This window comes from Chaetodon trifascialis, chromosome 15, assembly GCF_039877785.1.
Source record: "Chaetodon trifascialis isolate fChaTrf1 chromosome 15, fChaTrf1.hap1, whole genome shotgun sequence".
Lineage (NCBI taxonomy): Eukaryota > Metazoa > Chordata > Actinopteri > Chaetodontiformes > Chaetodontidae > Chaetodon > Chaetodon trifascialis.
Genome location: NC_092070.1, coordinates 4166772 through 4238860, shown reverse-complemented (window position 1 = coordinate 4238860; position 72089 = coordinate 4166772). Strand labels below are relative to the sequence as shown.

The window sequence follows — 72089 nt, the reverse complement described above, 5'->3', positions numbered from 1 at the left end:
CGCGCGCGCGCGTGTGTGTGGGTGTGCTGTCTTTGTTGTTGTGCTGGACACGGAAACCGGAAGTAGAAGCTCATCACTGCATTTCATTCGTTTGCTGAAGGAATGCACATGATCTATCCGTGTCCTCCTTGCTTTCATGGTTGACTTCAGAACTGGCTCTGCTCTCGACTCAGCGCCTGCTGCTGAACAAAAAGCGCCCTGTTCCCTTCAGTTTGCTCTGCATGCCGACACAGGCGAGAGGAGCGGGGCCAAACACCGCTGCGTTTGCTTGATGTCTGGGGACTAAAGTGCGGGGCGTCGCCACAGCAGGCCGGGCTCGCTCGGCCTTTCCTGTCCGGCTGCTGGACACGGGAAGAGGGCAATTGAACCCTGCTGGAGCAATAAATTCATTCCAGGGAGAGACGAGGTGGGGAAAACGACTCTTTGTCTTGAAAAGCCCACCATAAAACGAAATAAAGAGAAGTCAGAAAGACGGTGTGATGCAGACAGGAAAGAGAGGCAGGGGAGTCACCTTGTCTCGCCTCCAGCCCAAACAGCCTCCCCCTCCGGCTGCCTCTTCTTCTTTCCTGTTTATGCGTAGCTACGCCGTGTCTTTTTTTAACAGTCCACCTCCAGCTGTTGCTTTTGAGTCTCCTCCTCTCTTTCTCCATCCATCCCGCCTCTCCCTCCTCTCTCTTTTAACACTCATCCCTCGCTTCGTTCCCTCTTCTTTGAATCTTCCTCCATCCACTTTTTCTTACTCCACTTATATCGTCTTCCTCTCTGCCAACAGCATCCCCTGTGTCGCCGCTCCCTTCCCCTTCCTCTCTCTATTTCTTTTAATATCTCCTGTTTTTCATTTTTCCATCTCATCTTCTCTCCTCCTCCTCCTCATTTCCTCCACACCTTGTATTTGTGGTGCTGGTACCGTCCACCTCTCTTCAGACCGGCCTCCTCCGTGCAGCTGCTGCCGCTCTCCCGTTTGGACCGGAACCGAACGCATCTCTCATTGCTCCTTGCCGTTATTTCCACTTGCGTCACTCACGGAGCATCAGCAGCACTCCACTTCCTTTTACATCCTCTTCTTCTTCTCATCCACCAGGAAGCTCGAGGTACAATATGAGCTGTGCTGAAGGCGCGAGGTGTCCACGGGGCTGGAGGTGTGCACGGACCGAAAAACGAGCTCTCACCGGAGAATTATCCGTGATGCCCGTGCTGATGGTGACGCGGTGGCTCGGCGGCCAAGATGCTCAAACCGGCACATGTCCGGTTGCAGTCTGGACCTGTGCTACCAGTTCGGGTCCTGAGTAACGGGGGAAAGGCGAGGAGAGACGGGGTTCTTTTTTGTTGGAATGCTGCGAACAGTAAAAGTGGAGCCGATGCCTCGGTGGAGGCTCTGTAGTACGGGCTGCGTCTCGATCGTGCCCACCTGGCTGCGGCTGACACCGAGGTGCGGCTCGTGCTGCCGTTGCTCCTGGCGCATCATCCTCGTGCGCTCACCTGCTGTGATATTAGCCCCGTTAATCTGCAGCCGCATGAGCGCCGGTGATCTGACTATCTTGAATTAATGGAGATGCACCTTCCCTGTGTGTGTGTGTGTGTGTGTGTGTGTGTGTGTGTGTGTGTGTGTGTGTGTGTGTGTGTGTGTGTGTGCGCGCGCGCGCTGCTCTGCTGTGGTAACGTTTGCAAGGAAGGGGGGGGGCATATTTTAGGTTGATGGGGTTGAAGCAGACTTTGACTGGAAACGCTTCCTGTTAGGCGGCCAATGGCAGTCTGAGGTTCACGGGCTGGCCACGCCCCCGACTCTGACCACGGTTACTTTCTTACTTTGGTTCTTCTTTTTCATTCATAATGGGAAATCGACTACAGGCCCCATTAAAACGCTTTCTGTGCATATTTCACCGCCGCTTCAAATGAGAACCACGCGTGTTTCAGAGCCTGAAAGCGGGCGGGAGGCCGAGGCGGACTGACTCCAAAGCTGCATCCAATTACAGTACGGCTGAAGGCAGCAGCCCGCTGTGGAATTTCCCCTCCGATTAGGCCCGTACATCGCTGTAAGTAAGCGATGCTCTATGAAGTACTCTTATGTTTCCGAGGAATGCATGGGGCAAAGCTCTGGATGGGATGACAGGAGAGGTGAAGTCGGTGTTCACCACAAAAGGAGGGATGGTGTAGCAGCAGGAGCTTTGTTTTCATCTCACGGAAACATGAGAAAATACTTCCAACAGAGCTGCTCAAATGAAATTAGCATAAAGTGGATTTTCCCTTAAGTTTCTGGTTGTGACGACAAGCCAGAGTTCCAGCAGAACTCTGCTCCAGTTTCCCCGCATTTGTGAGGTTTTGTTTGCACGAAATTTCACAGACGCGCACATTGTGCGCACATTTTGAAGACGGTTTTTTTCTTTTCTTTTTATTCTTTTTTTTAAAAATTTCACTATTATAGTAAAAGCAAACTATGGCTTTATCTTCTCTTTTTACTCAGCCCTGTGAAAACAGCTGCCTGGTGTGTTCAGGTTAAGGCTCCTACGCCTACACATTACTTCATAACGATTAAATATATTTATATATATATTAGTGCTTTTTTTCCCTCGATCCAAACCAACAAATATTAATGTAAAAATGTTGTTTTGTTTTGTTTTGTTTTGTTTTGTTTTGTTTTGTTTTGTGTTTTTAATTCCGCAATGATAATAGCTCAAAATAATCGTTTATAGCTGTAACATTTTGGCCAATATGAAAGGATGAACATTATAGAATATAAGCACTATACTAAAAGCCTTAGCATGCTTGAAAGTATTAGGCTAATAAAAATCAGTGTGCAGAAACATTTAGTAATCGAAGCTACTGTCACCGAGGAGTTAGCGTTCAAACTGGAACATGTCTATAAAGACAAAGCGAGCAATATGTATATGTAATATATGATTATGTAAACATGGTTACAAGCGCGAATTCCTTATGTTGTCTGACTATGTTTACTTCTAGATTTAAGCAATCTCTGTTCAGGTCCGTCGTAAATAAGAGTCAATGAACAAAATTTGAGCTGGGGATCTGCTGTTGCTCAGGTGCATTTAAAACAGGACCTGACGACAGACTTCAGAAGAAGAGGACAAAGAGAGGACGACCATGCAAACATGAACACAGTGATGGCCTCTCAAACCAAAGCAAAGCGCTCTTGTGCTGCGTACTGGCCGATTGCAGTGCATTGTCTCTGCCTCCAACCGTCGCTGTTTGTCCCTGACAGACCTCCCTCTTCCACTCAATGGCCTCCTTATAAACACAGCAGCACCATTTGCAAACACTTGCAGCATAATTATGTGACATTAAGGTAAACTGCCACTTTTATGACAAATAGTTGAATCAGCATGAAACTGCACATAGGCTCCCTGTCGGCGTAATAGAACTTGAAAGTGTTCCAATCCTAACATTGTATTTACCGTTTATATAAGAGCAGCTGTGATGAACAATACATTTTGATCACAGGTTAGTTTAGTGCTCTGTAGGCTCTCACTAAGCTCCATGGTAGAGAAGTTGGAAATACTTTCTAATAAGGGTCCAATACACAAGTAATCCATAACTTATGCATGACGCATGAGGACTTGATGCATGAATGAATGAATGCAGCGTGGAGGTATCATGAGGAGTTCTTGTGATAAGTAATCCCCTAATGGATCACGAGTGAATACAAATCACAGTGACTTCAAACACTAATTTATGTGCCCCTTCATTAGCTGAGTTACAGTTACATAGAAAACATGCATCTGATCAGCCTTTGGAGGTGGAGCAGGACCCATGCTGTTTTTATCTTATCTACCGTGGACAAGTAACAGTCCGATTCTTTCCAAAAGCTTTTCGTCCTCTCTTCCTTACAGGGTAAGCTGCTGAAGTATGCTACATATCCGTCCACTCGACTCTTGATTTGTTCTTGGTTTTAGTGCAACATTCTCTCTGTGCTCTCCTCAAATGGTTTCAATGACAACAAACAATTATAAAGACAGAAAAACTTTGAAACAACTTGCAATATATATACATATATTATAATAAAGTGCCATTGGGACATTCAGCAACATATGCGCATGTGAAATGAAGAGATGATTAATAGAATGGTATAAATTATGAGATAGCATGTCAACCTCTCAGCAGCTAATATATATTATATGTCTGACAACTTTTTCTGGCTACAGTATCTCAAATGTGAGAATTTGTTTTTCTGCTCTGTTTTGATGATGTAAATCTCTGAGGTTTTTCCACTGTTTGTTTTACAAAATTAGCAACTTGAAGGCCTCACTTTAAAGTGTTAGCTTGTGAATGACATTGTCATTATTTTTGACATATTTGGACTCAGCAGTAAGTAAATCAAAGACATTAATTGATTCTGAAATCCCTCATAGTAAGAATAGCACGTTTTATGTTTGTGTGTGTGTGTGTGTGTGTGTGTGTGTGTGTGTGTGTGTGTGTGTGTGTGTGTGTGTGTGTGTGTGTGTGTGTGTGTGTGTGTGTGTGTGTGTGTGTGTGTGTGTGTGTTTACAAATTTCTGCACTATCATGTGTTCATGATTTTTTAATTAACCCTTGTGTTTTGTTGACACTACTACTACTTTACTTCCTCATTGTTTGGGGTCCCACAAACTCAGATAGATAGATAGATAGATAGATAGATAGATAGATAGATAGATAGATAGATAGATAGATAGATAGATAGATAGATAGATAGATAGATAGATAGATAGATAGATAGATAGATAGATAGATAGGTCTGGCTTTGATGATTTCCTTAAGCAACATAATATATAATACTGTACTAGACAAAGGTAAGAAAATAAAATGGCCAATCAAATCGTTCAAATCTGTTGTAATTCAGTCTCATTAAAAGACAGAGAAGTTACATTTAGTCACTCTGTCGTGAAACCTTGTGTGAACATGTGTTTAACAAGCAGCTTCACTGTCAGCCTGGTGGCAGTTTTGAACTAATCAAGTTCAAAACAACTACAACTACAACCAGCAGTCACACAAATCTCCTTTGGTTTTGCTGACATTTTTTGGGTTAGTTTAAGTTATTGGTTAAGTGCTGTAGTTTGGAAAGGTTTTGTAAAACCCTGTCTGGGTTGAATCAACCTACTGTACATTGTAGATTTTTTTTTTTTTTTTTGTCCCATATAAGCCTACAAAAATTGCATTTCTTTTAAATATCTATAAATGTCCAGACAGGTCTAACTCCTAACTGCCAGAAGATGTGTTATTTCCTGTCGTGTACTTCTGAATCATGTCCATGTTTGTAGGAATTTCTGACTATAGCAAAAGTCACATTAGGGTAAAATCAGTTCCAAATTCACGCAGTTTCCTGTCTCCAGCTCAAACCGACTGTAACTGATGATCACATTAACAGAAGTCCTGGACTGAACTTATTTGTTGTTTTCTTGGCTGACAAATTTGCTACAATAGCCCTCATGTTTTTGGATGACGCAGAGCCAAATGAAGTTTTAGCTGCATATGAAGCCAAGATGGATTTTGGGTAAAAAGAGGCTGTACAAATACAGATCCCCAGTCTGTGGAGGCTCGCGCATATGGTGTCCAGATAGGCTTTTAATACTTCTGGATCTGCAACCAGTGTAACTTAACGATAATGACACAAATCTGTCTGTAAAGGGACACGTCTCTCTGCCTCACTGAAGAGCTCGCAGATCACCACACGAAGCAGATCGTAATGTGATTCAACGGGAGATCCCTGGTGCCAGCAGAGACTCACCGTGTTTGGAGGCTGCAGGCGGGGTGACGCAGGACGCACGGCGACGAGCAAACTCCGAGATGGAGGGACATTTCTCACACTACTTTTATGTTTCTCCCACAGTGGGTTTGCGCTCTGTCTCCAGGTCGGTCTGTCCAGCTCTCTGCACAGTGTTGACGTTGAAGTTCCAGACCCATGCTGTAAGACCGCGCGCGCGTGGAGAGAGAGAGAGAGAGAGAGAGAGAGAGAGAGAGAGAGAGAGAGAGAGAGAGAGAGAGAGAGAGAGAGAGAGAGATCCGTGGAATGTCATCCTGGAAAGTTAAACGCACCTCTCTCTCTCTCTCTCTCTCTCTCTCTCTCTCTCTCTCTCTCTCTCTCTCTCTCTCTCTCTCTCTCTCTCCCACTTTCCACATAGGCTAATTATAAACAGAAGAAGAATTGCCGACGCACACACTTCTGCAAATGGTGGAGCCCCCCTAACAGTCAAGCTCGTATAACCGGTTGCCATGACAACTGGGCCCCAGATCGCTATAAAGTTTTACAGCACAGAAAGAGGCCCGAAACTCCCACTCTGCCTCTTTTTTCTGTGAGTCTCTCTCTCTCTCTCTCTCTCTCTCTCTCTCTCTCTCTCTCTCTCTCTCTCTGTATGTGTGTGTGCGCGCGCGCGCGTCACTGAGGAATGGTAAAGAAGAAACGGAATCCATGTCAAAACAGATTGTAATCTCCCTCTTTCTCCCTCTCATGCCTTCAGAAGTTGTTTTCCATAAAAAGGGCCGCAGGGGAATTGAGGCATTTTTCATTAAACCGGGCCAGTGAGCGCATTAGGAGGATTAAAACATATTTATGGAGCTGGATTTGCATTTCTTACAGGCACAGACGCACGTGGCCCCCAGTGACCTTGCATGGCTTGAAGGTCGAGGTCGGTTTCACTGTTTCACCGAGCGGATCGATAGTGTGACTGGCTCCAGCTGCAGAGGTCCACACTGCTGCTGCAGGGCTCCCATCACCACAACCAGAGATCCAATGCTCTCTTTGCATTGGACCTGCAGGAGTTCGGAATAAGCTGCACAAAAACAAGAGCTAAACTGATCAAAGCCTTCAGCTATGGAGCATTAGAGAGGCATTATTGCTAACACTAAACAAGACGGTAGTAAAAGAGCCCGAATGACTCTGAATTAAGGACTATAATTTGATAGCTATGCGTTACTAGAAAATAGACTCAGAGATCATGTGGTAATACATATATTTATCTAAAGCAGAATACAGATATAGCTTATGATCTCACAGATTAATCTATAAAAATGTATCATGTTTTCTAAGTTACTCATAGATTTTGCATGTAAAATCTTGCCTCATGTCATTTAAATGTGGAGGAAAAAAATATCTTTGAATGGACAATAATGGAAAGTACAAGTAACAACAAAATGGAAATTATCAAGTAATAAATTAAAATTGTTCCTAAGTAAAGTACTTAGGGAGAAGTAGTTAGTTACTTTCCACTTCTGACGAATGAATCTCCAGCTTCAGGGAAGATAGAAAAAGATGTGAAAATCCTGTCCAGTTCATCCTGCTGCTCACATGTTGTGAAGCTGCATGTTCAAGGCTCATTTCGACCAAAGCCAGATGTCTGCTTCTGGACATAGTCTGTCTGAAATTGCAGAGTCACAATAGCTGACATATTTGCTGCACTGCCAAATATCTCTCCTTTTCAATTATTTCAACATTTCCAGAACCACGAGGGAAGAAACACTGAGTTCAGTCGAGGCGTTTGTTGTTCGTTTCCAGCACTTCTGAGCTACATGATGCTCTCTGAGTCATGTTTATCTGCAGCTGTATACAAGATGTTGATGTGTTACTGATCTGAAACTCTTTCTTTTAACTGTATTCATGCACTGTGAGGTTACTATTAATGAGACTTTTGACTATGATATATGGCCTTCTTATAGTCTGAGGGATTTTCTCAATTCATCAAGCAAAAATTTTAAATATGATTTATTTAAGATATAATTTTTGCACCCTCTAAACACAATAAGGATTTTTTTTTTTTTTTATTTACAATGAAATCTTGATTTTCCATCTGAAACTAATCTTAGCTTTGTTAGATCCTCTGAGACGATCCAAAAATTCATTTTTTTAAAATATAACCTCACATTATACTAGAGAGGTCAGTCTTCCAGCAAATAAAACTTTAGTTTTTGGAATCTGTCAGGGAGATTTGCAATTTGCTGTCTGAAATGAAATGCCCCCGTAATGCCTAATGATGACCAGGAGGTGGCACTGTGGTACAAAGAAGGAAAGAAAGAAAGACATGGTCATTTAAAAACTGAAAACGTCATAAGCAGTGTAATATAATTATTAGTATATTGATACTACAGTGAGTCAAACTGTTCAAGTGTTTTTTAGTGACAATCACCATTTAATTTAAAATCTTTTTTTTTTTTAAGGTGGCTGATTTCATGAAGTTTTAAAAAGACTTTTTTTTCCCCAGAAATGTATGATCTGGACATTCTGACAGTGACACCACCAACTATATGTAAAGTCACCTTTTTACTGAACAACCTGATTGATGGGTTTCATGTAGAGTCATTTCCAAACTGAAATGCAGCCAGTAATTCAAGCTGTAAGGTGAAAGGCCCTTTGTCTGCTCTCTTCAGCCCCTAACCCAGTGTTTTGTTCATTTCCATCTCCCAGGATGCACCGGGCTCCGGCCTGCAGCTCTTTTACGGTTGTGTATTTCACCGGCTCTTTTATTGCCACCGACAGACAATTAAAGTCTGCTGAACACACGCTTGCTGCCCGTCAGCAGGCTGCAGCTCCATAAAAAGCGTCTTTCTGTGAAAAATGAGTGGCCGTGCCGTCACGGGGAGGGGGAGTGGAGGCAGATAGAAAACCCACTGCGATCAGGGTTTTATTCTGAGCTCTATAAAATCAGGGACCGCACAGCACCCCACCCCAAACAGGTCTCATTTGACCTTGAGAATGATCAAAAGCGCAGCCTGGTTCTCCTTTCTTTGCTGTTTTCTCCTGCATCACACCTGAGCTGAGACAGCCGGACAGCCAAGTGCAGGGGTTGTGTCAGAGTGCGTTTTCCCCTAAAACATGCTCACCAGAGAAGAAAGTCGCAATATCCAACCTGAGAGGCAAGCAGGTGCTAAAAGATTGTAGAGCGTACTCTCAGGCTGTAATGCCCAGTGTAAAGGAAACTGAGCTAGATATAAGCTCATGTCCAAAATTTTTATCTTAAGCAGCTGTGTTGCAATAAATATACCCAAGATGATGTCAGAATACCAGCATCCTGCATCAAAAGGGTTTACCGTGTGCGGAGCACAAAAGTGTGCAGAGACCTATGTGTGTGGTAATATTACTCTACATAGTCATATTTGTGAGGTGTGGAAGCACAAAGGTCACCATGCTCAGTTCCTTGTGAGATTTTATGGTATCATATGTAATGTTGGATGAGCACAGATGAGGTGAGCTGGCGAGCTGAACATTTGATCATGAACTGTTTAAAGCATTTGGTAGCAGCTGTCGTTCATGCCATCAAAACATCAATGCAGCGAGGCACTAAACATAAAGGACAGTTACTACTGATGAGAAGGGAGCTGATTTGGTCAAAAACTGAAATTCTGACCTGATGGTGGCGCTTGATGATAAGCTGGAGTATAAGCTGGTGAAGTTATTGTACGTCATAATTTATTGCAACTTCCTCCTTCCTTCTTTTTTTTGTGATGATTTGCTCCTCAATACACATTGTGGTTACTATGTAACAGATTTCAGTCCATTTTATTGTTGTTTTCTGAGTATTTATTTTATAGATGCTCCTACTGTATAAGAGTATTCTATGCCTTTTCAACGGTGCTAACACTATTCATCTGTTCTTGTACTTGTGTTGCTGTGACACTCCAATGCTAGAGCAAACATAGTGAAGAGCAGTGTATGTCACTGTTCATTGTCTGGGAAGAAATTAAAATGACCGTACATTATTACAGAAAATGCTGCTTTTGGTGCATGATGTCTGTTGTAGTGCATTTCAGACAATAACTTTCTCGCAGTATACAGTTGTGCAGTATATGAGTTGATATTTGTATCAGTATTTAAGCAGACTGCTGCTTTTGGCAACAAAAGCAACACATTATCTTCATTTCCCAGCACTGTTTACTGAATAATGAATGTGCTGCATTTGTTGCTACATACAAATAGTTTTCTATATCAATTTAAAGTATTTAGCAATTTACTAAGAGTCTGTTGTGTCCAGAATGATACTGAACCTGCAGCAGTAATAGTGTAACATCCTACATACAGCATTGGTTTATGCCTATGGGATACTGCAGACACAGTGACAAAGACGTTTATCATATGACCACAATACCACTCTAATGCTGCTCTATGGCAGTAACATAATAAATGTTGTTTTGACTGTTAAATTCTCTGTGTAAGTGCATATTTACATGGAAACAAACGATTGAATGGCTCATTTGATTATTGGTGAGGTGAGAGAAGCTTGCATTTTATTTATTTATGTGTCTCTGTATACACAGGTGCTTGGTTAACTAATAGATGGCTGCAGAAAAATTGCTGTGCCCACAAGAAAAGGCCTGTGTCTGTGGCAATATAGTTGCCCCTCAGTAGCAGGACCAGTATCATGTGCAGTGCAGCATTATCTTCTCAGATCTGATTAGCTCCATTTGTTTATTAGTCAAACATTACAACCAGTTTAAAGACTGAGTGGGACATGGGTTAATATTTCTAGCTTGGACTCTAAACATACCACTTCCTGCTGTCCTGCAGAGCAGATGCTTCTCCTGCATGCTCTCTGCTTTACTACATTCTTTTGCTGGTATCCTTGTTTTTCTCTGCCAAAAGTTTTAGAAAGTGGACCCTGGATGTTTATACATGACAGACACTTCAACTACTGAAGGAAACAGAAGGCTGCCACCATATTTTTTATCACTTTTTTATTTCTCGGTCCTGTGCGAACATGTCCTCCAAACGGCAGAGGCCTTTTAGTTGTCTCTGTGTCTGGAAACCTGGGATCATGACATAGAGAATATGGTAAAATCTATGAGCTGCACAGACTGAGTGACTAACTGGACTGACGAAGAGAACTGCACACTCCAAATTATGCTTTGTATCAGTCAGCCAGGCAAAACAGGAAAGGAGGAGGCATTGCCGCCATTTTTCTGCACAGTTTGTGTGTAATGACATCGACCCAGGTGGATTTACATTTTGAATATGCTCTTGTGCTGATGGAATTATCAGTGCTCGTCATTATGTTATATTGACCACCAAGATATTCATCAGTGTTTATGCAGGAATTATCTGAGTATCATTGGATATGACAGATTAATTCTGAATGGAGACCTGAATATCCATCTTAAAGAATGACTCCAAAGCCATGGAGCTTATGAATTTACTGGACAGCTTTGAGCAAATGAAGCTATGGCAACACTCTGGACTTGGTAATAACAGCAGGGTTAAACATTGAAAATGTTTCAGTATTAGAATGAGCTATTCCTGTTTGTTTGTTTGTTTGTTTGTTTGTTTGTTTGTTTGTTTGTTTGTTTGTTTGTTTGTTTGTTTGTTTGTTGCCTTTTTGGTGGTTGCAATAAGCTGCCTTGGTCCATTACTCGTCTCACTATACATGCTGCCACTTGGTGACATCATTAGAGAGCACAATGTATGTTTTCATACACCGATGACACACAACTGTACATCTGTGCTGAACCAAGTGATACTGCATCTGTAGACTCCATTACAAACTGTCTGTTGGCAGTAAACAATGGATGAGCAATAATCTCTTCAAGTTAAACGAGGACAAAACCAAAAAGTCAGCTCTAAAACAGAGAGAGAAACAGTGTTTAATAATCTGGGGAAATTATCTCCCTGGATTAAATCTGGGTCTTGTTATTATACTAGACTCAGATCTAAGGTTCAAGTCCCACATTAACAAGGTGACAAAAACTTCATTTTTTCACCTGAGAAACATACTGAAGTACAAGCATTTTTAGACCAAAAAGATGCTGGAAAAAACAAACAAAAAAAAACTAATTCATGCCTTTATTCCAAGGCGACCTGGTAACCGTAATGAACTATTGACTGGCCTCCCGAAAAAAAAAAGAAAAAGAAAACAGTGAGACACTTCAGCTCATTTAAAACTCTGCAGCTCGGCTAATTAACCAGAACCAAGAGGAGAGAGCACATCAGTCCAGTTTTAGCTGACATTGACTTTCTGTAACATTCTGGATGGATTTTAAGGTCCTCCTCCACATGCAGCCCTGAATGGACTAGGACCAGGCTACATTGCTAACGCCCTCATTTATTATTTGCCTTCAAGAACCCTGCGATCATCTGCTGCTGGTTTATTGGAGGTTTCCAGCAACAGTCAAAAGAAAATTGGGGATGCAGCCTTTGTTCATTATGCCTCAAAGCTCTGGGACACACTGCCTACAGATATCAGGAAGCAGCTCTTTGTCTCACACTTATACACTGCTGCACTTCTTTTAAAATCTATTTCACACGATTTTATGCATTCTATGTATTCCATTTCACCTATATTTTCTTATGCTGTGAATTCATGCTTTATCCTTATTTATATTTTCTAATTCTAATTATTCTATTTTAAGTGAGTAAAGATTTGTAAAGATGGTGGTCTCTAGGGTTAGGGGTGTGTTTGTTACCTTCACAGGGTAGATTTTAGAGCGGGCTGCTGTCATAATGAACTGTTTGGAACTGTTTTGAGTTTCCTCTCCTTAAGCTGCAGTTCATTATAAGGAACACAAGATGGAGAAAGAGAGCTTAACACTGAACAGTAACTCTCTCTCTTTCCTCTCCACAGTGAATATGAATCCCTATCCATTCATATTTTAACTCATTGTGTCCTGCCTTGTTTTACAGTGCAGCCTGCAGCTTCTGTCAAATAAACAGCAGAGGAGCACATCTGGTACGTAACTCAGTTGTAGTTTGATAGACCGATAGATACTGATTGATTTTTAACACTAAAATGCTGAAATGTTACAGTTGCTAGCTGTGTAAAACATTTAGAGGACATTCTTTTGTTGTTACATGTGGCGTTCTAACTTTGCAGCTGATCAGCTGCCTCCGAAGCAGTGCAGTGCATACAAATCCTGCCATGTTTAATTACTTAGATATACTGTAAGTGTTATACCACTTATACTGTGCATTGTTCATTAATGCACTTCCTTAAAAACAGATCAATTTCCTAATAACTCTATCAGAATATACAGATAATATAAAAATATAATATGACTAAAAGTGTAACATTAACTGGCAACTACAACTGTTTCTGATTTGAAATACAGTCAATGGACTTTTAAAAAAGGTGCTGTGCACTGCGTCCTATGTACATTACACATATGAATTGATAAATATAAATATATGAAAATCATCTTTGTTACTCAGCCTTTATATCAGAAGCCTGCAAATATTTTTCTAAAAAAAAAAAACAACACCTTTTAGAACAGCTATCATCTTAATCATTTTCAGTATTTAATAGAAAACCTTTTTTGATTTCAATATTTCTTACATGCGTTGACAAAATTCTCAGACCTATTGCTAACTTGTATTTTCAAGTGAGAATTTGAATGTGTTTTACTAATAAGTAAGACATGTTGATAAGAACATTCTCTGAATGACTCAGGCCGTAATCAGACACATATTGTAAACTTATTCTGAAAAAATGTTACAAGTTTTTTGTCTACAATCATGAATAAGCCACCTCCTGATTCACTCCGCTGTTTACTGCTCAGTGACATATTTCACATCTCTACAGACTTAACCAGAAATGTCTTACTAATGATGTGCTGAAGCCACCACACGGAGTGGCTCATAGTGTCCAGAAACCCACAGCACAACTTGAGCTACCAATCACTACAGTGCATTATTCCAAACAGTTCTGTGTATGGGAGTGTGTGTACATTTTGCTTCTTCCATTGCCAGAAAACACTTGATTACACATACTATACAAACATAATAAGAACAGAATGAAAAAGTTAAATACAATTGAACAAGACTGAATAAAAAACACTTCACTGAAAGTTAAAAGGAATAACATTATGTATCTAAAATAAAATATTACACAATTCTATGTAATTATATTATATATAATGTTGTGTAGATTATATCTGTGAAGTTGAAGAGGACAGACGAGTTAATGGGAAGGTTGTAAGGGTAGGTAGTACAAAGGGTGCGGCACAGAAGAAACAAACTGAATGTCAAAGAGAACGTAGTGCAGTGTATAGAAACGTATGACATCCAGAGCTGAGATAGGTGAGGCCAGTGTGAGCATGATAAGGTGGAGCTGGGCGGTCTCACGGCCTGAAGAAGAAGCTGCTCTGCAGTCTGGTGTCACAGCGGCAGATTCCTCAGCAGGCTGGTCAGGGTTGTGGCTGGGGTGAGTACAGTCCGTCAGTGCTATCACCGCTGTCACTGATGCTGAGCGGATACGTCGTGTTAATTCAGAGCCTTCAGATCCTGCACACGTAGTCAGGATGCTTCCTTTCGCTCCTCTGCAAAGTGTAGACAACTAAAGCTACTTGTTATCTTGGGAAGGATTGTATTCATGGTTGGAAAAAAAAAAAAAAACACCTCTGACTGCTGGAAGAATGAACACTGGGTTCCAGTGTCAAAGTCAGACAGTCAGATTTTGAAGAGACTATCAACAACACCTTTAACTGTTCTCTTGTCTGATGAGGAAATCTAAATAAATACATGAACACATTAAAAAATGATGGTGCTCTATCTTGAAACTTGGGTTTCTCTTAATCCTCATACTACAACAAAATCATAAATAATCACAATATTGTGTTGAGCATTTCGTGTCCTATAGAAAGCAAAATACAAACTTGCCTCTGTTAGATATACATATTGGACTGGCTTTGATGATTTCTTTAGGCAACATGATATATAATATTGTACTTTTTGCAAACAGCCTTGCTGTCAGCCTGGTGGCAGTTCTGAACTACCAACAGCAGTCACACTAATCTCCCTTGGTTTTGCTGACATTTCTTGGGTTAGTGTAAGTTATTGGTTAAGTGCTGCAGTTTGTCTGTGTTGAATCAAAATACCGTACATTGTAGATTTTTTTCCCTATCAGCTTACAAAAATACCATTTCTTTAAATACAAGGGACACTTGGCCTTTAAAACAATGTGTGTGTCAGTGTCGGTGCAGATGTTTCAGAGCTTCGTCTCTCCCCTGATTACATGACATAGCCCTTATTCTTTCATTTTCACATCCTCGAATGTGCAGCACGAGTTTTAAAAGCTACAGATGGACATAGAAAGAAAAGTCAGACAGGAGCTGTAAAAAAGACTCTTTGACACACACACACACACACACACACACACACACACACACACACACACACACACACACACACACACACACACGTCTGTTCAGGTGTTGATAAACCACCCAGGTGGAAGTCTTTTCTTTCTTTAACACAGTTTTACAGGAGCAGCAACATGGCGGTCAGAGCAGGAAGTGACTCATAGGTCAGCTGATCCCTCACACATCTGCTTCTTATCACCATGCCAACACTGTTTGTGTGTGTGTGTGTGTGTGTGTGTGTGTGTGTGTGTGTGTGTGTGTGTGTGTGTGTGTGTGTGTGTGTGTGTGTGTGGTAGCCTGGTATGTACTACAGCATGAGTGTGACTATTATACTTATTCTCTAGTTGTATAATATAATGATCATAACAGTCTTCCCTGGTCAGTCAAACTGATAAAACAGTACACAATATAGACAGAGTCAACGTACACACAGGCAGTTTTTTTAGAGCAGACAGTAGAGCTGTGTCCCCTATTGGTATAGAGACTGGATTCAAATTATGCATAAATCATATGCACGTACATAAAACTCAAATGCTTATAACTGACAAAACTGTGGAGAGACTACAAGTTTAAAATACTGAAGATCAAATAAATAGCAAATGGATATCTTATAGAAAAATGTAGTAACATTCAACTTTTGACAATACTTCCAGAAGTTTTTCTATATTATTTGCTAGTTAGAAATAAAAAAGATGGAGAAATAACAATAAAAATAAAAACTTACCTCTAATTTGATAAACCAAAACAATGTTCACGCTGTGATGTATGTACATAAAATATAATGAGACAGCAGGGTCTCAACATGCTGTCTGGAACTTTAAGGAAGGTTTAGTTTGAGCGAAATGGGACAAAGAGTTCCGTAACTTAGTAAAAAAAAAATTTTATTAATTAATTTATTATTATTTATTTATTTATTTTCAAAAGGTAAAAATGGATGACTGTGTTCTTGAATCAAATTAATGGCTGGAAGGTTTACCTCTCTGAATTCTATCTTTTAATACAAGAACTTTTGTCCAAAACATATATATTACGAATTGTTAGAAGTTTCTAAATTAAAGGAGAAGATAGTGTGCAAGGATATGAGAATCATTAGCCTTTCTTTTACCATTATTGTCCTTGTCAAATGCACACCTCTTAACTTAAGTCGTTTGATACACTGAAAACCGCCTCCACAACTTGGTGAGTCATCGCTGTTGAGTCAAAATTAGGAATCATTAATCAAATAAGAAAGTTCAGATTAACATGATATTAGCAGCAGGTGGAGGTTAGCCGCAGCAATCCAGAGCGGCTATAGCCTGAAAGTCACATCCTTTTAGGCCTACAGTGGGAAATGTCAGAGTGACGACGCACTTTAAACATACATTAAAAGACATTCTAAGGAACTTCCTCGACAGCAGAATAATTATGTAGGTATTCCCTCAGATACAGTTGCTATTTAGTCACTGAGTTATGCAGCTCCATCTCTTGTTTACACCACAGTAGGAGTTCCACAAAGCTCCGTTCTGGGGACATTCTTATGTCTTATGACTCCTGAATAAATTCTACAGTATTGTGGCTTCATGGCCATCTTAGCACCTCTTCTCTTTTGCAGGTGGCACTAATTTAATTTGGTGACGCATGATTTTTTTCCTCATTGAAGAAAAAACAAATATGGACTAAAAGGTTCAAATGTTGAAATGTTTTTGGATTAAATTATCACTGAGTGTGAAGAATTCTCACTTAATATTTATGGGAAGTTACTCCTTCTTTTGCCCATTCTGGTCACACTGAGCCAAAATCACATCTTTTCCCTGTTAAATGTAACGTCAATTTTCACACATATTAAGCTTTCCCGTATTTCAGTCATTATCTTGAACCTTTCTGTCATTCAGATGGAACCATTCTGCAAATGCCATCATCCTTATGTTTCACTTCCCAAGTCTAAACCCATAATAAGCGTCATCCTTCCACAGTGAAGTGTCTCCAGCACCATCCTGTTCTCTTCTCCACCATACTTCCCACAAGTTGAAATATACTGTGTACATTCATTACACATTCACATTCACTCATGTCTTGTTTTTGGCTGTTGTTCATTTTTACGCTTGCTTGCTACTTTGTCGTCTGACTTTCCGTGCTGTTTGGGGAGGACACATACGCTGAGCCCACCTGTTTCTGCACAGCTGTTTTGTATCATTGTTTTTACATCATGGTTTCTGGGCAAATGGACTGAGTAAATAAACTATAGTAATTAAGGCTTGCCTCGGGATAATGACTGGCTCACTTGTTTCATGATAAACCTAATGATGTTCAACATGAGTCAATGCAAATGAGGGAGAAAATCAACCTGGATGGATCTCACAGCATATGCCTTCACCTCTCTGCTAAACAACTAGGATACACACACACACACACATTTATAAGGTCAACATCATTGTAGATGGCTGTAAAATTTCACAGATGACTAGTATGTTGGCTGCCAGTACATTTGGTTGTTTAACAACCACATGCAGTCTTAAACTTACCCTGGCTTTGTTTGAAGCGTCTCTTTTCTGTTGCCCACTGCATGTTGGCCTGCCGCTCATTACAGACACAAGTGTGTATGCGGTTGTGTGTGTTTACGTATGCATGTATTCTAGAGGTTGGTGTGTATTCAACATCCAATAATTCTCTGTCTGTCAGTCCACTATTTTAGGAATCACAGTCAAATTGTATGAGTCTGTACTTCAGGGTTTACATCCAGCCTAACCCCACTCTAACCATAACCATAACCATATTGTAGTTGCTGAGCACAGATTTTGTAGAAAGCAAATATGTACGTCAACACTGAACAATCAAAAAAAAAAAAAAAGTATTTTGCAGAATTATCCAATGTTAGCAGTCTTCTGGTGATTTTATCCATCGAGAGAAAAGGAAGGAAACCAATTAGAATCTGTTCAATATGACAGTTTGAAGTTAACGCTAAAAAGCCAGCAAGGCATAAAGATAAAGAAACGGGTTGGCCTTAAACCAGCTGCCATTCATTGCTGCTGCCGAGCCATCCTACAAACAGGTCTCTGTCAAAACGACCATGGAAGCTGATGAGCTATCAGCAACACACAGCTAAAGCCTCTGTGATGGCAGAGAGGAGACACTTCTGACCATAATTTTCAAACTTTCACAGCAGCATCACAGAGCGTTGGTCAGATTCATTGTCCAGTGACAAAGACCTTTTTTTATATATATAATCAGTAAGGAGGACCAAGATCTTTCCATTGGTTCCTTTTGATGCACATAGATTGATGTCTGTGCATTGTGGGATCTAAAAATGATTAAAAAAAAATGATTAAAAAAAAGAAAAATTGCTGCCTGGAGCTTACTGGCTGCTTTCAGCATTTCTGTCCTGATATTACAAATACCACACATTTTTCAATTTCTTTCAAATAGTCAAGAGCTTCACTCCACATTATTTCATGCTCTTCCTGGACTGTACAGTAAAAGGACTGTCCAGAGGGTTTTATACTGCACCCACTAAAAATGTCGGTGCTTTTCATTTGGCTGCTGAGAATTGGCAAATGAATGTGAAAATCTAGTTGTGGAGTCTTGTTTGGATGCGTTCAGCTCCCTCTGAAGAGTTCGAAGTTGGTTTTGGCTCAGTGCCTTTTTGGATTATGTTCAGCTCATTATGTGTATTTTTTTTTTTTTTTTTTTTTTATGTTTGTTTTTGCAGTCACTTAAAATTGTGTGGGAGTTCTGGCATATTCACAGATAATTTCCTTTCTCACCACCTTTTTACTCTATGATTAGAACTTTGGTTTTGTTGGGTGATCCAAAAGTGACACAGATAATCATGCTGAAAGCTTTATTTCATTTGATCGAATAAAATCTTTCCCTTTTTCTGTTCTAACACTTAAATTCTGACATCCCCATGTGTTGGAGTCCTTCATTAAGTTTCATCCAGATCTGTTTTTTCTCTTTTTTTGACTGATGCCATAAATATTTGGTCCTCCTCAGTGAGCGTAATTACGCTTCAACTATTTGTTCTATGACTTCTGTGGGATTTTTTTATGGAAAGTTAATCTGGTTCATTATATTTATTGTGGGAAGATATTAGGGGTCTCTTGATGTGTCTGTGTTTCACTCGATTATTAGATCAAGTTAACTGATGTTCTCATCCGTAAAGTTATCAACTAAAGTTACATGTACTGATGAAGCGCATGTGATCGAAAAAATACAAAAACACTACTTCAAACTTTGTAACATCAAGAGCTCATTTTGATGCTCCCCCGTTTCTTCTTCCAGATATGTTTATTTTTAGTGTTAAAATCACATACCTGCTATACCTGCTATGTTAACTATACTATACCTGCATGTGAAAACAATTCATCTGCTTTCTTTGGACAAATTAATAAATAGTGTTTCATGTAATGGAAATGTTACATATGCAGTAACATTAGGTATGTTACAGATACTGTATGTAACATTTCTTTGCCACAGTCAAAGTGCAGGGAGATCCTCTGCGGAGGAGTGCAGAGGCGGCAGAGCTGGCTTCAGATGAGACGATGCCTGTTGGGTAATGTAGGATTTACATGTCTGGTGTGTCTCCGGGGTTGATGATGACCGTCTTGCTGCTGCTGCCGGCTGTCTCTCGCCCACCTTCAGCATCTCTCTCATTCCCGATACTTTGCAGATCAGTAACAACATAGCAGTTTGTTGTTTTGTGTGTTGTGGTTTTGTCTAATGTTCCCTGGCTTGATAATGTTTGATCCTGCTGAGGTGCTGCTTGTCTTGGTACCACAGGCTCTGCTCTCAGACATGTCAGAATTATGTTTGATATGACATGTGGAGTGTTATGAGTCTGTCACAGAGTGTATACTGTACGAAGGCTGCCTGCACGACCTCCCCTGTCCTCTGCTCTGTTCTGCTCGTACCAGCAGCTGCACCGAATCAGATGAAACACTGACACGTTTTTCCTATGTCTGAAAACCTAACAGCTCCATATCTACGCCATCATGTTTTCTTCTTCAGTGAAATGTAAGCCTACATTTAGTCTTTCAACAATTTCCACATTGCACTGAAATTTAAAACAGATTTTTTTTTTCATTTGTTAAATTAAATTCTCAGACATTGTAATTACAGATTGAAATCGTCTATACATCTCTAGTTTCATGTTCCTCATATACACTGAATTTGCTGCTTATCTGCCTTCATTAACAACACAGTAAACTCTATTCTATTCAGATCTCTTCAGGACAGAGAAGACTCCTGACCATGCCTTCTAGGTGTTTCTCAGATCAGATTGAAACGTTCCTGTTCCCATATTATTTGATGCAAGACTCAGAGTCTGCCTGGCACTGCATCTACTACACTATATGATGTCATATCCCCCCGCCAATCACCACCACACACACACACAAGCTTTGTTGGAGGCCCGTCCGGCTGTATAGTGTGTTTACAGTCATTTCCTTTTCTTCCTGAGCTGTTAAAAGGCGCGCACACACACACACACACACACACACACACACACACACACACACACACACACACACACACACACACACTAAGGGTTGGGCTGATTTTATTTCACTGCATATCTCAGTTTAAAGTCAATTCAGCTTTGAAAAATGACACAATTGCAGTCCAGTAACAACAGCTGTGTCGGTTTCTGTCCACACTGGAGGTTAAAACTTGCTATTTATTTGTATTTACAGACTGCATTCGAGCACCTTTTCAGCTTGAAAATAAATCTTTATGTGTAAACACAGTGAGAAACAGAGCATCCACAGCATCCCCTGACCTACCCAGCAATCGTTTTCTTTTCATTTATCGTATTTTGTCTTCACTTTATAGTGCCTAAACACAAAATGCGAAGTCTCTCTTTTAATTGGACACATTCAAAGATGTGAAGCACCTCTAAATTCATTTGAAGGTGTTTGTGTTAAAACAGGATTGTTCAGCCTAGTGTCCATTTCTCCGCCCTTTTGCCCCCCAGGCCATTCCAGACCAGACATGGGCCAGACTACTAACTGTTTACAAGCTGTCTGTCTGTCTCAAGTTCAACTGCAAAGTCCAACCTGGGAAACAAAAAGACAGTCCGCAATGCAGACAGAGGAGGAGGAGGAGGAGGAGGAGGGGTGGAGAGAGAAGGTGGTAAAAACGGTAGGGAAAGTGTGTGTGTGTGTGCATGTGTGTGTGTACGTGCATGTGTGTGTGAGGGAGGGGGGTCTGTTGGACATGAACTTGAGACAGAAAAACGAGCTTCAGTCCTGCATTCCTGGTCTGAAGCATAAAGTATACTCTGGGGAGCTGTGTGTGTGTGTGTGTGTGTGTGTGTGTGTGTGTGTGTGTGTGTGTGTGTGTGTGTGTGTGTGTGCGTGCGCGTGTGTGTGTGTGTGTGTGCGCGCGCGTGTGTGTGTGTGTGTGTGTGTGTGTGTCTAGGGGTGGGTCCTCTCCTCCTCTCCGGCTGTCCCATAAATCATTGTAGAATAGAATAGAATAGAATAGAATAGAAAGGATTAGAGTAGAACTGAATATCATCTATTACTGTGTTGAAACATTTTCAGGGTTCTGTTCTGTTCGACTCAGAGAGATTGAAGATGGATGATGGAGGAGGGAATTGATTTAAGGTTTGATGTGATTTAAGGTGGAACCAGGCCCACAGCCCTCTGTCTCTCTGTTCTCTGACAGCTGACAGTCAGAACCTCCTTTTTTTTTACATCAACAGGGAGGAGAAGGGCTCTCTGCGCCACAAATACAGTGCAAAGCTCTGTACTCACGGGTACTAAATGTCCCATATTACAGGAATAAAGCATATTATCACCTTGGGGGGTTCGATGAGTGGTTCTGAAAAATAAAGGCTCAAAGTTTTCATATCTGGGAGAACTGATCATGAATGTAATGTCAAACCCTATCACATGTTTAAATAAGGTTTTGTATGCAGGTAGATTTAAAAGATTTCACAACAAAACAGAACTGACACTGATAGATAGATAGATAGATAGATAGATAGATAGATAGATAGATAGATAGATAGATAGATAGATAGATAGATAGATAGATAGATAGATATTCCTGTTTGCTGATATCCTTCAGTCCAAGGTTCTGTTATTTCAGTGCTCTGGTCCCAAATTTGCTTCTGTTTTAACTTGTCAAGCCCAAAGAAGTTTAAGAAATGACTGTCCACTTGGTCTGCATTTGTAATGTATCATTCAGAAAACTATAGATTTTGAGGTTTCAAAACTTCCAAATTCACCGTGGAGCAGAGCCGAGAGTCAACACAGCAAGGAGGCACGACCTTATTGGTCCTCCTGTGTATATTCTGAGCGCTGATTGGCGCTTTGCAAATACAACTTTGTAGAACCAAGTTGGGTATAAAAAGACTTTTTTTTTCAAGTCAGAGGAAAAATAATTGATAAAAGTAAAATAAATGGTATATTCTCATGTCAATTACTCGAGCCTTATATTGTCACATATGTCACAATATAAAAAGATGTACTGCTAACAGCCTGACGAGGGTAAATTCAGATTTGAATTGAGTTGTTTAAATCTACTCCAGTTTTCCGTCCTTTCCCCACTCACTTTCATACTGTCATCTCAGCTGGATCTGCTGCTTGGCTCTCCTCCTGAAGTGACTGAAATCCATCCAGCTGGGTGGGTTTGTAATATATGCCAGCTGCTGACATCAGCTGACATCTGTATTAGGAGCACTTGTGCTGCATAACTATTCAAATGCTTTGCAGGTAAATGCAGTTGAAGCATTGTGATGGTCCCTGTTGTGATCCTGATACTGAGGAGTGTGAACATGTCCCAGCTGCTGCTGACTGTGCTGCCTCAGATGAAGACCACAGCTCTGACAGACAGAAAGCACCGTCTGCTTTAAGGGAAAACAAGGGCTGCATCCAGAGATGCTAGAATGATGTCCCCTTCTCTTTCACCAGTCCTCCATCATGACTGCATCATGGCGGCAAGGAAAAATATGAAGAATTTTGCACATTTTTTGTAAATATCACTGGAATAAGGAAATCTCAGGGCAGAAAGTTTGAGTTCCAGGATGTGGTGGAATGTTACATTTACAAGTACCGTTCTTAATTACATTTTTGAAGTACTTTACTTGAGTATTTTTATTTCCTGCTATTGTATATTCGTGCATCACTCGAGTTCAGAAGGAAATACTGCACTACATTTATAACAACTGTAGCTGCTCCTTTCTTTACAGATTACTATTTAACAAAAAAAAAAAAAAAAAAAAAAAAAAACACTTTTACAACAGCAAAATGCTGCTCACAGATTAGTGCAGAAATTCTAATGATCCAATAATATTGTTTAGAATAGCACAACACCTACAGGGGGCATATTTTGTGTGTAATTGTGGATTATTAGTACTTTAAATTTTGATACTTTCAGTGCATTTTGCTTATATTTGTACATATTTTTACTTAAGGCATTGTCAATATATAACTGTTATTTATAATGAAGGATTTTATATTGCAGTTTGATACTTTTACTTAAGGGATATGAAAAGTTCCTCAAACACAGGTTTGAGGCTAGGTGTACTACTAAAAATGATGCGCTGGATCCTATGAAGAATTTTATTTTTGATGATCTTATTTTAGTAAAATACATATGAATGTGTGCGATATTACTCTTCCAGCTCCACTGGCTCTCCACCTTTCCCCTCTGAGAGCGCAGCTGTCTGCAGGCAGGAATGCAAAGTGCTCGCTTTCAATTCACTTCACAGTTCACCACCGCAGGTCAAACCATGCAGCGCTTCCACCAACATCCCATTCTACTGACACGAAAAACAAGTCTGTGAATGGCCTTTTTCAGGTTTCAGAGGGAGAGAGAGTGCAAAAGTCAGAATATGTACATATATAGTATACTATTAAATGGCTGGTTTAAAATATCTCCTTGTATATGTATACAAACTTGAGAAGTGTATAACTGGAGTGAATCCTAAGGCCAGTCCTACTTTAAAAAGCGATTAAAGAAACAATGTAGAAATATTCTGTTAAATTAAAAGTTTAGATATTTAGAAGTAAAAAAAAGAGAAGTATTATTAACTAAATGTACTTGGACTCTAAAAAGTACTCCTTGTGTGTAATGATGCTTCCAGATTATATTAGCCTATATATTATATAATTGCGTCCTTATTGCTGATGGCTTACTGTGAATGGTGCATTGTAAACAGTCTGTAGTTGGTCAAAGTGAAGATCATTTGAGCTGCCTCTGGGGTCCTCCAGTCTCCAACGATGTATCATACTTCAACTGATCCTTTATTTTTAATGGACAGAAGCGATTGTTTAGCTGTCAGATAAATGTAATGCAGTGCCAACAATATTTCCCTCAGACTTGTTCAGGCACTGGAGTATAAAGGAAACATTTAGATAAAGTACCTGAGAATTGGACTGAAGTACAATACTTTAGTAAAAGCTACATTCCATCACTGCGCACAGCCTACGAATTTTTTTTTTTTAATCGCACTTCATTGTTTTCAAGTTAAAAGAATTTACTTTAAACAAGGACTTTTTTTTTTATTTTTTACTCTGAACATTTTTAGCAAGTGCATCACGCCATCACTTTCCTCTGCACGTGCAAAGCTTGCATGGAATAACCTATAATAACGTACATGCCAGTTCATTTCAGTGAAGTGTTGCATAGACACGATATTTTCAGAGGCAAATGGGATTTTTTTTTTCCAATTTAAATTCAAATAAAAACTTAAAATATATATTGTTGTAAATCGTATATATAGGGTTATAGTTATTGAAATTATAGTTATATGCAGTCATTTATAAGATTTATTTGTAAATATTATATGTATCTAAGTAACACTATGGGATGCCAGAATTAGAAAATGGATTGAATCGGCCTGATTTTGTTATGTTGTGTGAGAAAAGACCACATAAGTCGTGTGGTGCAGGTCGCAGGCCTCCTCCTCCTCCTCCTCCTCTCTCTGGTATTTGGACTAAAGGGGAGAAAGAGCTTTATGAGCTTCAGGGCTTCCGTCAGTATTGTTGGTTTTAAAGGAGGACAGAGACTGAGCAGTAAAGAGAGTCAACAGGCCAGCAGAGCACACCGCCGTTTGTCAAGTTCAATGTTAATGTTTAACGGTCGGACACACACACACACACACACACACACACACACACACACACACACACACACACACACACACACACACACACACACACACACACAGGAAATGGAATTCGGCTTTACAATGACTGGAATCCAGCTTCTTCTTTTAATTTTAGTTACATCTGTTCGAAATTAATATTTGCCCGATAGATCAGCTTTGTCTCATTCAGTATGCAGCATACATTCTGTTCTGTTGTGCAGTCGTTGGCTCATGTTTGCTGGTTGGTCTTCCAGGACTGTTTTAGGCAGAAATAGCCACTGCTGACCATTCCACTGTGATGGACCGTCTGTTTAAACGTCCAGTTTAAGGATCGATTTCACTTTTAAAACAACCCCAAACTTTATATTAGCGCTGTTTAATCACCACAGCACAGCCAATAAACAATATTCATATTTTCAGCAAATCCTAATAGTGTGTATTCACAGACGAATTAGAATAGTCTCTCTCTCTCTCTCTCTCTCTCTCTCTCTCTCTCTCTCTCTCTCTCTCTCTCTCTCTCTCTCATGAGGAACGACGAACAAGTCACAGTTGTAACTCGCCATAAATGATATTTTGTGGTTTCCGTCAAATTGCAGAATGCCTGGAGCAGCAAATACAATGTTCAACTTTGCGTGGGAAAATGCGCGCTGAGAGTAAACAGAGAGATGGTATTTGTTTGATAGTTGAAAAGATAAATGCGCAAAAAGACGAGCAATATTTTCTCATGGGTTCCAACAAAGGTCAAAGCGGTTTTGCATTCGGTGTGAAATTGTTTTGTTTTTTTTTGGACAAACATTGCAGGACTGGAGGACTGAGCCTCCTCGTGCATGCAGACCAAAATCTTCCTGACAGTGTGAAGTAATGCTTGGGTCAAACCTGCGAAAAATGATCCAAGTAACGCCAATGAAGTCTTAAAATAATTTAACTTAACGGAGAATGTCCTGAATTCAATGCATTCAAAGTAAATGTTTTGCTCCTCGCGTTATAGCATAAGGAGTCAAATGTCTGCGTGTATGCGCAACGCTTTGGCGCAGCCCCGCAGCTCGGAGCGGCCTGCGTCATTGCTCAAAGTCAACCTGCACAGCGTGGACTTCTGAGTGCAGGTCGCATCGTTAAATAGATTTCAAACATTTGCTTTCTACAATAGATATGGAAGAGCTTTAACGGACCACTTTCACATTAGAAAGCATCTGACTTCATGATTCAGGGTATGACGCAACTCGGTGCGCGAGACTGTGATGAACATGTGTTGTATTTCAGGGGAATAATACACACAGTGAATGTTGTGTTGACCCAGTGTGGATCAGAATACAGTTGATCCTGCTCAGATTTCCTGACTGTTCATCTGCTCTGGTGCTCAGGCCTTAGGTTTGCACATCATCCACACTACGCAAAGAATTACTGTTACTGAACAAGTCCACAGACAGATTCTTCTTGGACATATTTTCGAAACAAACCTCAAGATTCTATTAAAAAAAATAAACTTGATGCCCCAAATATTACGCGCGGGTGTACGTGACTGTCACATAGTGCTTGGATGTCGTCAAATTGCTGGCGGTTTTAGGAAACGATGTGTGAGTGGAAAGCTAAAAATGAGAGCAGCTGCTGCCCTCTACAAAGCTAATGCAGAAGTATTGCGTGCACCCGCCGTCGCCGTCACTCACTTGTCACTGTGACCGTGAACGCGTCGCAGGAGTGGATCAGTGGCTGCTGATGAGGGGGCGAGAGGAGTGTTGATGGCTGGGCCTGGAGCCGCAGTGTGTGGGGGGCGGGAGGGGGTCTCTGCGAGAGGAGGCGACACACCGCTCTGTTGTCGTAAATGAGCTCGCGGAAGACCTGAGAGAGAGCCGAGCCTATGGCTGATCACGTGACTCTCAAGGTCAAGGGCTTTCCCTCTCTCTCTCTCTCTCTCTCTCTCTCTCTCTCTCTCTCTCTCTCTTAGAAACATACACACACACACACACACACACACACACACACACACACACACACACACACACACACACACAGAAGGTAGGCTGTAGGACGCACAAACAACGCAATATCATGTCTCTGCTCTATTCTATTCCCGGGATGTTCCAAGATGCGCAGATCAGTTGCGTATTAGACAATTGTTTAAGAAAGAAATCTCAGTACAAACATTGTATTGTATCTTTCCTGCTAAGTCTCTTCTGTCACGTGTGCAAAAGTATTCTACTCAGTTTTCCCGAGAAAATATTTTGCTGTCTGGTGTGATTTTGTTTACTTTTTAAAATAATAAATTCACGTGGAATGTTTGAAGATGGAAATCACGAACAGTTTTGCTTACTCTTGATAGAATTCACTCTATCTTAATAATAATAATAATAATAATAATAATAAATCAAACAAACGCTTGTCAGTTTTTAGCAAATACGCAAAAGCTGTAATTTGCAGAAACAGAAAGCAAGCCAGTACATTGAGAAATTATTAATAATAGATTTTAGATTAACCTAAATTATTTTAATATAATTACTTTTTATGCATTTACGATACTGCTTTTCAGTTAGAATTATTAAAGTCTATATTTCCCGTGCTCTGTCTTTATTCCACCTGGTCGCGATACTTAATATCTCACAAGAGCTGAGCAGCAGTTCTCAAAGTGAACCTTCACATCGGGGAGAAAAATTCCTGAATAAAGACATTTTCTGCTCAAACTGAAATCCATGTTACAGCTTTTGCTATGATGCGCTTTCGTTTGAATGCACGGCTTAATGATTTGAGTGAAGAATGTTAATTGTTGGTCGGATTTTATCAGTGGGACGTTTGTTCACACGGGTCTGTGCGGGCCTGTGAAATGATAGCAGGACATGGATATCATTGTTGTGGTGATGTTCCAGTGGGAGGCCTGTTCCAAATATGAATTCACAGTCTCATAAACACTTTGAATCTCCTTGGGGAGTCTGAATCCTCCTGATCTGTTTGTCCAGTTTGCGGGTATCAACTTTCAGCCTTTGATATGAACTAAATGCGGATGTGTTTGCACTTTTTACGGCCATAGTTTGGAGGACGAGACGACGAGAAATAAATTAAGCTTACGAATCCAACAGGTGACACAATTATATATTAATTAATTTAAGTATATAAGACCTACTGGAGACTAGATCAGGATTAAAAGAATTTATTGAGTGTTGCACTATACTTTGATTACTGGTTTACAGTCGTTATAAACAATATGAACAGCATAATAGTGTGTTTTCGGCTATAGGCTAAAGGCACGGACAACACTGACTGACAAACAGTAAAACACAGACAAAAGACAGACAGTTACATCAAAGCAGGCAGGAAAGTGCTGTATTTACAGGGTGCCTCTGGGGAGAAGGATTGTCAGAGGCTTTGGTTCTTTTCTGTCATCTGATTTTGTCCATTATGTCCTTTTTAATTCGTCTTTTTCTTGCATTTGTTGACGTACACGGTTACGCACAGTCCCAGTCCGTCTGGGGTGTATTTTTTTCTTTTCTTTTCTTTCTTTTTTTGTTTTTTGTGTGTAATTTCACTCAGTTCGTTCATTTAACACGCAAATACACCAAGTTCCTTCACTAAATCGTCCGAAGCGCAGGAACCTACATGCTACGGCGCGCTGGTCTTCACTTTGGCCACGAACTTCTTCTCCTTCACCCTCCTGTTCTGGAACCAGATGGTGATCTGCCGCTCCGACAGGTTGGTCGCGGCGGAAATCTTCCTCCTCTTGTCCTTGGTGATGAATTTGTTGGCCGCGTACTCTTTCTCCAGTTCTTTCAGCTGGACCTTAGTGTACGGTATCCGCTTCTTCCTGCCCCGGCGGAAAGGCGAACCGTCGTGCTGGTGCGCCACCACATCTGTTAAAAAGCGGACAAAGAGAAGAGGGAGGCGGTCTGAGGGCGAGGCAGCACACACCGGGACACACTTCACGGTTTAATACAGGCACAAGCGTGCTGTGCTGAATTTAGTGCCTGTGGTTTAAATGAGGAGGACAGCGACTTTATGCTTGGAGCTGATAGGACATCCATCCTGCGACACAGACAGACAACATGGTGGGTGTCTGCTGTCTGCAAGCAGCACGACCATGCAGCTGCAAGTTGAAGCTGGCCTGCACCTTCTGTCTTCATTTTGTATTCATATTTGAGTATGCACGTAAAAAATGGACAGCTCTTCTGGAGACTTCTGACTGTTTTGAGTGAGTTTAATTTCAATGCATAATTTCTTCGTGCGTTTAAAAAAACAAGGAGACTTGCAGAGAGCTGTCTCGTCCAAAATGAACACAGCGATTTATGTTATTAAATAAAATGAAACTCAGCTTAATGGGATCATTGTCCTGATAGTTCTAACTCAACATAAGTCTGCCGTGTTCCATCGCGATGCTAACAATACAATGTGAGCATTTGTCACTCGATAATTAGTTAATAATCAGTTGAACAGATGAGTCTCTTTGTGCCAGGCAGCGCATGACCTTTTGATTAATAAGCAGCCTTGCCCTGAGCACAATGAGGCAGAACTACATCTGAATATTGTCCTCTACACCTTATGACATCCTGCTCTGTGATAGTCTGGTGGTCCGCTCAAAACAGCTTTATTTATTTTGAGCACCAGTTGCACAAAATGCTTTCAGACCCGATGGGACTGTTTGAGCTGTGATTAGCATCAGCCATAGCGCTGCAGAAAGCACGCTGATTATTTATCTACTGTAGAGAGAACTCTCATGTTAACGATGCAGATGTATTCCAAATGTATGAAGACTGTATTTAATCATCAGGGCATATTACTCAAATCATCAAAACAGTAACTTTAATGGGAAAGTCTATAACTTCTTCCTACTGACATGTGTCACATATTACAGTTATCAGCAGGCCTATACATCATTCTACACAAAAAGTTTTGTTTGTTTGTTTTGATAGGCAGATTGTACAACGATCGTTTTAAAGAAGAATGAAAAATTACCAGCCAGAGCAGACTTCCAGAGGTGTCCGGCCTGTCCCTGGTCCTTGGAGCAGTACATCTGTCCCCCCCAGCCGTTGGTCAGAGCCCAGGGCTGGTAGCTGTCCATGGGGAGCAGGGTGTCATGGCGCGGCTCCCCGGTGCCCAGTGTTTGGACCACCGACACGTCCAGGTAACTGGCCATGGATTGGTACGGGCTCGGGTAGCCGTGGTAAAAGGCGAACTCTTTCGCTCGGTGGTTCGAGTATTCATCTGAGCTCACTGTCGTGTCCATATACTGCGAGCTGAGTGCGGCTCCGGCCGCCTGGGTACATGACTTCAGAGAACCCCGCCCCATCCTGCACGGGTAGTAGCCGTTACCAAAGTAGCTATACGGTAAGGCGGTAGCGGCCGAGGAGCTCTGGTGCGGGACGGCAGCTGCCGGACATGGTCCGGCCGCGCACTGCTTCCCCGAAGACGAGCCAGAGTCGCTGGAGCCTGAGGTGGACACGTCCACGGTGGAGTAGCCAGCCGAGGAGTGCACCAGACCAGACGGGTGGCCGCCTAGAGCAGCGGCGGCAGCCGAGTGCGCCATAATGTTGCGGCACTGGCTGGCGGCGAAGTTGCCACTGCCCACCAGCCCCTCCATGTTCTTGTTCAGGTCGTCCAGGTTGTTGTCATACACAAACATTACCGTTTCCGCTGGCCAGCGAGGGTTTAGAACCAGAGAGGCTGTCATAGGCGCTCCTGTAACCGGGCTGGCCTCTGTTCCTCGCCGTTTCCTCTCAGACTTTGTCCGATCCTGTGCGCTAAGCTGCTACATTGGCTGAATGAGGTGAACTGGCGCGCATTTATCTATCTGTGACAGCGTGCTCACACACAGCTCAGGTAATTCTCATGTACCGCCGCGCGCACCGTCATAGCACGCGTGCGCTGTGTTGCTGCACCGTTAAGTGACGGCGCTCGCTCGAAGGCAAAGACTCCCGGTAACCGGCCGGACCCCCAGTTACATCCCAACCGCAGCCTTGACGCAACAAGCCCCCGGGACCTGGAGAGGAGGGAGGGCGCGTGTCCATTGGATGAGACCGTCTGATCACGTGATGGGACAAGAGAAAAAAAAGAGAAGAAGAGACTTGTTGGGGATTGTCAGTCAAAGAAAAAATATTTTTATGAGGCTCGAGCTGTGGCACGAGAGGAGCATGAGCTTTGTGAAGCGGTTCAGCTCCCTGAATGTGCCGCTGTTCCTCGTGCAACTGCATTATGTCAAAGTGTCTGATGTCCTGTGGTTGCCAGGAAGACATTATCATTGTGAGTTTAGAAACAAAAACTTAATCACTTGAACAGATTTGTATTGTGTTTTGCGTAAAGACGCACGGGGCGTGCGCAAACAGAATTACAAAATGCTGAACCACCGATTAGTTTGTGTAATTAATGTTTGGCAAATGTCTTTAATCGACAGTGAGTGTGAATCCACCTGCTGATGAAAATATGAAGTAAATTAAAAGTCTTTTGACAGTGAAAAAAATCTTAAAACGAAAAGAAGAATGAGGGTTTTTTTAATGCTATATTTAATTTATGTAAATATTGCCTATAATTATTTGAACTCCAGTGTAAAAATGCTCAATATTAAACAGTTATGGAGACATTTAAAGACTTATATCCGGCGCTGCCAAATGCGTGGGGAAAAAAGTTTATCGTTGTCATAAAAGTATGAAAAAAATCATATCATAGCAGGAGTATTTCAAGCTTTTCAGAAGAAACATTTGATTGTTAAAATAATTGTACCCGCTTGGACATTTCTCAGACTGAATTTATGTGTGCTCCTCTCTGTCCTGCTCTCACACCATCTGACTGAAGGAAGAGTAAAGGGGATTTATGGAAGGGATTTGGAGCTTTTAAGATTACAGAAATATGGCTTTGGTTCAAAGCGCTCCAGAAAGGTTTTCACGGCACTTCTGAGCGGCGCTCTCTGCGTCATCATTTCACTGGCAGCTTATGCTTTTGAATTTATGTGATCGAGGCTCTCAAAGTGCGCCTTGTGCTGTTTGGGGACAGTTTTGTTTTTATACTTGACCTACAACAAGAACTTCAAGGTATTTGAGGGTGAACCTCTTCATGTACCCACACTATTGAATGCGCCCTCATGAATTGACTATGATTTTCTACATGTATCAACTACAACGACAGGCGTGTGGATTCATGCTTAAAGCTGACTCTCAGTGTTACTATTGATCTTGAAAATGGTGGAGAAATAATGCAGTGTTCAAATAAGCGACTCAAAACAGCACCCAGTATTGTCGCAAGTCATATGTTAGTGTTAGAAACTACATCACTGTCATCTTGATTTCATCAAATATTCCTTCAGAGGGCTATTTGGAGACGAAAAACTCTCGATTGAGAGTCTGAGGATATAATGCCGTGCTTGGCGCATTGACTTTTTTTCTTGTCTTTTCTTTTCTTTTTTCTTTTTTTTGTAGCTTTTATACACGTTATTTTACACAAACGTGGTATCTGTGGAAACCATGAGATCATGAGTAATCTTTGGTTGGACCAGCTTGACCGCCGCACGACAACAGCAGCTTGAAAAGCTAGTATTTTATTTGATATTGTTTGACAAATTTTGATTTTGGTTGGTTCATCGAGGAGTGCGCACTGTTCGGATCACAGTATTTTCCGTGTCTCGGCAGGCGTTAGACGCAGGTGTGATGCGGAATGGAAAGGTGATGGAGGAGGAAGCAGCAGAGTGCAGATGGACTGCGTCTGTCGGTCTGGAGCGTGAGGGGAATAACTACTGATGTGAGCTTGGAAGGAGACGGAATGACAAAAACAGTATGTTCAGAGATGACGGCAAACTGCACAAGCGACGGGAAAGAAACATTAAAACGTATTAAAGAGCATCTGAAAAGCTTTTAAATCAAAAGCAGCACAATATCAATTTAAAAGTTTAAGCCATAGCCGACATATTATTGACTATGCGGGATGACTGAATGAAATGAAGATTTTTTTCTTTCTTTCTTTAATTCACATTTTTCCCGCTCGATCGTTTGGCAAATAAAACGTGTAAAATGCAATACATTAAAATGGACCAGACATATAACTCAGCCCAGCTCAGGTTGCTGATGAATACCGCGAGATGACTGAAAGCTCGAGAAAGAGTAAGTGGACACTAACCTGTTGCTGCTGTTGTTTGTTTGTATGTTTTGCATTGTTTTGTTTGTCAAAATACTTTCCTCAATGTCAAGATCGAAATTTCAGTAAAGTAAGAAAAATAAAGTAAAATAAAATAATAAAACAAAAATTAAAATAGTAACTAAATAAGAAGCTGTTCGGGTTTTTAGAAATAGAAAATAAAATGTTCTTCCTGAAAACATGAAGCCGCTGAAAAGACATGAGCTAAAAGCAGGATATGAGTTGTTGAAATGAGCCTAACATACTGAAAACGCAAGAGTTTCACGTGCGGAGCTTATATTGCAGCAGTGAATGTGACTGTCTGTGAAGCGCTCGTGTGTGTGCGGAGTTATGTTCCTCCATCCCATAATTTACTAACAATTGAACATTAGTTCACTGAGACCAAACTGACACCAACTGGCTACTGGTCTCAAAAGCTTTGCATTGAATTCTCTCTGAAGTTTTCAAACAGTGTGGCCTGCCGACAAACATCTGCGCGCGAGAGCACACACACACACACACACACACACACACACACACACACACACACACACCACCCAGACAGTCAGTCTCTCTCCCATAGTGTGGTCTGCTGGGGGGTTAGACTGGCCTCTGAGGGTCAAGGTCAAGTTTAACACGGAAAGAGAGGGAGGGAGGGGAGCAGGCTGCAGACAGACAGACAGACAGACAGACAGACAGACAGACAGACAGACAGGCAGACAGACAGGCAGGCAGGCAGGCAGGCAGGCAGGCAGACAGACAGACAGACAGACAGACAGGCAGGCAGGCAGGCAGGCAGGCAGACAGACAGACAGACAGACAGACAGACGTAATGAGCTCAAGTTCAAGGCCACCGCACACCTTGAAGCCTCTCCTGTTTGTGTGCGTGTGTGTGTTAGCGTGCAGATGACACGGAAGAAGACATGCTGTCCCTCTGATGGGCACTGACACAGTCCAATATAACCAGTCCAACCGGTATAAAGATAAACATCCCAAATGGTGTGTCCATAAATCATTAACTAAAAGAAATGGACAGCAGATGAAGCAACCTGAATTTAAAATATACTCCCCTTCATAATAAGAGCGAGTGTGAGCTGCGTGTGTGTTTTACTTCAAGTTATTAACAGAGCTGTCACTGAGAAGGCAGAGTAACACTGAGTTTACACTGTTTCAAGGAGCAAAGGGAGCCTCTTTTAAGGGCGTTAATTACTGCGTAACTGTACAAGAAAGTAGCACTGATGCGCTTATATGAAAACATTTTCTCATCAGCGTGGACATACAGTGAATGGTTGGAGGATGCTTTAACCACACAGTGGCCTGTGAGTGCAGGGACTGATGACGGACATGATGACCCAGAATCACTTTCAATACAAATACAAAACAGTCCCAAAAAGAAAGGGAATTACTCTGGACCCTAAAATACGTCATCTACGAAACCCATGACGACCAGTCAGGGGGGATTATTGGAATGTAATAATAACTGCCCATACATGCAAAATCACGTGAATAACCGCACTGATTGACAGCACTGAAAGGCCTTTTTGTCTCCAGTCTTAAGCTGCAACGCTCATAATGTTAACGGCACCGTGCATTAAAACCTCATCATTTCTCCTCACAGAGGCACACGCAGAACACTAACGCAAAAAAAATCCAATGCTGCCTGAAGACGGCAAACATGATGCGCTCTTTCATCCCGGCTGTTATTTTAGCTGTTTGACACGATTGACGTAGATTTTTTTATTAACATTTTTAAATACTTTCGGTATCGCACGTGCAATTCGTGTCAGTTTAATTCCATTCAAAAGACTTCATTCGTTCTTTATCTGAGTCCTCTGATATTGAATATCTGCCCCTATTTTTTCCTAAAATGGTTAAATAATGAAATACAGTATGTGACCGCACAGAAAGTAGAAAATCTACTGTCAGCTTGTTGTCATGTGGCGGAGTTTTGTGTTATCTCTGTGTCGGTGTGGGTGTGCTGTGTCTGGAAGCTTTGGAGCTCATTTACGCAGAATCTTTTCATCTGCAGCATTTTGCAGCAGACTGAGGTTCAGCAGCACTTTGCAGGTGTGGTCAACCTGCCAGATGTGGCGCGAAAAAAGACCCAAAACGATGCGAGCGGTGTTCTACGCATAACCTGGTAGATTACCTGGACGTGAACACTGTAAAAAAGACGCAAACCGACTGAAGACTCGGGGATTTTACGCAACTTTAAATAATCCAGACAGAGAAGAGAACAACCTGCATCTGATAACCATGCGTTCTTGGAACAATCAGTAGCTTTGTGTGGTGTTTTTCGGATACGACTTCATGAAGCACTGAGCGTTTTAAGTATCCTCCTGTACTTTAATATGTATTCAGAATATGATATACAGCAGAGGCCTCCCGTTTCTCAGGATCTGAGCAACTAACACAGCACTTTACCCTAGTTTAATTTTTCCTTATCCACCCATCCCTGTCTCCCTTTGAGGACATCAATCATCATATCTTAATTAGTCAGTCAGCAATAAACAACCTGGAAAAAAAATCATGAATGCAGCAGAAATACAAAGGGGGTTGTGTTTTGTGCGAATGATCTCTTGTTATCTAAATAACATAGTCAGTGTTTCTGTGCTGAGTGTTAAACAGAATAGTGCCATGAAAAGAACAAGCACTGGAGATCGGCGCAGGTGAGAGGCCGCGCGCCCCTTTGCTCCACAATCAGCTGATGTGACTTTCTCTCAGCCCACGAGCTGTCGACTTGTCTAAAGGCCTCTCAAGTTTTACTTTACTTTACGTTTTACTGGCTCAGCCTCTCCTGTAGTCGTGGGTTCTCTGCACAGCCCTGGTCCTGAAATAGCCTCTGTGCCAGCTGATGGATTTCTCCCTGAACTGTTCAACAAAAAGTCATTTCTGTCAAGAGCTCTCATTACTGAGACCGAAACTTAAGTGAAAAAATCGTAAAGTAAAAACACCATTGGAGCTGCTGAGCTATCTACAGTATTTAAAAAGGTCAAGCATAAGGAATTTAAAGATCGTGAGATGTGACCGATGGCTGTTTATGAACACTTTAACGCCTCAAATTAGATTGTCTCTTTGAAATCTCTGCTTCAGTGTTTTCTGTTGAAACTGATTATTTAGACTGGGCATTAGGGGGGAATGGATTGTTTTTAGTGTTTGTGAAATTCTACTTAATTTCACAAAAAAAAAAAGAAAAAAAAAAGAAAAGTCAGTTATAAAAAGGAAGCAACATGAGCGGCCATTCGTAGAAAAATACAATTACATCTTTTTGGTAAGTTATGGCAAATTAGTCAGTATGACATACAATATAGACAACAAGGTGAAAGATTTGATTCTTGCACAAATTGCAGGTTTTGTTCTATTTTCTCCTCTGCAGATGTTCAGGTTAGATACTGACGAGGTGAAAGTTAAAAGTAAAAGTGACTGTAATTAGTCTCTGTTGACACGGTCATACTGACTTGTGGCCTGTCGCACCCATTCATCCAATAAACCTGAGCTGCTGTTTGAGGAAAAAAAAATTCAGTGTGTTTTCCTTGAAATTGAAATATTCTGAATGACTAAAGGCTTGTTCACACACACTCACCTAAACTTAAACCTCTTAAGCCTCATGTGCAGAATATTCATCGTCATCATTGCAGCCAAAATAAACTGTTGCTTCGTAGCTTTTTGTGTTGCTTTGAACAGCATCTCGTAGTCTTCATCAGGATGTTGTCAAACAACCAATTTTCATGTGATAATGACTGAGCCATCTTCATGACAACCCAAGCCATCTCATCACTGAGGAAGACCATGAGCTACAGTTGAAAACTCCAGAGAAGGCTAGTAATTGGACCTTGAGTTACAATTTTCTTGTTTCCAAGGTCAAGAATGAGCTTTCATAATTAACTTTTAAAAGATTTGCAGTTTGGTACAATGCGTTATAACATTTAACAGACAGGATTAGGTAAAAACAGGCAATAAAACTAGAATATAATGTAATATATGGCATATGGAGTTTTAACGTGTGTGGTTTCACTTCACTGTTTTCCACAGTTCTCCCTTCCATATAGGAAAGAAGTGGATTTACGAGCAGGAATTTTTCACCTTAATTGCATAATTTTTGTTTGTAAGTTCCACTATAATATTTGAACCTTTATTAGCTTTGAAAGAGCATATGGGCAAAAAGGCCACCATGTAAACCTGTGTGTTGTGCCTGCAGCCATTCTGCAGCATGGTTGTCGCTCCACCTCCATGCAGCAGCCAGCAGCCAGCCAGCCTCTCATTCAGCTCCATACTTCATTATTACTGCGGCTCATTAAACTGCTCACAGCCGTACCTGACGCCTGTCTCAAACCAGGTCATGAAATTGAAGAAATTGAAGCTCGGAGCAGTCGCCTGCCTGTTTCTTTCTTTAGACTGCTCCTCTTGATGTTCACCAGTATAGACAAGGGCAGCGATGGCAAACTGCTGTGGGTTAATAAACAGCCTGCTGCCTCCATTCTGCCATCAGTACTCCTGCTCTTAATAATGTGTTTTTCAGAGTGATTTAGAGGGCAAAGAACCTGAGTTTGCTCTTTTAGAATGTTATCTTCTTCTAGCTATATATGGTTGATAAATCCAAAGAACATGATTTGATCACAGAGCTTCAGGATGTGATTATGTTACATCGCAGTAGATTTTGCAATTATGTAGTGAGTCTGCGCCTGCTGTGGCAAGGATCCCAGGGCTGTTTTGGGGCACTTTGACCAGCTGGTAAACTCAGCCTTAGAAGTAAGCAGCTGGTCATTTGTTAATTTTTAAAGAAAGGGTGGCCAAGTGGGAGCACCTAGTTGCTCCCACACCACCAACCAACCAACACACACACGCCCATGTCCACTACCAGAGGACATTGCTGGAGGATTAACCCAGTGTTTCTCAATTCCGGTCCTCGGGCCCCACTGTTCTCCATGTTTTAGATGTTTCCTGCTCCAACACACCCAATTCAAATGAGTGGCTTGTTATCAGGCCACTGCAGAGCTTGATGACGAGCCGATCATTTGAATCTGGTGTACTGGAGCAGGAAACATCTAAAACATGCAGAGCAGTGGGGCCCGAGGACCGGAATGGAGAAGCACTGCCTTAACCACAACTGTGCCTTTTTTAATTCTACTGTTTCAGTTTATCCAGATGTCTTTCTTCTTTCTCCACCAAGCAGGTTAACAAGGTTGATGCAATTTGGTCTTTTCACTAACAAGGGGGGTGGTATCCCCCCTCATATCCCCTCAAAACTTCATTACCATCATCACCATTGGCACCATTACCACTGTACAGCATTTTTAACTGAGTAGAGCCCAAACAACACAAAATTGGTGCAGTGGACAGTCAGTGGTGCAGACGAGGTTAAACTGAGACCATGTCACTCATTTTACACTGATGTACTGTGAATGTAGACGATGATCTCTGCGTGCTGTGTGTTTGATGCCGGTGTATGGTTTCAGTACAATGAACACTGTTCAGTCAGCTATTATTTGCTGTCTTGTGGGTCTGTTTTCTTTGTGGAGATTCAGAAAATGAGAAACATAGAGACACAATGCTGAAGCAGCCTTTAAAGACAGAAGGTAAATCCAGATAGCATGAGAAAGAGGATCACTTATTCCACCTGCTGGTAATTCTGCTGTAACTTCCACCAAGTCTGATTATAAAGAACAGTAAATTCTTTGATTATACCATCATCCTAAACTACTACAGATTAGCAGAAGAATGATAATTCAATATGTTCACTTATCAACTGTCAGTGGAATCAGATTTTCCCAGTAAATTAATAATTTTGAGTTAACTTTAATCACTAACTGAGAAAATGTCTTCTTTAATTTGTTCATGAAGTTATGTATAACATCACAACACAGATCATGATGTGAACGTCGTGTAATTATCTTTTTGAAATAGTATAAGTGTAAGTCATTATTCATTTCAGCCATAGCACTCAGCCCTTAAATCAAAAATGGCCAATTATGTTCATATATGGTGAAAACGCAGACTTTCAGCCAGCATTCATTGTACTGTGTCCTTGAACTTGACCTTGTTGAGCGTTTAACAAGAGGAGAGCAGCTGTCCGTGTGTGTACGTGTGTGTACAGCTATCTTTGTGAGAGCCAATTTGAGTTTAAAACCTTGAGACTTAGGACATTTTTGGAAAGTGAGGACATTTTGGCCAGTCCAGACTATCAGACAGACCTTCAAAGGATTGTTTGAGGGTTCAGACGTGGTTTTAAGGCTCAGGTTAAAATTAGGTTTAGGTTAGGCTTAGATTAAGGGTTGTGGTTAGACATTTAGTTGTGATGGTTCAGGTTAAGGTATGAAGCTGGAGGATGCACTATGTCAATGAGTGTCCTAGCAAGGACATAAGGACATACTTCTGTGTGTGTATGAGTGTATATAATTAAGATTATTTGAAGTAGCTTCTCTGGAACTGAATCATTCATTAGTTCACTACTCAGTTGGAATGTTTCTTTGTCTTAATCTTAAAATAGTAATTATTGCTTAATGTTTTCAAAATACTGAAAGCAGTATTTAATTATTAGAAAAGTCAAATCTTTTTCAAACCGTACATATTTGAATATACAATTATTCAGCCCTATTTGAAACAGGAGAAGCAGCTGATCTGATGGTGACATCCTCTGTGTATGTATAAATGAATGCACCAGTGAGTCTGCCAGCCTGTTTCTGAGGAATGCTGATGTTTGTCCTGCTGCCAAAGATGGCCCTGATGATTATGAATGTAGTAAAAATAGAGCGTCCAACAGCAATACTGTAAAGAGCTACAGTGATAATGTCTCAATAGGACACCTGAAAGGATTTGTCAATTAATTAAGAGCACAAAAAATAATAATAATCTGCAACAATTTTGATAAATGAGAATTTTTTTAAAGATAAAATGTCAAATATTCAGTGTCTCCAATAATTTGTATTATTCTTTGGATTCCATAATAGGAAACTAAATATCTGTAGATTTTGGAATCCTGGTTGACAAAACTAGACTTTGCTGATATTTACAGACACATTTTTTTTGTAGGCAAATTGCATGTCTGTCCATCCCGGCAGAGGGATCTGTGTGTCCTCCTGTCTCTTTCCCTATGAAAGATGTTTTTTGTAGGTTGTTCCTTATCCAATTCAAGAGTCAAAGCATAGAGAGTGTCCTGTGTTTGAGGAAGATTTGGGATTTTGGGCCTTATAGATTAAATGGACTTAATCAATAATTAGAATATCTGTTAGTTACAGTCTAGTTAACCACAGAGATGAAATAGTGTGACATTATTGTAAAATGATTCCTAATGTGTTGAGAAACAGTGGCTTGAAGTGCAGAGAGCGCGGTGAACAGAGAAATAAAGTTCCAGGAGTTGAACGGCGGCTGTGCTTTTAGTGAATGAATGAAACTGTCCTCACATCAGTCTGAGGAGTCATTGCAGTCAAGACAGCCACAGAGAGAAGCTGCACACCTCTGCCTCTGTCTGTGACTCTGTTCATCTCCATATGAATGACAGATGAGTGTCGCACCTGAGCCGCCACGCAGACATCAGAACATCAGACATGTTCGAGCCTGAAAATATCGCCAAAAGAAACTCTGCTGCTCTTCACTGCGTCAAGGTGGAAACAGGTAATGTGTGCTGATCTGCAGACCTATACCGCGGGATTATGAGCATTTTCATTTTTTCAAGGCATTTAGCATTGATTAAAGACAGATTTTGGACAAGGGCCTTAGATCATTATGGTATTATAATCATTATGGCGCGTGACTAAACCATTCGGACTCGCGTCGGATAGATGGATGGGTGGGTTGCTAACGGAAGATATGGGAGATTAGATTAGACAATTTCTCTAATACTTTAACAACTACTGCTACTTCTTTATAGAACAAAAAGAAGTCAATTAACTCTGACCATCTGCTGGTTAGAAGACTGTTGGCCTGCTGTTGTTGTTGTTGTTCTTCTTCTTCTTCTTCTTCTTCTTCTTATTATTATTATTATTATTATTATTATTATTATTATTATTATTATTATTATTGGTGGTGGTGGTGGTATTAGTAATGATAGTAGTAATGGGTCTTTATTTGAAAGTTTCTGGCTGTGACGGAAATGAACAAGCTCGGTGTGACTTCCTAAACGCACCACGTTCCGCGTCCAGGCTGAAAGCAGCTTTTAGATTCATTTATTGAATTTAAAAAAAAAAAAAAAAAAACGTGTTCCCGCCTGATTTCAGCCCTGTGATATGTCTGCTGCACAGGGCACTTTATAGCCGGTACAAATCCACCGTATATCATATCATGTTTTTCCGAAAAGTGGACCTTTGTTCATTATGTAAACAATCATATTATCATTACCATTTCTTGGGAGACACAGCAGCCTACATGTTATACTGTCCACTCTGTAACAAAGTGTGTTGTTGTTGTTGTTGTTGTTGTTCTGTTGTTTTTATTATTTTAATATTTTATCTTTCTAAATAGGGCTGCACGGTGACGCAGCAGGTAGTGCGCGTGCCTCACAGCAAGAGGGTTGCCGGTTCGATTCCCGGGTCAGGCGGGAAGTGAAGTTTGCATGTTCTTCCCGTGCATGCGTGGGTTCTCTCCGGGTACTCTGGCTTCCTCCCACAGACCAAAATCATGCTCATTAGGTTAATGGATGACTCTAAATTGTCCGTAGGTGTGAGTGTGAGTGTGAATGGTTGTGTGTTTGTGCCCTGCAATTGGCTGGTGACCGGTTCAGGGTGTACCCCGCCTCTCGCCCATTGTAGCTGGGATAGGCTCCAGCCCCCGCAACCCCGAAAGGGATAGGCGGTATAGATAATGGATGGATGGATCTTTCTAAATAGGCCTATTAAAATTATTATAGTGACTTCATAACCTATCATGGCAAGAAATACACACATCTGATTAACATGACCTCATTCCACTTTTTAATCCTGAGGAGAAAAATAAGAAGGATAAGAAGCAGTCAGTTGTGGAAAAGTGTCTCTGTATGTACTTTCCTCCAGGGTTCAGCTGCAGGCTCAGTTTTGTTCAGACCAGTCATATTATACAAAACAGCTTCATCTGTCCAAACAAAATACAGAATTCATGAAAAGTGAAGTAATGCTGTTTGATTTTGAGTTCTGACTGCAGGCCATGGTCAACTGCAAAGGATATTAAGTATTACAAAGCTTCAAAACCTCATGAAACCTCTTGTTGAATTATCCTGTCTCTGGTAAAAAGGTGATTAGATTACATTTGATTCAATCTGACACAGGAAATTAAATAAATGTTTAGAGCAGCAGGACTATCCGTGGCATCGTACAGTATTAGGAAATTCTAAAACAATAAAACATATGTGCATTACATAACAATAGCTGCACAGGCATACGATCTATATTAAAACCACTTGTAATTATCAAAATGCAGCTGTTCAGTCATCACTGATCTATTCAGCATCATACATCTTGTTTGGCTCTTGTTTATTCATTTTCTGTCGCATGTTCATTTTTACATTTGTTTGGCAGATTTATTTTCAAGGAAGCTGTTGAATTAGACAAACATTCAAACATTTCACATTCATGTCATGCATTTTGTTTATTCTCTGCATTTTACGGAGAATAATAATACAGATAACGTAACCTGTAGCATAGATGTGACACTTCTAACAGTTCAGCTCTCTCTCTCTCTCTCTCTCTCTCTCTCTCTCTCTCTCTCTCTCTCTCTCTCTCTCTCTCTCTCAGTTTGCAGCACTAAGCCTCCACTCACTTCATTAAAATAAGAGCTGCTGCTCTCAGCCAATCAGGATCCAGTAATGTAAGGATATGACATGGTGATTTCCAAGTGACAAGCCGTTTGTGGTAACAGACAGGATGTTCACAACGCTGCTGATGGCAGGTCTCTCTGTGGGATGTTCTGTTCCCTCTGTGGCCAATAGGAGGGAGCCTTGTACCTCAGTCTGCAGCCCAGGTGATGGTCCTGGCTCACACACAAAGACATTTCTAAGAGCTCTGATAAAGAGATCAGACTTTCCTCTGCAGGTGTAGATAAACTGTATATGAGAACACAGATCACCACTGATTAAACCAGTGTCATTGTCTGTTTCTGAGGATGTGACAGCACCTCTGATGGACAGCAGGAAATGTTTCATTAACTCAAAATACCAACAGAAGATGTCTGTTTCTTAGTTGGCCCAGCAAAATTAAACATGATGTGCAGACACACTGCAACTGCATGATGTGAGTCAGTAAGATCTGTGGAGAAATGTACCTGCAATAACAACACTGTAATTCACTGATTTCAGTTCAGCTCTGTTTAAAATGAAAGTTATTTCATTGTTGAAGTCTCCACTCTGTCTTCCAGGAAGCTCAGACTAACTCTAAGAAACACATCACAGCTGTACCTGCTTGTTTCAGTTTTAAAAATAATAAAGTTAGTCTTAGTTATGTGGCCCAATATCACAACAGGACATGATCCCCACTGTCTCCAGCCCCTCAGTTCTGATAAGGAAAAAATATAAACTTTATTAAGGAATAAAAACGCAGAAACGTAGCCATATGAAGAATATGGGATTTACTTTGTGTCTTTTATTTTGGTTTTCTTCTTTTGTTGGGATATGAATATCGGGGCAAGTGTATTGTGTGTCAGGTGTTTGCGATGGAATAAAACAAAACCAGACTTCCAGGTGATGCCTCATACCATGAAGACCTGGAAAGAGGACAGAGTACACATACACAAACGGTGGAAAAACTTAGGGAGAGAGAGACAAGAGGAGAGGATTAGTCTCCTGGAGGACAAAGATCCAGATCCAACACATCTGGAATAAAGCACCAACAGCCAGAGGAGAGGGGGGAGAGAGAGAGAGGAGTCCCTGGACAGCCGACAGTCCGGCACAGAGAAGCCTGACCGAAAATAGGAAAAAGGAGGAGAAACTGGAGAGAGACAGCTGTACCAGGACATCAGACACATACTTCCAACAGATTACTAACACCCCAAAAGACTTAGAAGAAAAACATTCCATATTTGCTGGGGGAAATACAGTAATGTGCAAACACAGCAGCACCTTATGTGAGCTGTTACAACAGAAAAAGGTCGTCCTTTGGAAGAGAAGCAGCATAAAGACACATCGTGCACATACATACATACATACATGCATACATACATACATACATACATACATACATACATACACAACTCAGAGTGCTAGATGCGTTTCTTATAAAAACAAATTTCCAAGGTTCTCCCTTATTTGTATGTAGACTAAATGCAATATCTACATTTTTATGTTGGAATGTTCCACAGCTCTGTTGACACTTCTTTCATTTGGTTTATCTTTACTTATTTTACTTATATTGTAGATTTTTGTTTTTATTTTCTATATGCTTTAGAAATGCAAATATATGTTTTCCATGCCATTAAAGTCCTTTTGAATTTGAAGTTGAACGAGAGACAGAGACAGACAGACAGACAGACAGACAGACAGACAGACAGACAGACAGACAGACAGACAGACAGACAGACAGACAGACAGACAGACAGAGGAACACAGCTTGGACACTCGAGCTCTTGGGACACAAACAAAGATACAGTTAGAGATGCAGTGGTTTTCAAAAAGTTTACAGTATTCTTACTGGAAGGACAAGCATGGACCTCTATTATTATTATCATTATTATTATTATTATATAAAAAGTTTGTCCTCACCTTGAATCAGAGCATACCATACATGATACGTTACGATTCATTAATATTACACAAAGTACATGACAATAAATCCCTGTTTTTGTTATCTTCACTATCATCTTAACTGTAAGCTTAATCTGCACTCTCCTGAGTTATTCTTAGTTATTACATATTAGTTTATATTGAGGCTGAGACCAAAATGCCTACAAGAAAATGGTACCTGGTACAAGTTTTGGCAAAAAGACGAGTTTGACGTTGGAATGAAAGGACTCAGCTGAGTCAGACTGTCTAATGTCAGCAGGGAAGTTATTCCAGAGAAAAGGCGGCAGGATAAAGGCCCTGCAGCCAGCTGACTTCTATTTAACAATGGGCACAGACAGGAATCCTGTATTGTAAGAGCGGGCTCACTTAAGAATTTGCAGTGTTTGTACAGGCTTTTACCATCTACTTTTCTAAATATCATTGCTGTACAAGTAATAATGTCTAAAGTAATGTCTAAAAAAAAACTGTTGTACAACATAAATGCCATTTTCATAATTTGCCTAAAGCTTTTTCACAGTCAAGGAAAAATGATATGCAAGTGCTTTGAATCAGAAACAGAATCAGAATCAGCTTTATTGGTCAATATGTGTTCACACATACAAGGTGTCTGACTCCTATTTCCAGTTGGTCTCTGTGTATTTACTGTAGAAAGAGGTCTAAAAGTGAGACACAGGCAGCCTGAAGATGGGCAACAAAGCCACACAAAATGGTAAACGGACTGTATCTACTTTATACATATGTCAACTGCAGGGGCCAGAGAGGGTGAGCCACAGCCATTAGACAAGCAAACATTATGTACATCCATCATGTACCAAAAGCCCTGTTTCTGCTCCATTCAGAGGGGTCCTGTCTTTAGGGTGTCCCAGCTGAATGATGGAAAATGATGACTGTTTGTAACTTGAAGACTCTGGCCTTCTAGGTTTTAGCTCCAGTGCTCCCTCATGGGGGGCCTCCACGCTGGGAGGGGTGTCTAGTCTGCCCACCGCGGCGTCGTACTGGGACCCCTCGGGCCCGGAGGACTGGGGGGCTCTCCCCTGTGTGTAGTCCATCCCGGTCTGCCCAGGTCAGGGTACCAGGGGGCTCTGCATTATGTATGGGGTCCACCCCGGTTTATCTGGGTCGGGGGTCTCTGTTGCGGCAGCGCTCCCTGTGGTCATGGGCTGTGATCCTTCGCAGTGTGGATGAGCTCCCTGTAGGTGGTTTTCTTTTTCTTTTTCCTCTCATGATGCCTGGGTGCCCTGCCATGTTATTACACCGACAGTTTCGTTGGGGTGGGTGTGTGTGGGTATGTGTGTGTGTGTGGTTGTGTGTGGGTGTGTGTGCATGATGTAGGTCTGCGGGTGTATTGGGGGGGGTAGTTGCTTGCTTGCAACTTGTGGTGTATTTTTATGTATGAAAGGTGCTATAGAAATAAAGTTTGATTTGATGTTCTTACAGTCCAGCCACACAAGGGAGCAGCTGAGCCAACACCATTCTCTGATGAAGACCATGAGATGTGGTTAAAAGCTTATTCAAAGTTAGTTAGTGGAGCTTCAGTTGAGATTTTTAAATAAAGAATGAACCTCAGGTATCTGGACAAAGCCAACACATTCTCTAGTAATGACAATATTGGTACACTGAAATATTGATTGGCAGTAAATTCTGTTGACATGCAGTTCTCACACAATGTATCCAAATGACTTTGGTGATCCTCTGACTTACTGATCAGCACTACCATCTGGTCAAAATTTTAATTTGTCCAGTGCTTTGGTTCATGACCAAATACCTGCAAAAATAAGAACACTCCAAGAAACCTCAGCTGTGCTTTGTGTTTAGTATGATGACGTTGCATTTATCATTTAAAGCACCATTTTGCAGTACAAGCACACAGAGCTGCTGGCGTGGCTCACAAATTTGGACTCATGTTACTATTGTGAATGGGACCTGGTGCTGCAGCCTGTCTGAGCAAAAGATTTTTAGAAGGTAATCGGTGGCACTACAGGGAAAAGTGGAGAAAATATCAACTTCATGCAAATGTCCTCTGATGCAGCATAAAAGACAACTAGTGTTAACCACCCAGGCATCACTATTGTATTAAAACAGTTTCAACAATGCATGCCACATTCAAAAAAAGACAGAAAAATCTATTCTGCACTTGGGGAACCAGAATGTTCAATAGGAAATGAACCACTTCATGGTGTATAGTATGGCTACTTCAGAAAACAACTGTCAAGCTGAGTATGCAAATGACATGTTCAACACAACGCATACACAGAGCCACAGCTTCATGAGAGCCAGAGACTGCCTGCTACTCTCTATCTGTATGTGTGGACAGATATGGTGAATGTGTGAATGCCAATTTCTGTCTGAGCATGGACTTTGTTCTAATGGATTAAGCTCCAAAAACACTATCCTGCATTGTCTTTAATGCAACTTGGGTGTCTTTTGTCAGAGTGAGCTGATACTGATGTGTGAAATTGGTGGAGTTCCTCTTTAGAATGAACTTCCATGCTGAAATTCTACCTTAATGGACAATGGGCAAAATTAATATTTTCTTTTCCAAAAGAAAGAAAGAAAGGTTCTCAATAACTAAGATTACATCTTGTAATGCAAATTAATTTTGTTACTGGTGTGTCAACCTATTGTAATCTAATAGAGAGTGGGGTAATATGCATACAATATTTCCTGGTCTGTCCCCATATCAGACCATCAGGAGTCTGATCATGAGCTCACAGTAGGTCAACAAAGATACAACCCTAGAGCTCGAGCCACTACAAAAGATCAGGTCAAAGTAGGAAATAACCAAGTGAACTAGAAAAGATCACAGAAGGGCAAACTGCAGCCGTGGTGATAATATGATTATTTCCAACATGTTGTAAAATGCTGCTGCGTGATAGTCGCACATTTTTGAGAGATAATAAGTTCTGTTGTCCCTGCTGTTGTTCATAGCAGCAGCTGCTTTCACTGACTCTTAACACAAAGCCCAGTGATTTATTGAGCAAACATCTGGGCAGCACTATAATCTGCAGCAGAGTCAGCTGAGAGAAATGAAAAATGAACAGCTGCACATCTTAACTGATGCATGCAAGGAGAAGCACCAAGTGGTAAGTGAGAAGGAGCTGGTCTCCTCAGTTCAGTGTGAAGATTATTTCCTCCAAGGCAACTTGAGAGAGGTCAACAGTAACGCCGCTGCATTGATATTCAGCTAGTGTTACTGCAGTGACATGTGACTTGACTGATGTAATTAGCCCTACAGGGATCATCAGGCATCTCATCCTGTCATCTGTAAACACTGGAGTGGATTAGTGAAGATGGGATTGATCACAGCACTCTCTGTCATAACATGTCCTTAATGAATTATATTCCATGATAGCCACAAAGCCAGTATTAGTGCTGAATCTGAAAACACGTCTTTTCCTCTCAGTATTAGACTTGTATATCCACACTAATGGAGTGCTCAGCCTGAAATCTGCCCTGTGCTAAAAAAAAAAAAAAAAAATGCAATGTACACTCGCATGTTATTAGCCAACACAATACCCTGCCAGATATCTTCATACTAGGATTTTGTGGCGCTGACAATCAACTGTTTTCATGTCATTCATAGCTAAGACTTTTGTCATTTCTCTCTACCCTTATTTCCTGTCATCTCTTCACCGTCCACTCTTAACTCATGATGGAAAAATGCCCCCAAAATTACTTTTAAAAAAGCACAAAGATGGGTTGGTCAGTGTTTTTCCGGCACTTATGAGACAAAGAAAGGCTGGTATGAAAAATTGATCCATGCACACTTAGTAGTTGTTTAAAACTCTGGAATATAATTAACAGTATTCTAATATAGTCAATTCAGCTAATTCAAAATGAGCTGTACACTATAAACCTACGACATCTGTATTTATCTGGGGTAACTTTAGGATTATATTGCAGGATAACCAAGAAATAACTGGTTGATGCTCCCCATGCTCCCAAGTCTCACGTGGGAGCATTAGAAATGTTACAGAAAAAAAAAAAAAAAGTGAATCAACTGCATTAAGTCAGATCAAGTATAGATTAACATTTAATGGCCTCATATTTTGAATTTTTCATATTCTGAAATTTGAGCATTTTTATGTCATATCATATTTTATGCACTAATGCATTGTTTTTGTGTTTTCTTATGTTTTATGTCCATAATGCCATGCTAATACTGTACCAGCACACACAGAGCAACAATAGCATTCATTTGAAATCATGTTTGTGGTCACCTGGTGAATGTAAGTCCAATATTCATTCTCTATTGGCCTGTTTTTGGTCTCCACCAACTCATGAGGGAAATACCAGGCTCTTTTGCTGCAAGTGCTGAACTATGTTCACCAGTTAGTCTCAAACTGGGACAGCCTTCTGTTTGGTGCTGAGCAGGTAGTGTACAGAGGGTTTTTAGCTTTATCAGCAAAAAAAAAAAAAAAAAAAAAAAAGCTGCCTGCTGCAGTCAGCACCACTATGGGAGTTGTGACAGTGAACCAAAACAGTAAAGTTACAGTCCAGACAACTTAACAATGAGCTTAAAAACATTAAAATGCTCTGTAGAGCTGAGGACAACTGTTGGTGCTAATTCTTCTGTGGGTTCATTACTACAAGTAACACATTTCACATTACACATAGTTATTTGATCCGTTGTAAAAGTACATAAAAGTAGAGATTCTAGTCACTTTAACTTAACCTGATGCACCAGCTGGCTTGTTACACAGAACCATCAGGGAAGTTGTCCATGGAACTTATTTGGAAAAAGGCGGGAACTTTCAAAAAAATACTTGGCTGCTGATTGGATGAATCATCTGCCTGTCACTGTCCGTTACGGATTAATTTAATCCAATCAGATCAACGAACCATATGTTGGAGTGGGACTCTTGCCGAAGCCAGTCGGGTGAGGAGCAAAAACATCTTTTCCATGGAGCAAAGCTGTCAGTGCAGTTATAAGTAGTGCTATAGCAGCATCTATGCTAACCTTTTTATGTCTTATGTCTGTATGTCTTCATCGAACACTGATTGGGCCAAACCACTGTGGTTTAGCAAAAAAGTGCATAAATGGATGCACTGGCAAGATGGATTCTTGGATTGGATGATCTCGTGATTTCACGATCGTGAATCCAGCTTGCAAGGTAAGCTTTTAACTATCCACAGGAGCAAAACGATGAAATATAAACTGCTGCATGGCGTGCAAGCAGTTGATAAGCCTTCAAACTTAATGTATTTAATCTTCTTCACCTATCCTGCTGCACCATGTAGCAACACATCAACCCATTCCTGTGCTGCGTGAAGTGAAATCATCATTCTGAAAGTCTCCTTCGAGTTAGAATTCAAACTATGCAACAGGTTGTGGTTTGTGAGAGAACATTCAGGTCAATGAAGGATGTCATTGATTTAGGAAAAGCAGCTTGATAGGAAGTGGGTACTCTTACAACACCAAAGGCAAAACCATGAACAAAATCTGGGTCAGTCAGTAAGTGTGATCACAGTAAGTGTGCATGGCAGACTCAGCATAAGTATGGATGGTAAAATACCAGAGTGTGATGATAAAGCAGATTCAATAGCCATATGTTTTACAGATACAACAGTGTACTTTGATCATTTGATCAAAACTACCAATCCTTCGGGATAAAAGGGTTTGGCAGAGTGAAACCGCAAACAATGGAAAGCATTACATCTCTGAAAAGTCCTGGTCCTGAGTAAAATCAAAGCCAACAAGAAAATCTCATCAGCATGCACAGTCACAAATAAGCTGTTTATTCATGTAAAAGAAATATGTGCTCAATAGGTGTCTGTAATGGGAGTTATCCTTCCTTCTGCATGGCATGTGTTTCTTATACGCCCTCCATCACTCTGCAGTCCATAATGGGAGTAATCTGCTCTTCTGAAGCATATGTGCAACAGAGTACTTGCCACTGTAGTCAGTTAGTCAGTTAATTACAGACCATCGTAACTTCTATCGATTTTGGGATGAGGTGTCAGTTTATGGCTGCTGAAATGACAGCATGAAAAGAAACAGCTGGTGGGAATCTGATCCGGATGCAGTCTGGATCATCAAAGTCAATGAGAAACAATGTTGTCCCCAATTGCTCCAAGCAAGGCAACTTTCCACCTACTGTACTATTTTAAACCCAGTCAGGACATTTTGCCTGTGAGAACAACAAATTCAGCCTTAAACATCATCAATAATCTGCCAGAGCAAAAGCAGAACAGAGTCTAATAAAAGTCTCCTTATGAAACCTGATATGGATATGTGATGGATGTCAAGACCTCCACACAATGAAGACCACAGCATTTGTCATTGGTTAAAATGCCTGAAACCACCTATGTTTACACACCTGAACAATACCTCTTGTGGCTTGTGTCTGTCAGAGGCAAAAATGTAGGTAGTTTGACATTGGTACAACAACATAAAAGATCTTTCTGTGGATGGTTGGGTTAACAAAGTGTCTCATTATGACATGGGAGACCACCGTGTGTCTCCCACTTCAAACCATGTTTTTTTAAACCATGACCACAGTTTTCCTCTAGCGTTAAACAAGTAGTTTTTGCTCCTAAACCTACTTTAAAAACACATGCACATGCAGCATGTGTCATTTTGCAAAGCATCAGGATATTACAGGTAATAAGCTTTGGTGTCAAATGTCTAACCATACATCAGGCACGTGTTAGGAAACCTGGAAATGAGACGTTATCTTAGTAGTCTTCATCGTTGCATGCAGTGAAGTGGAAAATAAGGCTGTGGAGGTCGATGGATTGGTGTGAAGCGATGCCAACTTTTGTTCCCATTACAATCCAAATTTTTGGACCACACCCAAGATCTTTCCTTAACCTATACCAAGTGTTTCAGTGTCCAAACCTTAACTATACCCTAACCTTAAAACTGTTCCACAATGGAAACTCAACAACCTAATGTAACATGTCGTCATTGGCATGGGTTCTGCTTTGTTTGCTTTGGGTTGAGTTCTTGGAACTAACTTGTAACACCAGGAGGTGATCCGAAATCCAAGCTCCAGGTACTTTCAGGGACAAGGAACACAACAATCAAAGGGAGGAGCAGGAGCACCCTCTTCCTGTTGACCTTTCATAAATTTACTGTTACTGACGCATCAAATGACAGATTTATTTGTTCATAAACAGCATATGGAAATGACAATGTGTGTTTTGGGCTTGCCTTAATAATGTACAGTATGCTGTATCTGAAACATTCAGCTTTTAAAAAACAGTTGAAACACAAAGTCTGCATATAGCCAAGTTTCCATAGTTGAAAAATATGTTGTGTTTTAGTTACCTAATACTGATTGTACTTTAACCACAGTTTATGTGCCATAACCATACTGTAGTCACCATGTGCAGATATTGTAGAAAGAAAACTTTACCATAATCATAATCATAATCAGGGCTTTTGCAAATTCATCCAATGTCAACCTTCTGTATGGCTGATCAAACCATTATAACATGTCAGCGCACAAACATACTGACTTATGTAACCTCAACAGATGATGGAAACAACTGTTTTCCCTGAGTTTTACAGAACCACATTGACCACTAAACCATTTCAAGGCTTTAAGAGATCATGGGTGTTTTTGTCAGGATGAAGGCTGCTGGAATCCAAATACATGAATGAAACGCTTAATAACCTCCTCCCCCCGAAACACTGCTAGCAGACACTTCAGCTGTGATATATGGACGAGATGTGATAACAGTGTGTACAATTAGGTCAACTGCTTGTCTCCACATATTTGAGACAAACCTTAGCAGTCCTGAAAGAGAAGACGTCACCTAAGACTGGATTGTTACCCATCATCTTGAAGAAATAAAGGTACAGATGAAGCTTCAAATCATCAGTCAATGAAGGATGCCAGTCATCAGGTCATTACTAGTATGGGCCTACACCACGAGTAAAATTCATGAAAACCTTATAATTTTACATTAATGCATTAGCATATGTTGCACAAACCCTGCTAGGTTGGTTCATTTTTAACATGTTCAGTATGAGGGTGTACTTAGGGACAACACATTTTCTGTAAGCTCTCAAAACATTACAGCAACATGTGCAGCCGAGTTACATATGTCTAACACATGTTGTATTGAGAAGTAATGCAACATGTGCATTGTTCTTCAAATATGGATATGGTGATGAAGACAGAGTGTAAGTGTTTGATCACTCGCAGAACAGGACACTTCATTGCTCTAAATGACAGCCTCCCAACCTTTATTCCTGTGACCTCAATCGGAGGTCAGAACATTTATCTAACCACCAATATTCAAAACACAAGAAAGCCATTTTCACATTGTTCCAGTGTCTACTACAAAGAGAAAAAAAAAACACAACTTTGGATTTAACAAAGAGACAGAAAGCAAGCTACTAGATTTTGAGTGGAGACATACTGGATCAGAGGCTGTGGAGTTTAAACCTTGTCACTGTGAGGTCCTGCTAAAGTGTCCTTCAGCAACCTGCTCACAATGCTTTTACATTTGAGCCAGAATTAATAAAGGACGTAACACAGAGAGGGCAATTCACACATCACCACATCAGCTGGCAAGTTATGCACTCATTTTGTAGTTAAAATTCAGCTTTCCCTTTATTTCCTCTTACACTAAATAGCTTTAAGAAAAGATCACCTTATTCCACACTATCTGACAGTAAAGAATATATTCTGTCTCAGCTTGTTTCACTTTTCATTAAAGCTTTATGAAATGAGTGAAATATTCAAACCCAGGAGCCTGAATGCTTTATGGCTGCAGCAGTCCATCCAAAGCAAATATTCTTGATGTCTTGTCTTTAATTTCAAACAGATACTCTCAAAATTCAGTCTGACATATGTGGCATTTTTGGAAGCTTTGTATCTTCACTGCTGTTTGAAATAAAGTCCTGTGGTGTTCAGTTTGGCTGCATTCACAGCAAACGTTTGTCCTGACCGATCCAGTGGGAGGGCACTGGGGTCTCAGAGGTAAAACATGAGACTGTCCCACCAAAAAAATGACAGCATCAGTCATTTCAGCAAATCCTGCAAAACATCTCTTCATGTACACGTGACAAAGCTCTTCAGCAGTCACACAAATTTTGACTCTAGTGTGACGTTACAGTTCCAAGTTGATGGATAGATAGATGGGCCAATGAAATGTCACACTTTAACCCAGGAAACAGCTGTTTGTTTCACACTCAGTGTGTGTGTCTTATTCATAACCTGAACTTAACCATGTGGTTGTTATTGTAATCATGACAACAAAGGTCGCTGAACATTAACAAAATCAAATATATAATAAACCAAATCTCCCTGCTGGTATAACAGTGTCGCTTCATTTCATTAACATTAGGTACATTTCAGTGACAACAGCCTACCTGACCACAGAAATGCCTCTCTTATTATTACCAAAATAAAATGACAAAAAATACTCATTTAAATGGCTTGTTAAAATTGATATTTGTAATATATTAAAGAGGTACTCAACTGACTTTACAAATGATGATCAGTTTAATTATTTGGGTTTGGATACTTCAGATTTCTCAGAGAAATCCCATGAAATAGACACGTGGATTAAAAAGTTTGCCATTTCTGTGCAGGAACGGTCAAACAAAGGATGCAATCAACTCGCATTATTGGCATTGTAAGATCCAGGCTTTTGGGGGCTTGACCAATACAGGCAGTGGCAGTACGTGGTGGCTTAGGCTGTTCCTGCAACTGCCACTGCCACTCAAAGAAGCTAAATAAACATCTCCAAAACAACTTTTGTTTTTCAGCAATGTACAAAACAGAAATAATTGATCAAAGTAAATAATGGTACATTCTACTTCTTAGAGAAGTATTTGCCATCAGCAGATATGCACTTTCCTTTAAGTCCCAATATATCCAGGACCACTTCTGCACATGGCATGTACAAAAGTCAGAATATGTCATATGTTTTTGACTTTTCTGTTTTCGGTCATGCTGGCTGAGTGGCTTTAGGCATGGCAATCTCATTCTCTTGGTCTACCACTTTGGTCCAGACTGAAGTATCTCCACAACTATTTGATGGTTTGCTGTGAAATCTGGTAAACACATTCATGGTCCTCAGAGGAAGAACTCTATTACTTTGATCTCCTGACTTTTCATCCAGTGCCACCATCTGTTCAAATTTTGGCTTATCCAATACTTTTATGACCAAATACCTGCAAAACTAACAACATTCCCACAAGCCTTGGCTATAGTGTTTAGCACGCATTGCCAAATGTTAGCGTGCTAGTATGCTAAACTAACATAATGAACATGTTAAACACCATAGCTGTGAAACATCAATATGCTACCATTATCACTGGTATGTAAGCATGATGATGTGTTTCGCTCAAGTACGGCCCCACACAGCTACCATGGCTGTAGACTCTTAGTCTTGTTAATCTGTCTCTTGTTACTCCCCCAACTTTATGGAAGTGCAGTGCGTACTCACTGGAGTACCCCTTCATCAACAGCAGGCTTTCATTCTGCCTCTTATGGATTGGTACAACAACACTGCTGTGCAACAACAACATTGTTTTATTAGTTTGATACTTCACATGATTTACTCATTTTATGAGAATCGCTTTTAATCATGATTTTGTACTGATGACATGTTTCAAAAGTCTGCTCCAGAAAAGACATGACACATGACTTCTGTTCAGAGTCTCAGAGGCTCCAGCTGTGAAACCTGGGTGAATTCAATAGATTTTTAAATGCTATATCAGTGATTACTGTTGACAGGAATTTTTACACAGTGCTACTCAAATCCCATTCATAAGAGCTCTAACAGGGAGTTCAACCTCTCTGGGCTCCAACTGACCCCGACCCCGACCCTCTGAAGAATAAATGCACATTTACTGTCCCTGTGAATAACTTTATGGTAAACAAAAGGAAAAGGATTATAGCTACTGTATATTTGTTTATGCTTAGCCCATATAACATATAAAACATTAAATATTTCCTTATTTGGTGTAATACAATGATTTATGGTCATATTGTATTCATATTTATATTTTCAGATTTAACTTTCATATTGATATGTCACTTTAAAAAGTGCAGCCCAGTCTGTGACCAAGAGAAGGGTTACCACTTTAATACTTAATGGGCTTTGATGAATTAAAAGGAAAAGAAATAAATATCCATTTGACAAGAAAAAAAATCTGCCAATTGTTTTTACACCTACAGCAGTGGGGTCTGTGGAACCCAACTCAACACAAAGGTGAAAACAGGGTTTCTCAGCATCATAAACATAAGGCAGCCACCATTCCCACAGAGAAAACTGTTAAACTGTTAAGTTTGAGAGGAGCTTGTGTTACTCTGTTCACATCAATAATCTCACCAATGATTCTAATACTGTGCAGCATTACAGGACTGCTCTGAATAACTCAATGTGATTCTTTTATAGCACCTCGGTGTTTTTTCTAATGATAAATTTCCTGCATGTAACAGTGACTCCACCCTACCTGGCGTCTGTCTGTCTCTGTCCCGCGCCTGTCCTCTTTATCATCATCTGGCCGCTGGATTAACAATCAACGCAGATTATAGCCATAATAAGATCCAAAACACAGGTTCAATGGTCAGCTTCGACACTGGAGGCAAGGCTATACACTTATAGGATCGCGTTTTGATTGATACTGCACTGCTATTACGCCATATAAAGCTCAATTAATCTGCCCTGGCGAGTTTTATTGTCAGAGCTGGTTATTATTCAAACGCCTGATCAAAACAAAAGAGACATTTCATCAAATCATCTGGTGATAAAATCAAAACCAGTGCTGCGTCTCTTATTACAAAAGTTCCAAAAGTCTAACTAAACCCTAACTTCAAAATAAAATGTGTATATACCCCAGATATGTTTAAAATACATATCCAGCCCATTTTATTTTACTGCACCAACAAAAAAAACCCGGACGGTTATTCTTTAGAAAATAATCATAACACACGAAAATCTATGAAACCATAATATTCATATACCATCACTTTACAACATAACTGAGAAACATCATTTCACAATAAAATGTGAAATTCAACTATGACTACGAAAGTTGGGGAAAACTTTTTTTTTTTAGAAAAAAGCTTCACAAAGCTAAGACTGAAATATAAAATGAAGATTAAATATGAGACATAATATTATCTTAATTAATAATCCCTTCCCACCGCACTCCACCTCGGCCAATTTGGAGCCATTAGGCATGTAATGATTTACTTCCAAACCCGCACACATCAAACGGCGGAAAACAATGAGGGTCTGGCTTCTGTCTCTGCCTGCGCGTCCTTAATTCTCCATAACAAAAGTACAAAGGCCGAGACGGAGACCAAAGGCTTTATACCTAAACACCTTTAACACCTCACCGGGCCGCGGCGCCGCGCCGGGGCGCCGCGCACACCACGGCCCGTCTGGAGCGCCTGTGAAAGGGGCAGAGGAGGAGAGGAGAGCAGCCCCAGGGAACAGTGGTGAAGGAGGAGGCGAGGGAGGAGGAGGAGGAGGGGGGTGTCGGGACAAAAACACCTCATCTTCTCCCTGACTGTCTCAGCAGACCTGGATGAAGTGTGTGTGAGAGTGAGAGAGGGAGAAGTTTTTGTCAGACTGAAGCCAGCCTCCTCACCGGCCTCTGTGGAGCGGAGCTGCGCGCAGAGGAGCGATATTTGACCTGAACATCTACCGGGAAAAAGAACTACGAAGAGGGAATTTCACATTTTGATCACAAGCACAGGCTGATGCGTAAGTAGATGCAAAAGCTGCATGTGAGCAAACTTTGCTCATCACTAAGACCCAAGGATTTACTTATTTCTTCTTTTGTCAAAGTGCTGCCAAAAAAAAGTTAAGTAACAGGATCAGAAATATCAGAGATTACTGTTTGTATTTCTGCTGCAGAGAAATGTGGAAGCAATGTTTTAATCCCGTATAAAAGTAGCCTATTTGTAAAATGGCCTCAATACAAACGTGAATCTGATAAAGCTTTCCGTTTTGTTGACATTTGGCTTTACTCTCTCATTATCGGGATCCCACAGACCTCACTGCTGTATGTGTAAATAATAATAATAACTGCAAAATCAAGTAGATTTTCCCTTAAAGTAGGCCTACGTTTTATTTTTATTTTATTTTATTTATTTTTTATTTCGTATTAAAACCCAGTATGTAGAAAGTATTTAAGTGGTGATTCTTCTTTCCACATTTGATGGACATCAGAAAATGTGGAAATTACTATAAATCAGCGTTAATACAGTAATATACTGAACTGTTTCATGTTTTATATGTTATATGAGCTATGCATTAGCAAATATTCCCTTTGATTGTCAAAAAATCATCACAGTTCAGTATGTTACCTCACAGAATGATGTCACTGATGTTTGGGGTCAGTCACACCACAGACAAACTCCCTCTTGTTCTTATGAAAAAAAAAAAGTTTTACAAATCTTGATAAACTTATTTGAGATTTGGGAAGTAGCACTGTGTAAAAAGTCCTGTCAGCACCAATCACAGATAGAGAGCATTCTGAAAATCTATTGGGTTTAATAAGGTTTTACAGCTGGAGTCTCTGAGACGCCAAACAGAAATCATGTGTCATTTATTGAAACATCAAACATCATCGGCTCAAAATAAAGTTACAAGCTATCCTCATAAAATCAGTTAAGTCATGAAATAACAAACTGATAAAATAATGTTAAGTTTGTTTTTTGAGCTGTTAAAAAAGGACCTGGCATCTGAAGGACCCCGAAGTAATGGCTAAATCTCTCCTGTAGGTATTTTACTTGATCAGCTTTGTGACAATCATGCAAGTATAATGCATTTATTAGGCATTTAGCATATAGCACTGTAACGCCATATGACTTGTGCTACTTAATAGATAAGAGCCTATTTAAAGTTTGGTTTCCCTACTCTGACATATTTGGGCAGCAGCAACAAAGGCACATCCACTGATTGGCAGGAACTTACATTAGGCCTTAATGTGAAATACCCCACAGGCCTCCTGTGAGCTCATGCTTCTGTATGCATCATTTCAGTGTCAGAGGGCAGACAGACGACGGTGGTGGCAGCCGCCGCCGTCATGCATGGTCCTGGCGGAGAGGAGCAGACGGAGCCATGCCCACGCAGCACCCTGCTCGACCAAAGCCGGCGGCACCGGACAGCATTCACAAGAGAGCAGCTGTCCCGGCTGGAGCAGGAGTACGGCAAGGAGAGCTACGTCTCCAGACCCCGGCGCTGCGAGCTGGCCACGGCCCTCAACCTACCAGAGACCACCATAAAGGTACTGTGGTTAACCAGCAGTCAGTGAGGTTGAGCGTTTTGTAATGTGGGTGAAATCACATGTATTAGGGTAATGAATATTAACTCACAGTGGCGTCACACATCAATCTATAACCAGCAAATAAATGAACTCCAATTAAATCAGGCCTATGAATCTGACCGGCCTCTGTGATTGGTGAACTGCACCCATTCTGACACAAACAGGAACCACACAGTTAGCACACAGCAAACCAAGGGTCCATTTGATATTCCAGCTAAGGAATAATGTACTGCTGTACAGTGACACACACAAGCAAATGAATCAAGTCTTGACTAAGGAATAGTGTAACTGGATGGAAATTTAGACAATGTACACTGTTTGGCTTATAGATCCAGTGTGGAGGATTTGAGGGATCTATTGGCAGAGATGGAATATAATATTCCTAATTATATTTTTATTTGTGTAGAATCACCTGAAAATAAGAATTGTTGTGTTTTCGTTACCTTAGAATGAGCTCTTCATCTCTACAGACAGAGCAGGTCCTCTTTCACAGAGTCCACCATGTCGTACCGCCATGTTTCTACAGTGGCCCAGAACAGACAAACCAAACACTGACTCTAGAGAGCATCTTTTTGCGTTTTAGCAGCCATTTTAAGCTCCTATGCGTGGAGAGGAAGGGTGAGGGGTACTCAGTCAGTTGCAATCTGTAACCTCACCACTAGATGCCACTAAATCTTACGCACTGGTCCTTTAAGTCTCAACACAGCTTTCATGTTATAGACATAGAGCCTTGAACAAAATTTTGAATGTGGTTGTCCACCTTCTTCCTATGTAAAACAAAAATCTAGTTCAACATTTTACACTTATTGATCAACCTTCCAAAATTAAATCACAAAATCAATATCAATCATCTCGATAAAATGAACAAGATAGAACTTGTTCATTAATGTGCTTTAGAGGTGATGATAGGAGAGTTTTGTTCTTTTGGATGAGTCAAAACAGCCAGTGAAAGATCTGAGACAGCTACTCATGTAAGCGGCAACACCCCAGTAACATTTCCCATGACTGTGATTTCCATCATCTCTCCTCTTACTTGTCATTTCAATCAGCATGGTAGATTGAGTAATGACAGGTTTAGCAGTGTCTAACTTTTGACATAGAGGCCCACTGGCCCAGTACAGCAGCTTTAATACACAGTAAATGCACCCACCTTTCTGCCAGCTACTGGAGGGTCTTTTATGAAAGAGCAGGAATGCGAAAGCGAGGCCTTGTAAACGCTGCCACCTGACGTTTTAGAAGAACAGCCTTCCGGGAGATTCTATGAGCTGGTAAAATAGTTGAGGACTGGAAAGACACACAGGCAACTTGTCAGTTTCAGCGTTAAAGCTTAAAGAAGATGGAGATCTTAAAGCTGCAACAGAGCAAAGCAGAATCATGTTGTGTGATCTGGTGGAGAGCAAAGCAATTCAAATTTTATTTTATATACATTCAGTTTAACTTTCAGAACAATTTGTGCACTTGTGCAGTTAGACCGTACATTGTAATATATTCATGGTTCCTGCACTATGTATTCTAAAGACTTTGGTGGTCCATTCACTTTTCTGCCACTAGCAATTTGACTTTTTTGGTCAAATATTTGCTGGATTTCCACGAAATTCACAGGATGACTCTTACTGACTTTGGTGATCCTTTGACTTTTAATGTTGCACCACCAAGAATTAGTCAACTGTTGGTTTTGGGTGGATTGGTTTATTAGCAAAGACCTGCAAACGCTAATGCCATTCCTATCAGCCTCAGCTGTACTTTGTCTTTAGTGCTAATTAGCAAATTTTAGAATACCAATGATTGTGAACATATTAACTTTACCTGCAGAACATTGGCATGTTAGCAATGGGTGCCAGTAGAATTCCAATTTAACAACAAATTAAAGGCAATTACTGCAGAGCCCAACTGTAAGCACCTCTGACTTATGGAACCTGTGTAATGTCTCTCAACATTCACACAAGTCACAGGTCTGGAGCCAGTCTTTCTGCACTCTGAGTTCATTAAAGGGAGTTTTGATTGAAATCATGAATAACTGAGTATTCATCAGGAGGGAAATTAAATAAATCAGAAATATAAACTAGAGCTTGACAGTGAACCCAGCTTCATCAAATTACCAACAGTATGACTCTCATACTGGCCTTAATTTATTCATATCCCAATTTTCAACAAATTAATAGTCTGAAGACTTTATGTTATTTTATTATATTTTTAAAAATAGTCATAACAATCAACCTGTTAGCCCACAGTTCAGTGAAGAAGTCCACTGTCTTTAAGTGGTTATATTCTGGTAACTCACAACAAGAACACCACAGGAAATGGCATGTATCAAATAACATCCTATTATGAAAATACTACTACAGTATATACTACTACTACATCAGTGCTTTCATAAAGGACCTACCATTCCAAATAGGATTCATACAGGCCTTTTGTTAGTCATCTAAAACTATCAGGGTAAGGTTAAGATTGCTGTCATGGTTCAACCATTGGGAGGAAACTCAAACCTACATCTCTGGTGTCTGCTGTGCTATACCAGAGGCTGACAATGACACTTTGGACACCCCTCAGACAAAATCAGACAACTGCAGCCCTCAAGTTTTGGAACTACAGTTCATAATTTGATGGCTTAGGGGGATGTAAAATGGAAGCACCTATTATGTTGCCACAGGTACAGTCTAGTTAACTGTGGGCTACAACCCTGTTTCTTTAGCTTATGCTGTATTTGTTTACATTTTGGCTACTTGGCTCCATTAAATGTATGCTGAATAGCTATTAGCAGTTCCTGCTTCAGTGTACCCATGGATGTTCAGACAGATGTTCAGACAGCTACCACTGGAGTTCTTTGATGTTGAAGAAAAAATGTGATATTCTCAAGGAAAGTTCTGGAGTAATAAGGAGCGTCAATTTCTGTGATTTAATTTATGGACATTTATTAAGGATGGACATCAGAGACAGTCATACTTTGAAAGTGTAAATCACACTGAATCAAAAAATATTTGTGTCATGTCAGAGCCACTGCTGCTGCAGCTGCTGGCCATACTGTTAAGCAGGTCATCACCCAAACTTCATCAGCTCACCTTCAGTTCATATTTGTAAAGCATGACTACTTGCTGTCTGTACCTCCTTCTCTGCAGGTGTGGTTCCAGAACAGGAGGATGAAGGACAAACGGCAGAGACACTCCTTGCCATGGCCTCACCCTCTTGTCGACCCACTGGGGGCGCTCCTGATGGGCCGTGGCTCTTCTTCCTCCACCTTACCATATCCCTTCATCCCACCCCACCTCCCACACCTCCCCCTCCACCACCACTACCCCCTGGCTCTATCCTCACCAGCATCCTCAGTTCACAGTCGCTACAGCACACCCATGAGAGCCTTGGATGCACTCCGCCTCTCCCAGTACCACAACCGTCCAGGAGGGCTGCCTCCAACCACTGCAGCTCTCTACCCCTCCACCAGTATCATGCACCACCCCGCCTCATGTCCCTGCCCCCTCTGCCTGCACTGGGGACCAGAACAACTGCTCAAAGCCAGAGGGGAGGCACTGGGACTGAGCCAACCCCGGAGTCCCAAAGCCAACATCCAGCCTGCTGCTCTGGAGCGGAGGGAAGAGATGGTGTAACACCACGCAGACACTCTCCAAGGCTGTCAAACTGCTGTCAAATAAGCTGCTGCAAACAAATAGCAGTATACTCACTGTGACTTCCATTAATGCTATCTACATGGTGGAGCTTGCCAAGTTGCAACGGCAATACACCAAGAGTTTCACTGGCTATTGTAGAACTCTAAAGATGAGACTCAGGCGCCCCTCAAAACAAGAACCAGAAACACCCAGTTCAAAGGTCTCACCTTAAAACAATACTCACATGACACTGCTGAATAACTGGAAGCACATGTTTAAATATTTGCAGTGTACTGGTAGGCTGTGCAATTATTTTATCAAATCCAGTAGACTTACCTGAATAAAAACCGTTGTCCAACATTTTGTCTGTGAAAAACCTGCCAAATTCAGTTTCATCTGGAGCACACTGCCAGCCTACACATGCTTTTAAGCCTGGTGTTAAGTTACACCACAGTATTGTACTGCAGAAATGAATATCGTCATGGTGCTGCAGAAAAGCATCTGATTGGCATTACATTTTCAGTGTGAACTAGGGTTAAAGGTTTCCATGATTTTAAACTGGTAACTTTATACAAATGACTTCACTGAAAAACTGATTTTAAACGCAGACTATGGAAAACTATTCGGAACGAAGTGAGTATGGTCTAATTTTTTGTTGTTATTCTTCAAAAACCACAACGCAAGCCACACAGAATAGTGTGATCTTCTGTTTTTGAGGATATCCTCCCACCACTTTTTGTACATCCAGGTGGAGAGGTTAGCTTTGTTTAAGTACATGTGGTAGTCTTCAGCACAAGCAGATATTCCTGCAGTCATTTAGAGAAAGGCTGGTTCATACCATGCTGATTTTCAATGGCAGCAACAGTAAGTGTGCACACATTAGTTTGTGGCAGTGTGCTTGTTTGATGTGATTTAGAGTCAGAGGAGGGAAGGTGAAGAGAAAAGAAATCCAAAGAGATATTTTGAGTTCATCCTCTGTAAGAGCACAATTGCACCAAGTGAAGATTTTTAATGTACATATTATGGTTTTGGAGTTGCTTTCTATTGTTTCCTGCGCTGCACCACTAATGACTACTGCTTTTATTTATTTGTTCAACTTTAAGTTTTAACTTGCATTCACTGACATATTTGGCTGTTTCATGTATGGAGAGTAGAGGAGTGAGAACACATTGGATTCCAGTGCAACTAGAGGCCAAGTGGTTGTGTGCATTAGTTGCGCCTCTGGCAGAGTTTCAGTCATTCTATGATCATGCTAGAATGCATTTACTGACAGGACTTAGTGCACAAACTGTGTTCAAAAAACAGATGGAATAAATTCTCATGCAACTCTGTGGAAATGTGTGACTGTAAGTGCGAAAGTGTAACTGTAGCCTCATGCTATGCTTCAATAATTTGTGAGCTACACTTCTTCACTGTCTTTCTGAGAATCAGATGGAGCCTATCCGTTTCCTCTCTTGAACTATATACATATATACATTGCTTATATACATGTATGTATATGTGTGTGTATATATATATATGTATAAAAAATCCCCTCCTCGCACCGCCTGGGGCGGTGTTTTGCCTCCTTCAAGCTCGGGTCCTCTACCAGAGGCCAGGGAGCTTGAGGGTTCTGCGCAGGATCTTGGCTGTTCCCAGCAGTACACTCTTCTGGACAGAGATCTCAGATGTTCTTCCCAGTATCTGCTGGAGCCATTCTCCCAGCTTGGGGGTTACTGCTCCGAGTGGCCCGATCACTACTGGGACCACTTTTGCCTATATGCCCCACATCTTCTCCAACTCCTCCTTGAGACCCTCAGCTTCTCCTGCTCTTTCTTCCTAATGTTACTGTGACTTGGGATTTCTACATCCACTGGAAGTCCCACAGGATCTCTCTCTCTCTCTCTCTCTCTATGTATATATATATATATATATATATATATATATATACACACACACACACACACACACACACTCCAACTGTATGTGTATATGTATGTGTGTGTGTGTGTGTGTGTGTGTGTGTGTGTGTGTGTACACTCCAACTGTACTTCACACAGACATGACATTGATCCTGTCATCTCACTCTCAGAATGACAGTGGATAGGCACATTTCCCTCAAAGTTCAACCACACAATCTCTGGTTCTTAACTCGAGATCAAGATCATGAAATTCAAGATGTTCTGTATCACAGGAAAATGTTTCTAATGTCTCTGTGTCATCACTTACTGTAAGATAATCCTGATATGTGACTGAACAATTACTTGAAGATTTGAAACAATGTGTATCTGTAGGATGATTTTTTTTTCAATTTGCTGTCCTTTACTCTGATATCAAACGAGTCATGAAGTGATCCTCTGTTACGTTACTCTAACACAGCCATAAAACTCCACAGAACAGAGGCAGGCTTTTTTCCTGCTGCTAACACCACACCCACAGCCACAGATAGAAGCATATGACCTGTACGTTTGGTCAGGTTGCACAACAGTGGCAGTTACTGTAGACGACAATGGCCTCATTTCATGTTACTTTGTAGCTCTGACTTTATGGTTTAAGGGGTTCATCTAATTGTTACTGTAGAATGAATGCTAGCAGAATATTTGGTCAGGTTTTGTCCATTTTGTCTAATGACTGACACCATTTGCACTCACATACCAGAAGAAGGAAGATGGTGTTTTACTGTGTCACCACATGTGAAGTAATGAATTGTATGTAGATCATTTTCTGTGAGACATTAAACTAATTAATAAAGAGCCAACACAGTTCAAATGTGTCTGTATTAACTAAGATAAAATAAAAAGGAATGAATACTTAATGTGGACATGCACATATACAGTGCAAAGAAAGAAACCAGCATGTTAACACTATATTCATGACACCACAGTTCAAGTTACGACTGAGGTCCTTTGTACTTACTTATATTCCTTAGAGTTCAAAATGATGACATTCACTAAAATATCTACTAAATAATGTTTTATCATGAATTAGTTTTTGCGCTAGACTTATTATTACCTTATTATACATATCATTATTTATTCACTCAAAACAGCAATTGTTCAATCCATGACTGAATGAAAACAATAATCACAAAGTATAAAAGGCAGGAATTCATAACTACAATGACAGACCTTAAATTCTGGTGACTGACAGCAGATCATGATGCAATTTATTGAACCCTATGGGTTCATTTATTTTCTCAAATAAAAGACAGTAGCTCAACCTTGGTTTGATGACCAGATCAAGGACAGCACCACTCACACGGTGATGGTCATACATCTTACCACAATTACAAAATGATTCCTTAAATAAGGGCTTACAGAATGAGGTTGTTTCTTGGCAGTTCATGACCAGAAGATAGATTTAATTCAATTCTTTGGAATGTATGTTAAAATCATATATGTACTTTTATTAAATCCTACACTTTGTCCATTTTCTTGTTCGGACTGGTAATGCTGTGGTAGTACTGATTCTGCTTTAAGTTGTGGTTGTACTGAACCAAACAGGGTAGGTGTGAAAACACAATCCTTAAAAGACAGAATATAAAAACAGTCAAAGTCAGCCTCACACATGAAAACAAACCAGTGAGCATGCGGATGAATCTGTATGATTTGGTCAACTAGCAAGAGGAAGATCCCAAACCATAACGGCCACCCAGGAATCTTCTGTATGTGTTCACTTTGTGTTGGACTCAGACAGTCAGAGAGTCTGAAATGATTCATTTATTAAAATTATGTTCATTTGTAAAGTTGTTGGAGGATCTTGCAGCTTGCCCAAATACACACTGTTTTGCAGGAGTCCTCATTATCCCAAATCAGAGGTGCTGAGTTAGCCAAGTTAGCATGAGCCATAGAGCCACGGTAGTCACATTTATGGGGAATACTGCACATTTTCTAAACCTTCCACTTGCCCTTGCCAATTTCTACAATCATGTTATTAAATTATTAAATTCAGATATTTGACTGTGTTTGAAGGTAACATAATCATTGCATGTCAAACTAATGTGATTCTATAATTCTATTTAAGTTTTAAAGTGTCACATCTGCCTGATCATTTGAAAAAAGTATTATATGACAACGTTAGTCACTTCATAGCAGGCATATATGAGCTAATGCAGCAGTCCAGTACTTGTGACAGGTTTGTCAGTGGTCTCGCATGATAGGCAGATGGATCCAAAAACAATCATAGATATATGTTCTTTTTTAGCCAAGATATTTACATATGTGTTATATTTGGCAGGATTATTTACATTATGACTGAAATAAAATTAAATTAATTATTAAACCAATTAAACCATAAATTAAACACTGAATATTGTTCTGATAGTATTTTCAGTGTCTTTTCTCTGCACTTAGGGATGTGCTCGCCAAACTGGAAAATATCAAACCTCAAACCAGTTTACTTAACATTGTTCGACTGATCATACAGCCTGACAAGTTCCCTGTCTGGAGATCAGACGGCTCTGTTGCTTCTAATAGGTTAGTGTTTTTCTGTTTCCATTCACTTAAATGTACAGTTGTAATTTATTATAAAGGCTAAAAATGTACTTCAATCGAAATCTAGTTACAGATACAGAAAGAAACGTACCTTTAAATGTCACTTTTATCATAAATCTGCCATGTTGACTCAGTAGAATAAAATATCCTCTCTGACCTGATTCATATTAGTGATACCACTGATTAATTGTAGTAGTTCTCTGTCGTCTGATGGAGTTTTACAATCAAAACACAAACCGTCCACTGAAGCAATAAACTGATTAAAAGATTGAAATTGCCGTGTGTGTGTGTGTGTGTGTGTGTGTGTGTGTGTGTCTGTGTGTGTCTGTGTGTGTGTGTGTGTGTGTCTGTCTGTGTGAAAGACAGAAATAGAGAATGAGACAGAGAGAGCTGGAGAAATGGAGAATTGGGATAGGTGAGTACATACAGGTATACCTCTTTTTTTGCCGGTGTGTTAAACTGTGTGCATGCATGCACAAGTCTGTGTTTAAAAGCACTTTTCGTACCTTGTGGCTCTTATTTTGTCTAACAGCCCTCACAGAGTGTAGTAGCCCTCGTCTTGTAAATGGTGCAGAGGCTTTAAAAGGTTTTGGACAGAAAAGTCAATCAGTCTGTTGGCTGGTGATTCATATAAAAGACATGAGGCTGTGGAGAGACAGAGAAGGCAAACAGACCAGAGTCTGTCAGAGTAACTCAGGTCATAGCATCAATGGAAAAGCCTCAAAATAAGAGTTCATGGAGATGAATGACTCCAATCAACAAAATGGCCACAGCCAGATTAGCATGTTGATATTAGAATGTAGCTGTAGATGAAGCACTGCTAAGTCTCAGTACAGCCTCACAGAGCTGCAAGCACGGCTGTAAACTTTTATTTCATTATTATTGATGTTTTTTTCTTTTCACCAGAAATGTGAAATTATTTGACATTATTATCATGATGCATTCGAAAGATTGAACAAGCAACAATGAGAAGAATCACCTCTTTTCCACGGTGCTCTTCTCTGGCTTTTTGTAATTTAGTCTGAAACAAAACAATCCAAATGCATTACTGTGCTCCTCAACAACGGTGGGCTTGGATATGCCTTACTTTATAGTTCTCACAACTCAACCCACAAAAACTGCTCTGAGGCACATTTCAAGGAGGGATCTTAAAATGTTATAGCTGTTAACATTGAAGTATGAACAAATAAGAGTATGAATAATAAAATGTGTGTTCATTGTGTGGGCTTTTACAATACAACAGTTATGCCTCATTGGCAAATCAATGCGAGGTTTATAGAATCAAAAGAGAGCTGTAACTGAAGCTATGATCTCCTCTAAGATTTTATGGGGTAATTCATTTCCTTTAGCAGAATGAATTCAAGATCCAATTGATAGTTGTAATGCTGCCGTGAATACAGTTCAGACAAAGTCCACAAGAGCCCCAGAGTGTGAGAGATGAAGCACCAGCACAGTCCTGTGCTTTCTGCTGATTCCAGGCCAGCAGGTGTGCCTTTAAACCTCAGACACCATGCACTGATTTCCAACTCACCTGGACAGGTGTTCACCATGACAACCATACTTGTGCAGGCTGAAACCAGAAGCAGCTCTGCACAGGCTGTGTGTAATAATGTAGGACAATAAACAGAAGGGTTAATTACAGGTGAGTATGTCTGAACAGAGCTTAGCACGGCGGGACACACAGAGGGTACCGCTAAGATAATAATGTGGTATAATCATGTAAGGCCATAAGTAGAGGGGGAAGACAGACTGGCCTGTCTGAACAAGCTCAGGTGGGATGTAGAGAGGTAAGAAGTGAATAAAGGGCTTTCATGTGACATAATTTACTGTCTGGTGGCCATATTGGAGGTCCTCATCTCTTGGAACAGCTGGTTGTGTTTGTGTCTGTCTCAACAGAGTTGACCAGACATGGTTCTGTCTGCTTCTGACTGTTAAATATCAATGACTTGTTGATGAAGCAATAGTTCATCAGTTCAGGAAATATGCTTTTTTCACTTTCTTGCCAGGTGTTTGTTAAGAAGATCGATTCCACTCTCACTGCATTGCTAGTTGTCTTACTTTAGCACAGACTGAAAACAGTGGAAAACAGCTAAACCAACTCTGTCCATCTAGCAGCACCTGCTACCTACTAAAGCTCACTAATTAATGCGCTACATCTTACTTGTTTAATTCATACAAAAAGAAAATTGTAAAAACAGGCAACCAGCTACAATTGGAATCAAAGATAAAATGGAACATGCGTATCTTCCTGTACAACTGACTGTGCTCTGCCCTAGATCTTCATCAGCAGGAAGAGTCATTAGCTTGCATTTAATTTCATGTAATTACCAGGCTGGTACAAGCAATCAACCAGTTAACATATGACCTTATGTTCAGGGTCAAGTCTGCCATTTGGTGATGCACAAATTAGCTGAGCAAATAATTTTCCTTTACAGTTTAATGAGCCTGTTAGATATGAAACCAAACAAGCTTTAAACAGTGACAGAAGGAAAGTTACAGGCTACTGAGCCACATCGGTCACAAGGAAAAATGCTGACCAACAAATACTATCAAAAGGTTACAAATTTGATACCCATTAATAATTCCTGAGTCCAGGAGCAACACCTTATAAATGTAAGTCCTGGCTGCTGCACATGTCATGTTGTGTCCATGTCCATGTTCTGTCCAACATTTTTTTGGTGGCACGGTGGAACAAGTGGTAGCGCTGTCGCCTCACAGCTAGAAGGTCCCGGGTTCGATTTTCACTGTGGGCGCCAGGGGCGTGTCCTCCACCATGCCTTCAGTGCCTGCTGCTCGAGGAAAAAGAGGGCCTTTCTGTGTGGAGTTTGCATGTTCTCCCTGTGTTCACCTCCTTAAAAAAAAACCACTAAAAAGATGCAAGAAGATCACCACCTGACCAATGGTGATGAAGGAAACTGGGTCCCTGGGCGCTGGTCGGATGGCAGCCAACCGCTCCTGGTCTGCTGCGGAGGAAGGATGACCAGGATGGGTTAAGAGCGGAAGACAAATTTCACCAATTTGCATGGTGTGTTCAGCGTGTCTGTAAAAATGTGTGACAAATAAAGTGATTGTCCCTCTGATTCTTCTTATCTGAAGGTGTTGAAATGGTGATTAGGCTAATCCTCATGGATCAGATAAGAAAAAAACACAAACTATGACCGATCTAAGTCTCTTTGGCAATTTTTTCTCATTTTGTTATTTCACCTATTGACAATACTCAGATTTTTCTTTTTGCAGAAAGTAGAAGCTTTCGTAAAACGGCAAGGCTGGGAATGTTAGCATGATGGCATTAGCATTTAGCTTAAAGCACCAGTGTGCCTAAGCCACAGCTTCACAGGGCAACTAGCATGGCAAAAAGACATGGTTGTTTCTCTTGGAATACAGATATGTATATGTGCTAAAGGTTTATAAATTGGGCTTGCAGGTCCACAAGGGAATCCTGTGTACTGTCTGGTAAAATAGGATATAGTCCAAGTTCTCAGTTCACCAGAAACATGTGCAAGCAGTCCATGGGCTGCATGTACCTTGTTTGTTCACATTGGTTTAAATCTAAGTCATGTAGGTGCCAGTAAACTCCATCAGACCTGGTTGTGAAATGGTCAAACAGCTTTTGGACACCTTTTTTGATACTGGATACTGGTCACTTGTGTCTAAACAGAGAGGAGAGCAGATGACACACATACACAAAGTACAAAAGCCCCTCCACAGGTTATCAGACAAGGTGATGGTGGTTTTAACTTTATTGTTGCAGAAAAGTGACACCCTCCTTATCCAAGAACATATAAAAAGTTTCATGTTATAAATTCATGAGCAAACTATAAAGATCAGCTCTATGTGTGCGTCTAAAAGAGCAGAGGAGCAGAATCTCTTGTTGACTGGTGCAGACATGCTCTTCAGGTGTGAACAGCAGCCCACTGCTCAAGGAAGGACTGATTCTTTGCGGTGCTGAAATCAAGGTGAAGTCAAGCCGCCAATGAGGTGTGTCTCACAGCTCTCAATGATGACTTCTCTCCCTATCACGAGGGTCGCATTTCAGGACAGCTACACTTTTGTCTTCTGACGTGCATCAACAGCATGTTGTTGCTGACAACCCGGATCCTAAACTACATTGAAGGGTTGGCATTGCTCCACTGATTTGTGGTGCCTTTATGCTTCACTGTGGTGACAAGATGGTGACTCCTTAGGTTTGTTGTTGCAATATTGATGGCAGTTTCTTAATACAAATTAAGTACACAGCATTACCTTCATCAATAATTTGTCATCAGAGAACCCAAAAATGCTCCAACAAAACTTTTTCAGATGCTTGATCGTGGTCATTGTTTAAAGAAAAGAACGGTGACTGTAGGAAACAGAATACATACAGCTGAGTTACATGCCCAAAAATCCCCTCCAACTTCCTCCCAAAGAACTTTTATGGTACTATTTTTTGCTACTTCAGCCTTTTCTTAGGACTGAACACAGTCGATTTGCATGGTCATCAGAGGTCCTTGTCAGGTGAATGTACAAGTTGTTTTAGACATTGAACAAACAATGGTGTTGCACTTGCCATCATTCTGGTAAGGACACTTTGTAAGTCAGGCTTCATTTATATAGCACTTTTTAGAACACACAGTTACAAAGTGAACAAAAAAAGCTAAAAATTAATGAGCAAATACAATAGAAAATACAACATAATATGAAAAGCAGCACAATGAGAGACAGACCAGACAACAAAAGCAACAAAAAACAAAGCCCAGAGCGGAGATCTTCAAAAGGGCTTGCCTATCAAGATGTGTTTTTAGAAGACGCTTGAAACAATGTGAAGATTCTGCAAATCTGATAGATTGGGGAGGATGATTTCAGAGGGTTTACTAAAACAGCAAAGCAATGGATGAAAGGCAGAAATTAGA

General features: G+C 40.7%; 2 protein-coding genes across 2 annotated transcripts; one reads left to right on the top strand and one right to left on the bottom strand.

The window, feature by feature from the left end:
- Window positions 1-28704: 28704 nt before the first annotated feature.
- Window positions 28705-30766, bottom strand: hoxb13a (homeobox B13a). Its single transcript, XM_070981487.1, has 2 exons — window positions 30052-30766; window positions 28705-28952 (listed from the first exon to the last, which is right to left on the bottom strand). Exons 1-2 carry the CDS (start codon window positions 30764-30766, stop codon window positions 28705-28707), a joined length of 963 nt encoding a protein of 320 aa, XP_070837588.1.
- A 15202-nt stretch (window positions 30767-45968) lies between these two features.
- Window positions 45969-62728, top strand: eve1 (even-skipped-like1). Its single transcript, XM_070980532.1, is given in 4 exon segments — window positions 45969-46067; window positions 58840-58867; window positions 58870-59084; window positions 62243-62728. Coding segments are annotated over 4 exon segments (828 nt in total).
- Window positions 62729-72089: the final 9361 nt, after the last annotated feature.

Excerpts from the sequence above, each read along its gene's own strand:
- hoxb13a (XM_070981487.1), bottom strand. The coding sequence starts at position 30,766 with ATGACAGCCTCTCTGGTTCTAAACCCTCGCTGGCCAGCGGAAACGGTA. Across the intron at positions 28,953-30,051 it reads CTGGAAGTCTGCTCTGGCTG|ATGTGGTGGCGCACCAGCAC; the intron begins GTAATTTTTCAT and ends GCTTTTTAACAG.